General features: G+C 42.3%; 1 protein-coding gene and 1 pseudogene across 1 annotated transcript; one reads left to right on the top strand and one right to left on the bottom strand.

Annotated features, from left to right (window-relative positions):
* Positions 1-34,198: 34,198 nt before the first annotated feature.
* On the bottom strand, positions 34,199-34,656 carry LOC126481847 (uncharacterized). The gene is made up of 2 exons (XM_050105806.1): positions 34,534-34,656; positions 34,199-34,438 (listed from the first exon to the last, which is right to left on the bottom strand). The coding sequence occupies exons 1-2, from the start codon at positions 34,654-34,656 to the stop codon at positions 34,199-34,201; spliced, it is 363 nt and encodes a 120-aa protein (XP_049961763.1).
* Positions 34,657-35,830: 1,174 nt separating this feature from the next.
* LOC126482612 (5S ribosomal RNA) lies at positions 35,831-35,948 on the top strand (annotated as a pseudogene).
* Positions 35,949-72,089: the final 36,141 nt, after the last annotated feature.

The following is a 72,089-nucleotide window of genomic DNA, read 5'->3' as shown; positions in this document are numbered from 1 at the left end:
TTTTAGAAGTTTTTGCTAACAACATTTCCTCTTTGCATATTACAAGCATATTTACCATACAGACATAAAAATATGTAGCCAATGCCCATCCAAAAGTTTACTAGAGTATAATGTAAAAACAAGAAATTAATTGGTTAAGAACCCCTCAAGATTTTTGTTGTCAGTGTTTCTCCTTTATCTATTACAAACATACTCATGTAACATGTATATTAAAAATATGTAGCCACTGTTACTCTGAACATTTATAAGAGAAACATCTAAAAATTGGAAGTAAGCTGGTCAAGAACTTTTTTAGTTTCTGTTAACAATGTTGCTCCTTTATGTAGTATACATACAGTTATATACTATACATATTAAAGAAATATGTAGCCTATGTCAACCTGAAAATATTTTAGAGTATCATGTAAACGTTTGACATAAATCAATCAAATACTTTTTGCTAGCAATGTTTCCCCTTTATGTATCATACATATTTATATACCATATGTATGAAAAGTATGTAGCCTACGTCCATTCGAAAGTTCACTGAAGTATAGTGTAAAAACAGAACAAAATCATGGTCAGGAACTTTTTGAGATATTTACTAACAGTGCTTCCCCCTCATATAATATATGTATATTTGTGTATCACATCTATTTAAAAAATATGTGATGTATGTCTATTAGAGTATCATGTAGACATCTGAAGTAAATCGGTCATGAACACTTTGGGTGTTTACTAACAATGTTTTCCCTTCATGTAGTATTCATTTATATACCATACATTTTTAAAGATATGTAGCCATTATTTACCTGAATGTTGATTAGTGTGTTGTGTAAATATTTACATTAAGTCGGTTAAGAAGATTTAGAGAATTTTGCTAATAACATTTATCTTACATTTAGTATATTGATTTTTATTCAGCATATATATTTAAAAAAGTACCTTCTGTCTGTCAGTACATTTATTACACTATCGTTAAGAAATTGAGGTAAATTCGTCAAGAACTTTTCGATATTTTTGTTAACAATCTTTCCTATTCATGTAGCTTACATACACTTATATATCGTGTATATTTAGAAAATGTGTTGCCTATGTTGTCCCAATGGCTCTTAGAATATCACACAAAAATCTGAAGTAAACTGGTCACGAATTTTTCGAGGTATTTAAACCATGACTTATCTTCAATATAAAAGTTTACATGTTATATCTCTACTTATATACTGTCTATATTTAAAAATATATAACCTATGTCCATGCAAACATTTATTAGAGAATTGCATGAAAATTGAAATTAGACAACACTGAACGTCTATTTGTCTTTGTAAAATAGTATAGGTTTTAAATATATATTTATATAGCATATATATTGAAATATGCAGTCAGTCTCCATGTGAAGGGTTATAAGAGTATCATGTAAAAATTTGAAGTAAATCGATCAAGAACCCATCGAGAATTTTGCTAACAGCATTGCATCTTCATACAATACACACATATATTTATGTAGCATATATATTTAAAAATATGTAGCCCACGTCTGTCCAAGCGCTTTTCAGATATTTTTGGTATAAAATTTAAACGACGACTTGTCTTTCTACAGCAATATACATGCATCCAGATAGGAAATGAGAATTCTCAAATCCAATCACGTTGGAAATTCCATTGCACACAAACGTAAAAGACAGTAACCAGGAGCTATCAATGTATTTGTTTATGCATCTCCATATTACATGCCCACAGAGTGTACTAAATGAACCCTGCGCCTGTGAGATTATTGTATAACAACAGTAAACTTTGTTCTTAAAATGAACCTGTTGTAACAGTAAATAGCCGATCTGTGATACACATTTATTTTAGCTATGTCTTAAGTGTGATACCATGTGCAATAAACTGTTCTGTGTGAAGTGTGTTCTTGATATGTTACGTAGACTGTGCGGTAATGGATTTTAAGCTGTGGATCTATGTAACTTGTGATGATAGTAGTAATGGTTTGAAGAAGCAAGTTGTTTCACTTTTTTCCTAAATTATGAATGTAGCACAGTGCTGATGATAATGGTAGTGCATTCTTTTCCTTTTATATATTTTACGTGATATACACGCCACAACCATTCCTAAATATGGTTTCTTTTTACTTTTACACAGTTTTCTATTCCAAAACGACAACACCCCAACTACAGTTTTTGAATTTCTCCTCATCTTTACGTAATACAATTGGCAAAATTACTTGGCAGCCATTATTAGATCAGAAAATACTCTAATTAGGAAATAAATTAGCATTTATGGGATACATTTGAATAACAAATTATAGAAGGGTAACAAGTGACCTTAATAAAAGTGACAGGTCATTAACTTGGTAATAAATGATTATAACTGGGTAACGAATAATGGTGATAAAAGTGGCAGCTGATTAGTTTTAAGTCAAGCAGTTGCCATAGGGCCAAAATAAGGAGAATATCGCGTATGTTGTCCTGAATTAGCTCCGCCATCTCGTATAAATCTGGCAGATAAGCAAGCTGGGGTCATTCCTCCAGCCAACACACCTTTTTGAATATCTCACCATTCTTAAGCCATACAGTTGGCCGAGAAGGCTGAGGGAAGGAGAAGGGGGATGGCCTTGATCTTTAACCTTTGGGATATCTAGTAACAGTGCAGTCTAGATGAAGGCACATTGTTAATATTGGTCCTAAAGTTATAGATGCAGCAACTCCTATGCTTCTGTGTGAAAGAGTGTGTGTTTGTGACTCCATCTGTGTAATCATTTTTATGTGTAACGGCAGCAGTAATCTGGAAATTAATTTCTATTTGATACACACGATGATATTACGTGAAGAACTGCATGGGAATCATATTTAAAAGGGACTCTTAGAGTTCAGAGCATGACATAAGAGGCGCACATTTGGAGAAAAGGGAAGACTGGGTTTAACGTCCCGTCGACGTCGAGGTCACTACTGATGTAGCACAAGCTTGGACTGTGTCAAGGATGAGTAAGGAAATTGGCCGTACCGCTAGGAAGGAACCATCACAGTCTTTGCCTGCAGCAGTTTAGGGAAATCACGGAAAACTTAAATCTGTATGGCTGGACGCGGGTTTAAATCGTCGCTGACCCGAATGCGAGTTCAGTGTGCTAACAAGTAAGCCACTTCGCTCGGTACACACACCTGGAGAAAGAAGAGAGGTACAGTGATAATGTGTCCAGAAAATTTGCACTTGAAACCCCTATATGACCTTCGAAAATGTTCTGGAACTTTCTTGGATCTTTGTGGTAGACGCCTGGTCTACAGAAGGATTAAGATGCAGTAAACCAGCGAAGACATTCCTCCCCAAGCGAATGGATTAGTCCACCAGACTTGGATGAGTGTGAAAGGAAAAATAGTCCAGTAGAAATTTATAGTTTTATATATAGTCGAAATCAGAATTGCACCTGTGGTATCTTCATATGGAAGAGGATAGACCGAGGGTGCACGGACGGATTAATAACGACACGCTCGGAGGAGATCACAGCGCTGAGCTTGGGCCAAGGGCAAACGTCATGGAGGTCTGCCATGTGGCTGAGCAGACTAAGCTACAGTAGTTTAGCGTACACGCCTTCTAAGAGCGGAAGTTCAAAGGACGTCCAAGATCACTTCACAATTAAATCAAATTACTGCAAAAAGAACATTTAGTTTTAACGAAACCTGCCGTTAGCTTTCAGATTCATTTCATGAGTTTAGTTTCATTTAAAGTGTGATTTCAAGCACTGGATAATATTGTTCGAAATAGTACTGTGAGTTGAATATTTCGTGAGCCCCTGATGAAGTAATTGCACATGTGGTGTGGACCTTTGCCTTGAGTTATTTCTTTTTTCGGCGTAAGTTATTTTACCCCCGATTACCAAACGACAGCGGTACAGTGTGCCCTGTGAATGCCCAACATTATCTACATGCTACAAAGTTGTAAACTCTTTAGTGGTCCTTGCAATGTTCAGATTACTATATGTCGAGTCCTGCATCACAGAGGATGTGTCTTTAAAGAGTGTTAGTGGTACGAATAAGCTACAGCTCTTATTTTCTTTAAGTGCAAAGTTACACTGAGTTACATAACTTCATTCTGAATACCAAGGGAAGTTGATTTCCGATTTTATGGTTTTCTGTCTTCGATCTTTGTGGTAAGGTACCACCCAGATTACATCGAAGTGGTGCAGTGCAGCCTACACGGCAGGTGAAGAAAAACATGATTTCGCCCATATCTCCATTCCTATTGGAGGTAGGCGGTTATAAAAGTTGAAGTTCTGATACTCATGACGTTTGCTGTTTGTGTGCGAAATTTGACTGAAATCGATTCAGAGGTTTGGGAGGATTATAATGGAGAAACATACAACTGCAGTCAGTTTGCTTTATACACCGAATTTTTGTGTGAAAGGTTTTACAACTTTTTAAATAACACATACTTCGTTATCATTCTAGATATTTATTCTCCATGTCCACACGTTTGTTTCTCAACTGAGTTACCCTGGCGACGGTCACATTACTTCCAATGAGAGACCAGTTTGTTCATAACGTCATTATACAGTGTTTGACTTTGTTGACAGAACCACTGTCTCGTGTCTACTTGCACCGCTCCATCACTGTCAAAGTGGAATCCTCAACGGGGTTCTTTAAGTTCTGGAAACAGATGAAAATCAGATGGGTCCAAGTCAGTACTCTATCGAAGATGTTGGATGACAGTCAACCCAAGGTGTAGGACTGTTCCACAAGTCGTGGCAGTCATGCATAGTCTGGCACTGTCACATTGATGGAGATCCTGGTCGATATTAGACGAACTCTTTGGACTCGAAACTCGATTACAGCACGCTCCTCTTCATGCACCGTCATAGTGACCACCGCCATGTCACACTCTACAGTTCTGAGCTATCTCTAGCGGCAGAGGGCTACAGATATGTACTAGACATGAAGAATAAAGATGTAGAATGTTAATAAAGCGTGTATAGAAGATAAAAAATGTGTTGTCCCCCTATTAAAATCTACATGTTAAAATCAGCAATGATTTTCTAGAATGGGTTTGTGAAGGTTTAGCTTTTAAAAATCGAATATACTCTGGTGCAATAGCCAGTCATGATGGGCTCAGAGATCCCAAACAATATCTTGCAGCGTGTCTTCTGGTTTTGACCAGCAGTGTGGGAGCTATTCAGGTACTTAAAAATCCTACAAGACTCCAAGTACTGTTTGGCCAAGCCAGATAGATTATAGGAATATGTTTGACCACCAAGTACGCGTCTCTTTCGCTGTCTGATGATATCAAGGATTGGCAGACAAACAGTCAAACAATGTCATTCCAAAAAAAAAAGGTAAAATTTCCTCTCCTCATGGCGAGTGTTAAAAGAAATAATGAAAATGTGCTTTAACGTTATTATATGCAAGAACACACAGAAAATTACCAAAAGCGATTGCCGACAAAAGACCTTCATAAATTTTCAGACACACAACGATGAATATTGCGTCAAGTGATCAATGGTAGCTGGTTTGTACCCAGCAAAAAGTAATGCACACTATGTTGCTTATATTTTCATGGTTCATATGTGTTAAACTCTGTGAATATTTCATTTTCTACAGAATCAAAATCATGTGGGAATATATGAGAAAAAAATGTACTCATAAATGTATATGCTAATTTGTATGGTAAAAAGGAGTGTATGGTTACAGGAGAGACAGAAGATGAACACAAAGGAAAAAGTTTCAAATGGGTACCTTGTGTGAGTCGAAACACGATAAACGCGAGAATCATGCGAATCTCTTAATTTTGCCTGTAGCAGACTGAGAAATTTCCATTTCTACGGGATTAAAAATCTTTCAAGACTAGCACAAAGCGTTCTTACTTACTGTTAATAGCTGTTCAATCGTAGTATATGAACGATGTTTATGGTAGTCCCATTCTAAAGAAAAATTAGCTGCACTTTTATTTGATTAATTACAGTTGAAATGAGTAAAAAGTATCAAACCCGAAACAACCAACCAGTTCATTAAATTCGAGTTGTTTAACAAACAATTAAAGTTACCATTCATGATTTATGCACACATCGAATGCTTGCTGCAAGTAGGCAATAACAACGAAATTCATGCACAAACAGTATAGTATAGCTTCCTACTTTCACTGCAGTTACAGTGAAAATTCGGAGTTTCAGCTGTGCCGTGGTGCAGACTAAATGTAATGGTTTACCAAGCAGCTACATGTGATTGCTGAGCGAATAAAAAAATTAGTCGTTTCAAAAAAGCAGATGATCATTACTGCCAAAAAGGAAGAAGTGTTTTGAACATCAGAAATTTGGCACATCTACAAAGAATACTTTACGACAACAACAGATGTGAAACATGGATGTCATTGCTATTTCATAAGTAGATTTTATGGTGCTACCCATCATAATTGTAATTTAAATTGCAGACTCAATCCTATAGTGCCTGTTATGTTTCACAATATAAAGAATTACGATGTGTACTTTATAATCCCATGGACGTTCCTGATAGTGGGGAGGCTTGCATGCCCCAGCGATACAGATAGCTGTATCACAAGTGCAACCACAATGGAAGGGTATCTGATGAGGCGCTAGATAAACTGGTGGTTGCTGAAGAGTGACAGCAGCCTTTCCAGTAGTTACAGGAACAACAGTCTGTATTATTGAGTGATCTGACCTAGTAACATTAACCAAAACACTTTGCTATGCTGATACTGCGAATGGTTTTAAACAAGGGGAAACTACAGCCGTAATTTTTCCCAAGGGCATACAGCTCTGCTGTATTGTTAAATGATGATAGCATCCTCTTGCGTAAAATATTCCAGAGGTAAAATAGTCCCCCATTCGGATCTCCGGGTGGAGGCTGCTGAGGGGTGCGTCATCATCAGCAGATACCAAACTGGCGTTCTACGGATCAGAGCTTGGAATGTCAGATCCCTTAATCGGGCAGGTAGGTTAGAAAATTTAAAAAGGGAAATGGATACCTTACAGTTAGGTATAGTGGGAATTAGTGAACTTCGGTGGCAACAGGAACAGGACCTCTGGTCAGGTGAACACAGGGTTATAAATACAAAATCAGATAGAGGTAATACAAGAGCAGGTTTAATAATGAGTAAAAAAATAGGAACATAGATAAGCTACTATGAACAGTATAGTGAAAGCATTATTGTAGCCAAGATTGACCCCAAGCCCACACACATCACTGCTATACAAGTTTACATACCAAGCAGCTCTGCAGACGAGTAGGAGATTGAGGAATTGTATGATTAGATAAAAAAAAATTATTCAGATAGTTAAGGGAACCGAAAATTTAATAGTCATGGGGGACTGGAATTCGATAGTAGGAAAAGGAAGAGAAGGAAAAGTAGTAGCTGAATATGGACAGGGGGAAAGAAATGAAAGAGGAAGTCACCTGGTAGAATTTTGCACAGAGCATAGTTAGCGAACACTTGGTTTAAAAATCATGAGAGAAGTTTGTATATGCGTATATGAGTATGGTGACAGTGATTCCATGAAAATTTAAAGTAAGTAGTGAATTTCTGTTATTAATTGAAAATGTGCTCCCCTGAAGAATTTTACTTTTTTTTGTTTCTGCAACATCTTCTCTTGTAAGACTTTTTCGTTTGGTAGGGAATACTTGTATCCTGTTACAGTTATTATGAAGAATAAACAGTGGTACATAATGATTTAATACTCATAGCTACAGAAAAATAAATGCAAAGATAATGGGAAAACGTTACTGTTTTACAGTATTATGAATAACTCATGTACATATTTTGTTTAAAATTTATGTTAACTGCTAGTTTCATTTGTAAGAGTAATTAAATGTGTGTTCTGTTAAACTGGAAAACTAGTAAGGCTAACATCAGAAAACTGCTGGCATGTAGTTAATACTAACTAGGTAGAGCCACACTTTTCAAAGTCAGATTGCAAATAGTTTACAGTACATTTTACTGTTAACATATAATCTTGCTTTTACAGTTAACTAGTTAAAGTTATTAACGGTATTATTGCTATTATTATTATTATTATTATTGTAAGTGTCAACTACAGAAAAATTTTAGTTTTATTTCATTTCAGTGTTACTTTCTGATGGGCAGCAGTCATCTGTTTTATTCGAATCAGTTTTTTTGGGGGGGGGGTGAGGAATTGTGACAGTACAAGTGATAATATCTGCTAAAATACAATAAATTGTTCTGTTTGTGATCAAAGATATGTTTTAAGTTGCAATAATGTAGTGAATGCACCCCTTGTAGCTGGTGGATATGTTATCAAGCAATGGGTACAGGAAGGGCTTCTGCAAGTAAAAAGAGGATGCTTCAGGGTTGATGGCCATGAGGGTAACATCTCTTCTATAGAATCACAATTTACGAGTTTAATAAAAGTGTAATTTTTATTTCAAGCAATAACAACTATTATGTAATAAATTAACAGTTCTTATTTTTGAAACTGTACGAGAACATCCTAGTAGGGACTGAGGTGGTGTTGTTCACTGTTCACATAGACATGCAGTTGGAAACAATTAGTACATGTGTATCTATGATGAAAATAAGGATGTGTTTTATAGTGCATAAATGTCTTATTTATATTCACATAAGCGCCCAATAGGACCACATGTGGTACAATCCATCTATGTCACTTTATGACTTTCCTTCGTGTCCAAATTTGTTCCATCCTTTCAGAATGAAGCCTCATTCTTTTATCAGACCAGTGTTCCAGTCCATTTTCAAATTTCCCTCTGACCACCTTTCCATGCAAATATCTTTTGCCTGAGTGTTTTTCTATTTGTAACATCTGCCTGAGCTACAACGGTTATTTTAAGAGCCTCTTTAATCACAGCAATCCATTTAATTGGCTCAGTTTAGGCCTTACTTCTGTTTTCGTAGAATTATACTTTTTTGTCAACCTGGTGTGCCATTCTTTTAATGTGCCCATAAAATTTAAGTCTTCATTTTCTCATGTCACCATGTATGTCTGCATATTCTTCCATTTATTTATTACTTCTAAACCAGTGCCTAATATTTTCCTAATAATCTTTCTTTCTTTTGAATGTGTATCTTAATGTTAACAGTCTGTACAATTGGACCATGATGCAGTGTCTACCACTCTATAATTCTGTATGGATGCTTCTTATGAATTTTGGTATAATGAGTGTTTCGAATCATTTTAGAAGTTGATCTTCAGTACGCTGAAAATTCACATAATTGTACTGCCATATAGCAACAAAAAACCAGGCACTCCAGAGAAGTTCATTTCCATATTATATGACAAGAAAAACTATGTGAGTCACTCCATAAATTTAAGCTAGTGTTTGAGAATAATCTTATTCAACACAAAATTCATTGTATGTTATGATTCTGTCATGCAGCCTGGATGAAATCATATATCGTTCAATGCAAAGAACGATTTCGAAGAAAAATAAGTTTAAACTCATGAATAAGAGAGTTTCCGGCAAAACAACGAAAAATGTGAGAAAATGAGTAATGTGAAGCTGGTAACATATTGGAAAGATAGATATAGAGTTGATGCTCTGTTTGCAAAACCAGGTTTCAGGAGCAGTGTCGTGTTTCATGGAAATCTGGTTACAATTGAATAAGATAAACTCAACAAACCTATAGCTGTAGGAAAGACTGTTTTAGATATTTCCAAGACAATGCTTGTAGATTTCCGCTATGACTACACGCTTAATAAATTTGATTCAAAAATGTTAATTGTGTTATACAGAAATAGCTAGCCTAATTTAACATGTAAGCACATCATATGATGTAAAGAACTATGTGCATTGGTGGTTTAAAACTTCAGTTTACCTTGAACATAACATTCAAAAAGATACCGGGTTTCACGAAAGATGAATTGTCAAGAGAGATTATTACTGAATTCATAACAATGAGAGCAAAAACATACACCTTCGTAACTCAGATGTAACAAGTACTGTGTAGCGCAAAAGGCATGAGACAGTCTTCAGCAAAAGAAATTACCGCTGATGATTATCTGGAATGTTAGTAACATTATATTGAAAAATTGACTATGTAGTACATAATTCAGGCTATGTAAAAGATTGTTACTACTATTTGTCAACATGAACTTGCTTTATCTGCACAAGATGATAAGCATTTGCCACTTCCTGAAGAGATCAAGGTCAGCGGCCTACGATCAGTAGAAAATCAAAAATAATGATTGATATACTGTAGATACTTATAAATAATATGTGCAGGCAAAATGTGGATACCTATAAGACCTGATGCTAATGTTGTAAATACTTACAGACACATAATCCCATAAAGTAACCTGCTACAGAAAACAAAATTGTAATAAATTTTTGGCTAAGGTAACTATAGTATGAGTAGTTTTTCTGGCCATTCCCTAAGTTGGTTATTTTCTTCACACAACATAAAGCTAACGAGTTGAAATATGCCATCTCTATGTCTTAACAGAGGCAGCTGGTCTGTGTGTCTACGCTGAGACATGAGGAGATAATTCCTCACACTGTACTAGACTCATTTTCTCGCAGCAAGCAAGCCTGCACTGACGCCCACGACATATGTATTTTATGTGTAGGAGCATGTTACTGACGAAAAAGTTCAAGAGCTCAAGTATTTATGCTTTTCCTGAACATGGCATAAAAATTTGAATTTCTTTTATTTTTTTAATCTTGTGAGATGACATTTAATGATGACGCAGAGGTGGAAAGATGTGAAATATTTTGTTGAGACACATGTGTGGGATGAAATTTACTAAGGGGGCAAAGAAAATATTTTGCGAGACAAAATTGAAGTGACGAGACATTACAGTAGTTACTTAGGTATATTCTGCCAGACGACAGAACGTGACCCAGCTCGAACACCACAACGCTGGTAGCAGCGACGGCGTTTACCTCGAAATTGCTCAAGGTAGAAGACAAATGGAAGGCACAAGTGATTGTTCTGAAACAGACATCTTAATTAAAGTGGACTGTTGCACGCTTTAACTTCCTTCTCAGCTCAACTAACAACACAGCTGGGTAGCAACTTCGATATTTAAAACACACCAAATAAAAAATTCATCATAGCAAAGATTTCAATACCTGAGCGGAAATGCATCCAACGATCATCACCATTTAAAAATTTCTAGAAAATAAAATTCTGGTCTCAGTAAACATAAAATGTCAAGGCAGGCAATGCATTTGTCCTCATAAACGTACAGTTGGTAAATGGTGTATGTTACTTTGCACAAACACAACCACCTGGTGGTTGTCGGTTGTGCTATTCTAGTTTGAATTTTCGCTCGGTCGGGTGTGTCCCCGTGGAATTGTTAAACGCGGCTCACTAATGACAAAGGACATCCATAACAGCCTTACTTCCTTACATAACAGAGGTATTACCTAGCTTGTAGGAAAGGTTATATTACCTAGCTTGTAGGAAAGGTTACTATGATTTAGTACACACTAGAAGCTGTGCTGTTTGATACTTTCTCAACGTAATAACACTTCATTGGTTCACGAGCGTACTGTCGGATAACGATGTGGAAGTTGCACAGTACAGGGTGATTCAAAAATAATACCACAACATTAAAAATGTGTATTTAATGAAAGAAACATAATATAACCTTCTGTTATACATCATTACAAAGAGTATTTAAAAAGGTTTTTTTTCACTCAAAAACAAGTTCAGAGATGTTCAATATGGCCCCCTCCAGACACTCGAGCAATATCAACCCGATACTCCAACTCGTTCCACACTCTCTGTAGCATATCAGGCGTAACAGTTTGGATAGCTGCTGTTATTTCTCGTCTCAAATCATCAATGGTGGCTGGGAGAGGTGGCCGAAACACCATATCCTTAACATACCCCCATAAGAAAAAATCGCAGGGGGTAAGATAAGGGCTTCTTGGAGGGCAGTGATGAAGTGCTCTGTCACGGGCTGCCTGGCGGCCGATCCATCGCCTCGGGTAGTTGACGTTCAGGTAGTTACGGACAGATAAGTGCCAATGTGTTTGATTGTGGAATTTGCAGCTCTCTGCTAGCTCTGCGAGTCGATTTTCCTGGGCTGCGAACAAATGCTTGCTGGATGCGTGCTACATTTTCATCACTCGTTCTCGGCCGTCCAGAACTTTTCCCTTTGCACTAACACCCATTCTCTGTAAACTGTTTATACCAACGTTTAATACACCACCTATCAGGAGGTTTAACACCATACTTCGTTCGAAATGCACGCTGAACAACTGTCGTCGATTCACTTCTGCCGTACTCAATAACACAAAAACTTTCTGTTGAGCGGTCGCCATCTTAGCATCAACTGACGCTGACGCCTAGTCAACAGCGCCTCAAGCGAACAAATGTACAACTAAATGAAACTTTATAGGGCCGGCCGAAGTGGCCGTGCGGTTAAAGGCGCTGCAGTCTGGAACCGCAAGACCGCTACGGTCGCAGGTTCGAATCCTGCCTCGGGCATGGATGTTTGTGATGTCCTTAGGTTAGTTAGGTTTAACTAGTTCTAAGTTCTAGGGGACTAATGACCTCAGCAGTTGAGTCCCATAGTGCTCAGAGCCATTTTTTTGAAACTTTATAGCTCCCTTAATTCGCCGACAGATAGTGCTTAGCTCTGCCTTTTGTCGTTGCAGAGTTTTAAATTCCTAAAGTTGTGGTATTCTTTTTGAATCACCCTGTATTTCAGAGACAGCTGCTCCTTACCTTCAGGTGCTTACGGACGTGTTGCTACAGTGGCTCGCTATTATACATGCTGGCTTTCTAGAAAAAAGCAGGCGGCCCTGGTTGTCGCCGTAACCTGTCATTCGTCTGTGACGACGTTATAGACCCACCTCTGGGCGAATGTGCTAATCTAGCGGCCAGCGTATACGAGTGTATTCGCGAGCCGCTGCAGCAAAAGGCCAGTAAGCACCTGAAGATGACGAAAAGTCGTCTCGTTGAAATATTATGCAGTTTCTACAACGTTATCCGATGCGGCGCCCGTGAACCAATAAAGCAACTGTTAGATAGAGAAAGTTTCAAACAGCACATCTGATACCTCTACGAGAGGAGATGGTCAACAGAATACGCGAGTTCAATAAACTCTGCAACAAGAAAACAGATTTTTGTGTTTCCTCACATTTTTACTGAGATGTCGTAACCAGTGAGTTATACCGACATTCGCCAAGTTTACTCGTTATATAGACTGCACGGCCGCCGAGACAGTCAAACGACCAGCCAGCATGGTATTGGTGAGAGAAAGAAACCGAGAATTGGTCATAGTCTGCAGCAGCTCCCTTTCACTACAGCTGAACTTTTCGTCGCGTCTGTCAGCGGATTCCTGTAAGTGGGTAGACAGGGCTACGTGGCCGCTTTCAGACTGGACGCGGTAGCAGGTCGTGACGCTTCAAACTTCCAAGTACCATCGCCTAACACGCCAGTCATTGCAAGAACACAAACCATTCAGACGCATTGTGGTTAACTTCACAGATGAACAACTGAGTCACGTTATGATATCGGTGTTGGAAAAGGGACTAGATTTTACACCCACTCCAAAGAACTTGCTTACCAAGGATTTTACCACTGACGTTGGGCAAGGTGTCTTGAAACCTCCCAGAGAGACTGCTGAAGAAATAAGGCGAAAGACTTGCAGGGCTAAAACTAGAATGCCCGCATCCAAGCCGGCCGCGGTGGCCGTGCGGTTCTAGGCGCTGCAGTCCGGAACCGCGGGACAGCTACGGTCGCAGGTTCGAATCCTGCCTCGGGCATGGATGTGTGTGATGTCCTTAGGTTAGTTAGGTTTAAGTAGTTCTAAGTTCTAGGGGACTGATGACCTAAGATGTTAAGTCCCATAGTGCTCAGATCCACTTGAACCATTTTTTTGAACCCGCATCCAAGCAGAACATCAACACTGAACGAAAAAAAGGCGCTCGTTTCTTTAAAAGAAGACAAGAATAGTAATTTTACCTGCTGACACGATAAAATTTGCCTGCTACATCTTACCACGAAATATGACGGATTTACTGTAGGACTCAAGGTATCGACATCTCCAGAAGGATCCAGCTGACGCAGCTGGCATCCCTCCTCTAAGCCGATACCGCAGCGCCTGTGTTATTACGAATTACCTTACAATATCGTATTTATTCGCCGACACCGGGAAAACGACTTTCAAATAAACTGTCTCCCTTGTACGGAAATATACGTAGTGGATGTAACAATACAGGTTGTAGACACGTAGTTGACAACATAGGAAAGTTAAGGTCTGGCTGTGAGCCGTATTCGGACAACCAAATAGTAAGGCGACCCCTCGCGACAAGTGGGAATCAAGGTCCGGCATAGATTTTCACTGTCGTCATTCCATTATACAGCTGTTGCTTGTCCACATTCGCAGCTGCGAATACATTTCATGTATCACTCAAATTCAGAAAGTTTCATGAACGTCGTAAAAAGAGCTTAAGAGTACAAGTGCTAGTTCCACCACGACTTTATGAGCTTCCTAAGATCCATAAGTAAAGATTTCCTCTTCGCCCGCTGTAAGCAATATAGGAGCCCCAACATATTACCTAGCAGAACATTTGGCTTATATTCTGAGCTCTTTGGTAGGAAAATATGAACATCACTTTCGAAATTCAGAAAATTTCATACAACGACTGAAGACTTTGAGTCTCGAACTAGATGACGTATTAATTACTTTCGATGTGGTCTCTTTCTTCACACTAGGACCTCTGGAGTATTCATTACAATTTATAGGGCCCAAGTTGGAGCAGCACATTTTACATAGAAAAGAAGACGGTTCGTTGGGTCACAAAGTGTTTCGTAAACCAATTCACACTGACCCAAACCTACGAGCTACGAGCTGCCACCACCCATCTCAACGTAGCGGGGTGTTAAGAATTCTGCTTATCAGCAGAGCTTAGTCATCTTCGGTCTGTGTTTGTACAAAACGAGTACTCTGATAAACACATTCGTGATGCATTTCTACCTGCACTAAGACTCAAGAAGAAACGGAGAACTCCATGAGGATGGTTTTCCCACCCTATGTTGGTGACGTCTCCTTTAAGATCGGCAGTCTGTTCAAGAAACATCAAATAAAATGTGTCCTCCGTCTTGCAGCGTGAGTGAAAGCACTGGTCGGTTCTATTAAAGTGAAACTAGGCCTAAGGAGACCAGGGATGTATGTAATCCCTTGTCAGTGTGCGAAATCGTACATTGGCTAGATGTGTCACACAGTTAAGGATAGATGTGCTGAACATAGACTTCACTCCAAATTAGGTCAGCCAGAAAAGACTGCTGTTGCTGGACACTGTCTTGACACAGAATATAGCATGACCTACGGAGAGACGAAGATCTTTTCATCCGCTTCCACGTACTGGGACGCCATTTTTAAAGAGACAGTCGAAATAAGCATACGTAATAACTTGATTAATAGAGAAACGGGATTTCAGTTCAACAAGGCATGGGAACTAGCACTGGCGGTACTAAGGCATCGTCGGCTGCGGCCGAACGAATCCGAGTCAACACAGTTGGGGAATCGAGTCCGGACAATTTAAGTGGGTGCCAACGCTCTGCCCTCGCGAGTACGGGGGCGTGATTTGCTGTCACGCTTTTGCCGCGTCACGCATGCGAAGACCACGGCCGGTTTCTCTAGCAGTGGCACTGGATTTCGACGTAATTTATGATTCGTCTACGATGACATAGCCGCAGCACTTGGCACCTGAGCTTTTCCAGCGAGCCAGCGTATATATTGGCGAGCCTTTGTAGCAACACGTCAGTAAACACGTGAAGAAAACGAGCAGCTGTCGCGATGAAATACTGTGCAGCTTCCACAACATTATGTGGCGCGACAAGCTTGGACCAATGCAGCATACTAACAACTGGTCACTAAGCTATATCCAGCTGACTCTCAAAATAGAGCGCTCATTTGATGTTCATAATATTTAATGACGACAGCCTCACTCACTCGCACAACTAGTGCAGTAGCCGTTTGCAATAGGATATCGCTTACAACTGTCGGGCAATAACCTTCTTAAGACGGCACTAGCTATAACTTAAATACATTGTAAGTAAACAGCAGGGAAGTGCCACTTTATAACGACACTGGCCTTAGTCTAGGCAGCACTAACGCCAGGGTATAGGCACACGGCAGTAGTCATGATACTAGTCAACGTACTGACGATGATTTATCGCTAGTATAATGAGAACAGTAGAGGCTGCTAGCCTATGCTGAACAAAATGAATGAACGGCGGTATCGATCATACGTCGTTCCTTACAACCAATCTTCTTCGCTTGGCAGTAATCAACATGTAACGACACAACTCACAACGACCAACTCAGACGAGACACTGATCAACAAAAACCAACAACTTAAGGGGTAAGTCGTCTTTGGATTTCAAAAAATTTTAATTTTTTATTTTTGGTTATAATGCTCTCTGGAATGTCAGTTTTAGTGTTCGTCCTAAGTTCGCCATAAACTCCCTTATCGACTTACAAAGTTATTTGTGAAAAAGTGTTCCGACAACTGTTCGCAGTGGGAAAAAATCAGTCTACATCGCGGCCATTGTGCCAGCATGTAATTTCAACAACGGTCTAACAAGCATTAAGGAAATTATGAACGTTCTCGAAGTGGTGATTGGACAAGCCTGTTACAACTTCTGCACAAAAGCGAACGATAACCGTATCGAACGAGCAGAACGGCGAGTGACAGAAACCGCCACAGAAGCCTGCAGAACCACCATGGCCACGAACAACATTGAGGAGGACCTCCTTTTTGATCTGCAAGGATTGCTGTATGGTCCAGGGATCACTGACTAGAGGTATGTTTAACTAAGTTACAGAAAATGTAACCCAGAACTTTACACGTGTTTCCTCGAAACCGCATTTCTCAAACCGTACATAAGATTTTGATCGGAATTTGATTCCGGGATTATAAATCTGATTCTCTCTCGGTCTGCCTAGCCGTTTTGCAATATCTTCAAAAGTTTGTTTTCGGTGCACCCTTTTGTCTTAATTTTGTGGGCGAAGAAAATAACCTTTGTTTCAATACGTCAGAATTTTGTTACAACTTAAATTTTTCACGTACCCTACGTGTTTTGAAAATAGCTTCCATAAAATTAATTTCTTATAGGGTCAACAGGAGGGCTTCAGGAATTTCCCCGCTGGCCAATGTTCCGGCGGCAAGGGATCCTTCCCCCTGGTGCTACGGTTGAGGAAGTATCGGATGTGGACACAAAATGATTTATTAAATACAGTAGTGTAAGCAGTAAAACTATATTATCAGGTTTAGCATTACATTTTATTTTACTTGTAAAAGGAATCACGAAAACCATTTATTTTTCATGCCTTCAACGAGGGCTACCCCCTTAAATTAGATACGTAGACATACATAACTGAAAACCCATTTAAGAAACACATTCAACCAAATTAAGAAAATTTCATAAAACACGGCGAGAACAATTTATAAATTTGATAAACACAGCCAACCAAACTCAATTCTCGGTTAATTGACAAGCAGCGCTTGTAAAAATATTTTAAGCTGGTATTTTGTTCTGGAAAAGGTGTTTTGCAAGATAGGTACGGAAGTGCTGTTAGGGAAAATAAGGGGACTGTAAAGATAACTTTTTACATCTTTACTGAGGCCAGTTCTTAGGGTAGTACATAATAAAGAAAAGAAAGCAAGACTCGTGCTTAAAAGTAATTTTTGAAATAAAGTGTAGTTTATATTAAGTAGCTAGCCTGTAAGTAGTAATTTTATTTATACTGTACTACTGCAAAAGAAATTAAAAAATTGTTCTCAATCAGTTTCTTGATCTTCATAAGTTGAAGAAGAATCATGAAGTTCCGACCTGCCTCAGATTCTCCTGAATCCGATTCTTCGCTACTAGTTGGTTCCTTTCCATTTTGTCTTTGACTGGACTGTTCAGTATGGGTTTTTACTTGGGATCAACAAGCTTAGATCGTATTCCTGCTCCAGGCATCAACTTCCAGTTACAGGAGAGCTAGGTTAGCTTTGCAGCTCTCTCTTATGTGAGTCTGTTTCTTCTTTTACCATCGCTCAGAATTTTTATGGCAATTTCTCCCAGTTCAAAAGTTCCTCTTAAAACTTGCCATCAGAGTGATGTATTTTAAACGAAGCTTTTTATTTTCCTTAGGGTGAGGACCCACACAAATTATCTGGACCAAATTCCTTGTATGTCAATGTAATCAACCAAGTTACGTCTAACCTGAGTTACATTTAGTCCCGTGTTCCTTGATGTGCCTCAAACAATGCTTATTCCATCAAGAATCTCGATAGGCTTTAGGTTACTACCTTGTGCTGCTCGACAAGAAAATTATTTGCAATGCGGGTAGAAGACGCACTGAATTCCTTCTTAGCTTGGAATTTTTATATGACTGTATTTTCTTCTGTAGACTGCAGTGGAGAAGATGATAGTTTCTCCATGAGAATTTTTTCCAACTTATCGAATTTTGTGGCTATTTTGTGAACTTGAGACTCATTTAACTCTAAGACTGTAATCAATTGAATGAATAGCTTCGTGAGCTCTAGCATTTTCTCAACTATCATGACACAAAGACGAGGTTATGTTGAATCTCACTCAACCACTTAGACATGAGTGGCTGTCAGACGGAGACCAGTGTTGCCAATTCTAATTGATTGAATAACCCGTAGAGTTGTCTAAATTACCCGAAACTACCAGCCATACACTCAAAATTTCATCTGCTATTTGCAATAATCGAACGATTGCGGCATCTTGTGCATCGATTCTTTGTTATAAAATTTTTGTGTTAGTGTTCTCATCTTACCTTCACAGCAGTGCAGTCAGACGAAAGTAGATAAAGGAAAGAACATAATACAAAACTATAGTCTGTCTCATGTTGTTACCTCTGACAATAAAGCATTTCTTTTTGTTTTTTCACCAAAAACAGTTTAACGTTTAAGAATACATTTATCATCAAGAAACACAGGCCAGAGGCCAGCTGTGTAATACATTCAGTAGTAATTTTGTTACCAATAATGATTCTTCGACAATAATCAGAGATTTGACATGGGGGATTATAAAATGTGTTACATAACAAAGCGATGACCTAAGGACAATGCTTTTTATATGACGGCTTACCACTACAAAGCTGTTCAATGCTTTGTGTGTGTGTGTGTGTGTGTGTGTGTGTGTGTGTGTGTGCGTGTGCGTGTGTGTGTGTGTGTGTGTGTGTGGTATGTATGACTGAATGAGTACGAGAGAGAGAGAGAGAGAGAGAGAGGGAGAGAGAGAGACCTCGAGTGAAGAGTAGAACCGGTAAAAAGGAAAAGGACATTATAAATGATAAGCAGATATCAGCAACATGAGCCCTTCCTTGGTACAGCAAAGTGGAATGCGACTAAAAATAAACATGCTTCTCTTTTTTTTCCCTTTCATTCTTAGTAATAAAGGCAATGAATGATATGCGAAGGTTTAAATATTAACATTTATTAACTTTCAATATCGGGAGCATAGTTCCATCCATTATTTTAATTGGTAATTTACACATTTGAGGAGAACAAACTTTAAAAAGTACTTATTTTTTCAAATGCCCAAATTTTGGGCAAATTGCCGGGCAAATGAACATTTATACGTGTCCTCTCCACTGGGCTTTTGTCCAGCCCACATCATTAGTCTCAAATCAGCAACCTCACGTCACTGCGGAAACCTCGCAAAGGAAGACAGAACCATTTTCCCGATATGAGATGCCACAATCGAACAGGAACACACACTCTCAGCGAATGCACCGGAAAACCAATGAGCAGTTGCTTTGCCGGATCCTGCAGCGGGAACCAACACTAAATTACAACTGGCAGAATATGGCCGACACTAGGCGGTGCTTCCCCATTTCGTGAGTTACCGAGCCATCTGTCAACTGAGAGGAACAGCTGCAAAACTATTCCGATTCAAGTTTTTGTATGTCCATCCTTTCGAGTGGAGGTCTGTGGATCTACAGCGGTTCACTTTTGTAAGAAAATAAAACACCTGCAGCCGTCCTTCTGACGTCATGTATTGCGTGGCTACCAGTTTCGGCCCTTGAGGGCACCATCTTCACGCCTTAGTTAATGCTGAACGGGTTATCACGGTCCATATATACGATGCATCAGGGCCAGCATAACTGGTTTACGCAGACTATCTGTAACTGTGATGTCACCTTTCCGGCCGTCAAATGTCAACTCTTCCTGTTCAGAAGAATAATCAATGGTATGTAACTCATCTCTCGTAAACTCGACGGACCCACGACCGCGCGTCTCGTCACTACACCACTGCTCGCTCGCGTCAGCGCTTCACGGAGCAAGACACCTGCCACCACAACCAGTGTAGGAGGCCTATACTGTTAACAAGTACCGCTCCACGGCACGTTACGAGAGGGCGCCGCGAGTCTCACGTGACGAAACCGTCCGTCAGGCACTGGCTCGAGAGTGCCGCGCGCCGTGGTCGGCGGGATTTCAAAATATTCAACGGCGACCCGTTAAGTTTTCTTAAAGCATGATCTGTTCCATTTCTTTAAACAACAGCCCGTTTCATTTTCACAAACAATGACCCGTTCTACTACTTTCAACGGTGGCCGTTCCATTCCTTCAAACGCCGACCTGTTCCGTTTCTTGGTCACCCAGAGCAATTGGCGGGGGGGGGGGGGGGGGGGGGCGGGGGGGAGTTATGGGGGTGGTCACATTGTAAAATGACCATCAGTGCCCCTCAAAAATGCAGGGACCCGCGCGCCTGTGTGTGTTTGTGTGTGTGTGTGTGTGTGTGTGTGTGTGTGTGTGTGTGTGTGTGTGTGTGCATGCGTGTGCCAATTTATAGACAAATAGTGTTTTTAATATTACGCTCTTAAATATATACGTACGTATGTGTACACAATTTGACGTAAATATCACTGAAATAAAGCATATCTTTGACCTTGACGACATTTCTACACATCGTTTCAGTATTGCATCAAATGAATGTGAAATATCTTTGACTTTCAAGGAACTAATGTAGCCTGACACCATTTTTAAGCATTATTTTAGTATGGATCTGCTTGAATGTACAGGGTGTTTCAAAAATGACCGGTATATTTGAAACGGCAATAAAAACTAAACGAGCAGCGATCGAAATACACCGTTTGTTGCAATATGCTTGGGACAACAGTACATTTTCAGGCAGACAAACTTTCGAAATTACAGTAGTTACAATTTTCAACAACAGATGGCGCTGCGGTCTGGGAAACTCTATAGTACGATATTTTCCACATATCCACCATGCGTAGCAATAATATGGCGTAGTCTCTGAATGAAATTACCCGAAACCTTTGACAACGTGTCTGGCGGAATGGCTTCACATACAGATGAGATGTACTGCATCAGCTGTTCAATTGTTTCTGGATTCTGGCGGTACACCTGGTCTTTCAAGTGTCCCCACAGAAAGAAGTCACAGGGGTTCATGTCTGGCGAATAGGGAAGCCAATCCACGCCGCCTCCTGTATGTTTCGGATAGCCCAAAGCAATCACACGATCATCGAAATATTCATTCAGGAAATTAAAGACGTCGGCCATGCTATGTGGCCGGGCACCATCTCGCATAAACCACGAGGTGTTCGCAGTGTCGTCTAAGCTGTTTGTACCGCCACAAATTCACGAAGAATGTCCAGATAGCGTGATGCAGTAATCGTTTCGGATCTGAAAAATGGGCCAATGATACCTTTGGAAGAGATGGCGGCCCAGACCAGTACTTTTTGAGGATGCAGGGACGATGGGACTGTAACATGGGGCTTTTCGGTTCCCCATATGCGCCAGTTCTGTTTATTGACGAAGCCGTCCAGGTAAAAATAAGCTTCGTCAGTAAACCAAATGCTGCCCACATGCATATCGCCGTCATCAATCCTGTGCACTATATCGTTAGCGAATGTCTCTCGTGCAGCAATGGTAGCGGCGCTGAGGGGTTGCCGCGTTTGAATTTTGTATGGATAGAGGTGTAAACTCTGGCGCATGAGACGATACGTGGACGTTGGCGTCATTTGGACCGCAGCTGCAACACGGCGAACGGAAACCCGAGGCCGCTGTTGGATCACCTGCTGCACTAGCTGTGCGTTGCCCTCTGTGGTTGCCGTACGCAGTCGCCCTACCTTTCCAGCACGTTCATCCGTCACGTTCCCAGTCCGTTGAAATTTTTCAAACAGATCCTTTATTGTATCGCTTTTCGGTCCTTTGGTTACATTAAACCTCCGTTGAAAACTTCGTCTTGTTGCAACAACACTGTGTTCTAGGCGGTGGAATTCCAACACCAGAAAAATCCTCTGTTCTAAGGAATAAACCATGTTGTCTACAGCACACTTGCACGATGTGTACAGCACACGCTTACAGCAGAAAGACGACGTACAGAATGGCGCACCCACAGACTGCGTTGTCTTCTATATCTTTCACATCACTTGCAGCGCCATCTGTTGTTGAAAATTGTAACTACTGTAATTTCGAAAGCTTGTCCGCCTGAAAATGTACTGTTGTCCCAAGCATATTTGCAACAAACGGTGTACTTCTATCGCTGCTCGTTTAGTTTTTATTGCCGTTTCAAATATACCGGTCATTTTTGAAACACCCTGTAGAAGCATGTATGTGTACGAAATTTTTCGCATAATCAGGAAAAACATCTTGGGTATCAATAATCGTTTCAGGTGTATTCAGTCATTTATTGTGGAACACTACCGGTTTCGTGGCACTAAAAGCCACATCGTCAGGTGAACGTATGACTAAAACATTAGAGCGGAAAAGCTCGGAATCTTTATACCCAACAGCTTTTCCGCTCTAATGTTTTAGTGATATGTTCACCTGAAGAATAAGAAAATAAGTATGCGTACAGAATAATGCAATGTGACAGCACTGTTGCATAATTTTAATACTTTACTGTGAATTACGGCCACATCGGTTGCACAAGATTTTTTGTCAGTTGTCCATGGTTTCGATTGCACCAGGAAAATCTTCATCAGAATAGAAAATTACATTGATTACATGTAATCACACCTCTGGTAAAAACGTCTGAGCAAAGGTGCTCTCGTCAAATAAATGTCACAGGAATAAAATGTAAAAGTGTAACATGTATGTTTAAAACCTCTCTGTGACTGGTTTGCAAGTGGAGTAGGGGCGTGGAATGTAAAGCTACTGATTGAAGTATACCACGTTTTGCTCGTACGCCTGACCACGAAGATCATTTTATGGGCTGACGAAGAAGAGCTGGGTATGAGCTGAAAACACCCTGGCATGTGGCACACATCTAGGTTCAGCATGGAGCATGTATTTTTGTCACCTTCAACGCGTCAAGGCCTTACGCTTGCCATTTACCCACCACGCGAAAACTTTTGCCAATGGTTCGTTGCAAAAATTGTTAATCGGTTGTTTGTCTCTTCAGTTTTGTTTACCGACGAGGCAACGTTTGGACGAAAGGAACAAGAAATTTGCACAGGCAAGACATATGGGCCCATCTCAATCCTCGTTCTTCAGTGTAGGCTAGTCATCCGCCGGCCGGAGTGGCCGAGCGGTTCTAGGCGCTACAGTCTGGAACCGCGTGACCGTTAGGGTCGCAAGTTCGAATCCTGCCTCGGGCATGGATGTGTGTGATGTCCTTGGATTAGTTAGGTTTAAGTAGTTCTAAGTTCTAGGGGACTGATGACCACTGCAGTTAAGTCCCATAGTGCTCAGTGCCATTTGAGCCATTTTTTGAGCTAGTCATCAGCATCAGTTTAAGGTTAATGTGTGGACTGGAATTGTAGGTCTTACACGTCTTACAGGTTGTGCCTACAGGGATTTTATTCAGAATATCCCACAATATCTACTTGGAGCTATGTTTCTGCAAATAAGAAGAAACATGGTTGAGCTCCAGCACATTCCAATCTCTTCGAGATTCACTAGCTGCTATCTACCTTATCAGATGGATAGATAGAGAAGGACCAGTTCCGTGGACTGCAGATTTCCACTAACTGAATCCTTGCGATTAATATCTCTGGGGCGCCGTAAGCAATTGGTCTATGCAGCAGACTACTCGAATGCATAAACTCTTCATCGAGGTGTCATGCAAGCCTGCAAAACCATTCGAAAACGTCAAGGAGTATTTGAAGGGTGGAACAGTCTGTGATTCGATGAGTGGATGCCTATTTAGAAGCAAGAGGTGTTTTAGAGCATTTACTATGAGTTTAATTGTTGACGAGCTGCAACCTGCTAAATCGAAAACATTGTTTAATAACTTTCATTCATTTGACTCATTGTATACAGTGAGTCAAATGGGTGCATAGACAGCTGAAGCTATGATGAAGAAGAACGCTTTGTTCCCATCCGCAAATTCGCAAGCCACTTGGAGCGTCATAGTGTCCTTGCACCTTATTTATTTCGTTCACAAATGGTTCAAATGGTTCTGAGCACTATGGGACTTAACATCTGTCGTCATCAGCCCCCGAGAACTTAGAACTATTTAAACGTAACTAACCTAAGGACATCACACACATCCATACCCGAGGCAGGATTCGAACCTGCGACCGTAGCAGTCATTTATTTAGTATTAACATGATTCAAATACTCGCGGTCGAATAAGACTTACATTTTGTTTAAAAAATTGTATTACTCTATGAATTAAGATTGTCTGTTAAATACATCAATTGGGTACATTTTCCTTCTTTTATAACAAATGATGATACTTGCGGACAGGGTATGTCGTCTGGATCCCAATAAGGCTTTTGTACAAATTGCTCATTAATTCGTATATCCCCAGTACATGGCGAACACCTGCAGCAATGTGGAGAAGCGCATCGGGCTTTTTTTATCCATGTAAAATAAATGCACAGTAGTTTACTATATCCTCTAATTTAATGTATGGTAAAATGTCATACGGAGCCATCAAAAGACTTCTCTGCTGATTGCCAGATGGACATGTTGTTCCTTCTTGAGAATCTTATCAGCCTTTTCTTGTGTTGCCACGTCGACGATGAGAAATTCATTCGTTGTTCGCACACTATTCTTGCTTTTTGCATACTTGGATGCATTATTGCCTCAACCGTTCCTTTCGCCACTTTAATTTTCTCGCCCCTCTTCGTTATCATGAAGATTATTGGTTCCTGTGTTTTTTACAATTTTTAATATTTTCTCGCTGCTTTATGTTAGTAGTTGAGCAGACTAAAGTTGCAGATGTTTTGAACGCCACAGCAATATCACCTTCCTGTTCTTCCCAAAATCGAAGGATTTTCGGACGTATGTTTATATGAATATCTTTTGTTTGGTGTACGGGAATTGTTTTTGAAAGCATTTTTTAAACACGCTGCATTCACTGCTGTGTATGCTACACTTCTGTTTTAGTGTAAGATGTCTGAGGCGACAGCAGTCTCAACCAATGAGGTGCACGGACACTGTGACGCTCCAAGTGGCTTGCGAGGTTGCGGATGGGAACAAAGGGTTCTTCTTCATCACAGCTTTGTTCGATACTAATCCAGAGTGAAGATGTGCCTTCGCCTCACTGATATAGTGTTGTATGAATGTGGTTGCTATGAATTATAATGAGAAACCAGCTATGGGTTTATATCGGTGAAGTGATAATCCAGACTACATACAGCTCTTCTCCATGTGCCTACACCGGCACACAATGTCATATTTCTCTACAAGTGAATGCTTGATGAGCCGTATTAGACCAGCGGGATTTCTTAAGCTCTGACGTCAAATGAATAGCACAGTGACGTTTGTGGCTTCGATTTAAGTGGACCAGATTCCATTCTGTTTACTTGATAGCATGTATCGATACCACCTCAAGAGTGTCAAAATTTGGCTATGAAATTGCAGGTTTCCGTCAGACGCAGACAGCAGTCCGGTGGGATGCGGAGGACGCACGGATGTACACACGCTGAGCCACACTGCCAGCAGCTCAGGATGAGGAGAGCGCTCTCCTGCCATAATGTAGGACGGCCGGCGGCAGCTGGACAGCCCACTCACACGTGGAGCCTCATCGCTACGTGACGCTACGCAGATGGCGCCTAGTCCCGGCTCCGGCACCATTGTTGGCGCCATTGTTCAGAGAGCCTCTTGCTCGTTGCTATTGAAATACACTACTGGCAATTAAAATTGCTACACCACGAAGATGACGTGCTACAGACGCGAAATTTAACCGACAGGAAGAAGGTGCTGTGATACGCAAATGATTATCTTTTCAGAGCATTCACACAAGGTTGGCGCCGGTGGCGACACCTACAACGTGCTGACATGAGGAAAGTTTCCAACCGATTTCTCATACACAATCAGCAGTAGACCGGCGTTACCTGGTGAAACGTTGATTTGATGCCTCGTGTAAGGAGGAGAAATGCGTACCATCATGTTTCCGACTTTGATAAAGGTCGGATTGTAGCCTATCGCGATTGCGGTTTATCGTATCGCGACATTGCTGCTCGCGTTGGTTGAGATGCAATGACTGTTAGCAGAATATGGAATCGGTGGGTTCAGCAGGGTAATACGGAACTCCGTGCTGGATCCCAACGGCTTCGTATCACTAGCGGTCGAGATGACAGGCATCTTACCCGCATGGCTGTAACGGATCGTGCAGCCACGTCTCGATCCCTGAGTCAACAGATGGGGACGTTTGCAAGACAACAACCATCTGCACGAACAGTTCGACGACGTCTGCAGCAGCATGGACTATCAGCTCGGAGACCATGGCTGCAGTTACCCTTGACGCTACATCACAGACAGGAGCGCCTGCGATGGTGTACTCAACGACGAACCAGGGTGCACGAATGGCAAAACGTCATTTTTTCGGATGAATCCACGTTTTTTTTACAGCATCATGATGGTCACATCCGTGTTTGGTGACATCGCGGTGAGCGCACATTGGAAGCGTGTATTCGTCATCGCCATACTCACGTATCACCCGGCGTGATGGTATGGGGTGCCATTGGTTACACGTCTCGGTCACCTCTTGTTCGCATTGATGGCACTTTGAACAGTGGACATTACATTTCAGATGTGTTACGACCCGCGGCTCTACCCTTCATTCAATCCCTACGAAACCCTACATTTCAGCAGGATAATGCACGACCGCATGTTACTGGTCCTGTACGGGCCTCTCTGGATACACAAAATGTTCGACTGCTGCGCTGGCCAGCACATTCTCCAGATCTCTCACCAACTGAAAACGTCTGGTCAATGGTGGCCGAGCAACTGGCTCGCCACAATACGCCGGTCACTACTCTTGATGAACTGTGGTTTCGTGTTGAAGCTGCATGGGCAGCTGTACCTGTACACGCCATCCAAGCTCTGTTTGATTCAATGCCCAGGCGTATCAAGGCCGTTATTACGCCAGTGGTGGTTATTCTGGGTTTTGATTTCTCAGGATCTATGCACTCAAATTGCGTGAAAATGCATTCACATGTCAGTTCTAGTATAAGATATTTGTCGAATGAATACCCGTTTACCATCTGCATTTCTTCTTGGTGAAGCAATTTGAATGGTCAGTAGTGTACCTGGGAGCCGCGCGGCTGCTACGGTCGCAGGTTCGAATCCTGCCTCGGGCATGGATGTGTGTGATGTCCTTAGGTTAGTTAGGTTTAAGTAGTTCTAAGTTCTAGGGGACTGATGACCATAGATGTTAAGTCCCATAGTGCTCAGAGCTATTTGAACCATTTGAACCAAGAGTACCTGGACTTATTTCTTGCTGCCTATTTGTAATGAGTCTTCGTTCGTTTGGAGAAATACAAGTTGAGAAAACCTTATATTTTCTGTGTTTACTCGTTTGCTGGTCCTTTCTACTCCTGTCGAGCTTTCCTACGACGACAGTTACCACACCCCTCTGTAGACCACCTCTCCTTACATTACATGAAATGTGTCGACAGTTGTGAACCTGTATAATGGAATGACGACAATGAAAATTTATGCTGGACCGGGACGCGAACCCAGGTTTCCCACTTTTCTCGAAAGGTCGCCTTAACATTTGGCAATCGTAACACGACTCACGGCCAAACACAAACTTCCATACGTCGTCATCCATGTGTGTACATCCTGCACTTCTACATCTATTACCTACATGCCCGTACAGGGGAGACATTTTACTTGAAATTCGCTTGCCCTTTTCCCTGTCCTGTGTCGTTTCAGTTGCCGTACACAATAGTTGTGGTTTATTTGATCCGTGATTGGATATAGCTAGCCGGTATTTCATTCAGGTTTTTTTTTATCTCGTAATGATTTTAAATCTACGTTATGTAGCAAGTCTTCATCTAATTCATCATTTGTGTGGCCACAGTGTACGTAATTACTTTATAATTCTTGGGGGTATTTTTATCCTGTTGTTGCTACTACAAAAGTGCTTGAGTTTTTCACAAGTCGCGTTTCGTTTTATAGAGGCAAAGCATCATCAATGGTCTGTAATTAAGTTATTTGCATTTTATTTTGCTTTTAGATCGAAAACAGTTCGTCAGCATTAATTTTATTTGTACTTACGGTGATTTTCGGTTAATTTCTCGCTTGCATCGGGAAATGCCGTCTGCTAGCACATCGTTGCGTTTCTGCGTTAGACACTGATAATTTTGGTCTAATCTTAAGTTCTTCTGCAGCACTATGCATTTCTTATGTTTTCCACAACACAATTTTGCGCACACCGCTGTATTCTGTTTGTTTTTGTACTTCTAAGCATGTATTGTGGTTTGTATTTGGTAGTGTTGCCAATATAATCTTTCCACTACTCCGTCTTTGGCCTGCAACTTTTTCTCTTATTAGATTATTGTATATGTGTAAATCTATTTAATTATGTTTCTGTGTATTTGATTTTTACCCTCAGTTTTGGGATGTGCTTCTGCATGGAATTGTCTGTTTTGTAAGCAATGTTTAGGCCTTGTTTTTTGAACATGTGTGAATTTTTTCCGGTAGGTGCAAGTTGTATGAGTTTGTGTGGTTTGGTTGTTTTCTGCATTACTTGTCTCTGGTGAAAAAATCACACATTTTTGTAGCTGCATCGATAGAACAAAAATACCCTCAAGAAATCTTCATCTGACTGTGCCAAGGGCACAAGTGAGTTATGTAACGTTAATCTCATTGTTCTGTGGAAGAGCTTTGTACTTTGGGGATCCAATAACAATTGCAAGGTTAGGGAGAATATCTTATTTTCATTTACGTTTCATTTCCTTCGCAATTTAATTGTATTATACATTTATGTGATACGATGTTGGTACTGAGCAACCACAAGGCCTTGTGCTAATGCTTCACGCATAAGTAATGAAGGAAATGATATCGTAGGCTTAATTCAATCAGTAGCTCGGTCAGGTCCGAATCTGCTCTGCTATCAGTTATTCAGATAGAAAAGAATTCTTTCATTTCAGAAATTATTTTCAGATCACGAAAGATACGTTTCTCACAAAAACTTCAGAGCAGTTGCTGTTTCGCCATACTGGTAATGTTTCGAGATTACATTGTGAGCTTACATCGATCAAGCTTTATGGATTCCTAATTGAATTCATGAGTTTGATACATGTCCTGTTGATTTAGTGAAATCTGTATGTTACTTACGGGATTCAAACTTAGATTCAGTAATGAGAAAGTGAATCAATGATCACTAATGAATCATTTCAGATGCCAGAGACCATCCGTTGTACGATGTATCCATGTCCGCGACGAATCGTACCTGAGAGCACTCAGACAGCGTAACAAATTTATTTTCTGTCGGACTTTATTCACCTTATAAAGAGGGAATCTTTAATTAGGGCAATTTCAAGTGGGGCATTTAAGTCCACAACTACGTGTTAAGGCATTTTCATTTTCATTCCTCACCGTAGGGGAAGACATGCAGTATGAAGTTACATAGACCGTATGCACTAGTTTCACGTGGTCCGCATTAATTGCTGTGGTGTATTAGATTACAACCTCAGATACTGTGGAAGGCCTCATAAATGCCCCCCATAGTATAATATTGTCTCCTCTGGACTGTGACCATGGCAAGGTGCATGTTTCGAGCAGACGATTGCTTGGATGGCTACGTAACATGACACAGTCATCGACCTGGAGTAAGGATAAAAGTGATTTATCAGCCCAGGTGTCACTTTCTACTGATCAGCAGCCCAACCACGATGCTCCCGTGCTACTACGGTTGTAACTGACGATTTCTTTGGGTTGACATGAGAACACGTCTCGATCATCGGTTGCGGATTTCCATGTTCAACAATGTGTGCTGAGCGGTGCGCTCCGCAACAGTATTGCCTGCACCAGCATTGTTCTCTGCAGCAGACCTGCCACAGCACGGCATCTTTCCACCTTTATGGAGCGGACCAGCCTAAGACCCTCACCTTCTGTGATGAGGCATCCAACAACTTGTCGCCTAATCGTGGTTACACCGTCCTTCAGCCATTTTCCATTGATACTGACAACGGTAACACGAGAGCACTCGACCAGATCCACCGTCATCAAAATGTCCGTTCCCAGGAGCCGGACCATAACAATCTGCCTTTTGTCAAAGCCGCTTCTGTCAGCCGATTTCCCACTTGCGGTTCGAGTCGCCACTGTAATGATTCCCCATTCGTCTCTGCTGCCCTTATACAGAGTGGTCAGAAAGAGTGTGAAGAGCTCGTAGGCTTGTTGCAAGGCTGTTTGTGTAGAGAAATACACTCCTGGAAATGGAAAAAAGAACACATTGACACCGGTGTGTCAGACCCACCATACTTGCTCCGGACACTGCGAGAGGGCTGTACAAGCAATGATCACACGCACGGCACAGCGGACACACCAGGAACCGCGGTGTTGGCCGTCGAATGGCGCTAGCTGCGCAGCATTTGTGCACCGCCGCCGTCAGTGTCAGCCAGTTTGCCGTGGCATACGGAGCTCCATCGCAGTCTTTAACACTGGTAGCATGCCGCGACAGCGTGGACGTGAACCGTATGTGCAGTTGACGGACTTTGAGCGAGGGCGTATAGTGGGCATGCGGGAGGCCGGGTGGACGTACCGCCGAATTGCTCAACACGTGGGGCGTGAGGTCTCCACAGTACATCGATGTTGTCGCCTGTGGTCGGCGGAAGGTGCACGTGCCCGTCGACCTGGGACCGGACCGCAGCGACGCACGGATGCACGCCAAGACCGTAGGATCCTACGCAGTGCCGTAGGGGACCGCACCGCCACTTCCCAGCAAATTAGGGACACTGTTGCTCCTGGGGTATCGGCGAGGACCATTCGCAACCGTCTCCATGAAGCTGGGCTACGGTCCCGCACACCGTTAGGCCGTCTTCCGCTCACGCCCCAACATCGTGCAGCCCGCCTCCAGTGGTGTCGCGACAGGCGTGAATGGAGGGACGAATGGAGACGTGTCATCTTCAGCGATGAGAGTCGCTTCTGCCTTGGTGCCAATGATGGTCGTATGCGTGTTTGGCGCCGTGCAGGTGAGCGCCACAATCAGGACTGCATACGACCGAGGCACACAGGGCCAACACCCGGCATCATGGTGTGGGGAGCGATCTCCTACACTGGCCGTCCACCACTGGTGATCGTCGAGGGGACACTGAATAGTGCACGGTACATCCAAACCGTCATCGAACCCATCGTTCTACCATTCCTAGACCGGCAAGGGAACTTGCTGTTCCAACAGGACAATGCACGTCCGCATGTATCCCGTGCCACCCAACGTGCTCTAGAAGGTGTAAGTCAACTACCCTGGCCAGCAAGATCTCCGGATCTGTCCCCCATTGAGCATGTTTGGGACTGGATGAAGCGTCGTTTCAAGCTGTCTGCACTTCCAGCACGAACGCTGGTCCAACTGAGGCGCCAGGTGGAAATGGCATGGCAAGCCGTTCCACAGGACTACATCCAGCATCTCTACGATCGTCTCCATGGGAGAATAGCAGCCTGCATTGCTGCGAAAGGTGGATATACACTGTACTAGTGCCGACATTGTGCATGCTCTGTTGCCTGTGTCTATGTGCCTGTGGTTCTGTCAGTGTGATCATGTGATGTATCTGACCCCAGGAATGTGTCAATAAAGTTTCCCTTTCCTGGGACAATGAATTCACGGTGTTCTTATTTCAATTTCCAGGAGTGTAGTTGATAAGAAAAATCTTCGATTAATTGAACCGTTTCCGAGCTAACTAGCAGTGAAGTTAGCTAATCAGGCTATTGCGCCTACAAATTCAAGCGGCCCCCCCAGGTACAATTTGTGTCAGTTGTTCTCATAGCGCAGGTGATAACTCACAAGACTGTTCAGCCGTTGGCTCGAGTTCGACCCTTGCTAAGGTCCCACGTCCAATTTAGTTTCGCTCTCTCGTCTGTGGCGGGCAGCTTGAATTTGCTCGCACAAGGGCCTGTTTGGTTAACTTCAGTGCCAATGAACTCGCAAACGGCGCAACGTAGCAAATTCTTTCTTAAGAGTTATTTGCCTTCACATCCTACCCTGCAACACTTGCAAGCATTTCTGGCTCTTCCCGACCACCACGTACAATTTCACTATCGCGTCGCTCGTCCATATCGCCACCAGGTGCTGTTGAATGTCATGGCGGGCAGACGTCATAACGTTCAGTGTGTTGTCTGAAGCAACAGCTATATCTCCCACAGTGGCTGTCACTTCATCCCGTACATCAGTGGACCACATCGAAGAACTGGTGCTTGCATCCACGGATAATTTTCCCTGGAAATGAGCGTGAAATCTAGTGTTTAGATTTAAGTATTCCTCCCTCCAAGCGATGACTGAACTAACTGTCTTCGTTTACTTAGTATTAACGTGATTCAGGTACTCACATTCGAATAACACGCACATTTTATTTAAAAAATTATATTACTCTATGAATTCGGATTGTCTGCTACATTGGTCAGTTGGGGACGTTTTCCTTGTTTTATAACAAATAATGATACTTGAGATGGGGTATGTCTTCTGGACCCTAATAAGGTCTTTGTACAAATCGCACTGTAATTCGCGTATTTCAGTACATGGTGAACTCCTGTAGCAATGTCGAGAAGCACATCGGACAGACATGAAAAGTTGTTATTTTCTCCATTTAAAATTCAATGTATGGTGAAATATCATACGGAGCCACGAAAGGATTTGTCTGCTGATTGCCAACTGGACACGTCGCTGCTTCTTGAAAATCTTTGAGCCTTTCCTTGCCGCGCGGAATGGCCGAGCGGTTAGATGCGCCATGTCACGGATTGCGCGGCCTCTCCCGTCAGAGGTTCGAGTCCTCCCTCGGGCATGGTTGTGTGTGTTGTCCTTAGAGTAAGTTAGTTAAGTAGTGTTTAAGTCTAGGGACCGATGACCTCAGCAGTTTGGTCTCTTAGGAATTCACACACATTTGAATATTCACACCTTTTCTTGTGCTGCCACGTCGACGATGAGAACTTCATTTGTTGTTCGCACACTATTCTTGCTTCTAGCTCTCTTGGATGTGTTATTACTGTAAACGTTTCTTACGTCACTTTAATTTCCTCGCACCACTTCGTTATTACGATGATTATTGCTTCGTGTGCTTTTTTTTACAATTTTTAATATTTTTACCCTTTTTATGTCAGTAGCTGAGCAGGGTAAAGTTGCACATGTTTTGGACACCACAGCTACTTCCTGCTCTCATCACTTTTTATGAGCTCTCAAAACTTCCCTAAACGCGAAATTATGGAGTGCTTAGTGTGTGTATTGTGTATTGAACAGGGAACTAGAAACGACAGAGAGGCTTCGTCCCGCCGTAGCTCGCAGAGGTTCACAACCCTACAACAGGCCACAGCAGTCCACGCATCCTACCCCCACACTGAATCCAGGGTTATGGGGCGGTTCGGCCCCCCAGTGGATCTTCAACTCCCCCCACTCCCCGTCCCCCACCCTCCCGACGAGTGTAACCCCAAATGCATGCCTACGTGGAGACAGTGTTAGAGCAGCAACCGCCGACATAGTGTAACGGAGGCGGAATAAGGGGAACCAGCCCGCATTCGCCGAGGCTGACGGAAAACCAGTCGGGAAGCAGCTAGACAGGCGGGCCACTCCTTACACTGCTTAGGTAATTTCGGTGGAAACGGTAAAGCATAAAAACAAAGGACATACATCGAAATAATCTCCTTTGATTTCCCAAATCGCTTAAGTAAACGCTGTGTTTCGTTCCCCAATCCGGTCGAGTGGCGTCGACGTGATACTAAACCTTAATCTTCTTTCCTTCCTGCCTTGATGTTAAGTGTCATGAAAATACACTTCCCACTGTTACAAGTAATCTTCGAATTACTCTGACTTACGGCTCGCGCTTGCGTGCAGTACGTGGACTTCGGCGTCGCAGATTCACAGTGGGGCACGCGCTGTTGAAAATGGACGATTTATTGGAAGGATGGTTTCAAACAATTCGAGGATCTGACACGAATAGTGGACCTGCAGCAGATAACTCATTAATCAGGCCCTCCAGCGCCCCGCCGGCAGCAGCGTACAGCGCTGGTGGTGGTAGGGTACACCGCGGCGCCGGGCCACTTTGTGACGTGATCTGAATGGCTGCCGGTGGACAGCGGTGGCTGCCGCGATGGAGACACGCGGGCGGACGCATGCACAAAGGGGCCGGGACGGCTGCACGGGCGCCGATCTGCGTCCGAATCAATCGGCGGCTGTGCAGTAAGCAGAGATCAATACGGCAATAAATAGCGGATTACTGGCGGCGCCGTGGCCGCGCTAAATTACCTGCGGGGGTGGCGAGGGCGGCGGGGGCGGCAGCGCAGCTGCGGTGTCAGCCAGCAGGTAAGCCCGCAAATCCGCCTGCCGCACACGGCAGAGACGCGGCGCCGCCCAAGGCCCTGTCTGCATACGGCCCCTGCTCCACTGGACACGTCACGTCGGCTGTTGATGTTCCGCCCGCGGCTGCTTTATTTCCAGGAGCGCAAGGTCATCGTTCATCTCATTACTGACGGAAGCACGACTGTGCAAATAAACGGACTACTTGATCACTGTTATGTCATAAACTTGTAAATTTCTGGGAAGTACACAGAACTACAAGAAAAATTTTAAACCTACTAGGTCAATACAGCGAAGGGCAATCAATAAGAAATGCAACAACCTTCTTCAGCCTATTTCGACTCAAAAAAAAAAAATATGCCGTATTTGTTGTGGGACATCGTGAATTATTCCCGCTTCAGTTACTATAGTTTCATGACGTTCTAATGGGTGAGGCCGCTATACGTAGACTTTAACGGAATTGCGTTCGATGGAGAGAGCTGTTTTCTGGCCGAAAACATGGGCGTCGCAGATATTCGTAGAGGCTTGCAGAATGTATACGGATCCTGCTATTATACAAAAGCGTGCTGAGTCATCGGGCGAGGCATCTGTAATCACCCCAACAATGTCGCGCAAACCTGACTGATCTCCCGCGTGCTGACCGGCCGCACACAGCTATGACTCTTGCAGTGCTGGAACGTGGGGAACTCTCATTCGAGGTGATCGGCGGATCACAATCAAACATCATGCTTCTCAACTGGACGTCACTGTTGGCAGTGCTGACACATCGACCATAAGTGGGGATACTTAAAGCTATTTCGCAGCTGGGTTTCTTCCCGCCTGCAGAAGACCATAAAGAGGAACGAAGGGCCATCTGTGGGGAATTGCTTCAGAGCTACGGCGCTGAACGTGACGATGTTTCATCGAATATCGTCACAGGCTTCATCACTTCGAGCTGAAACAAAACAGCATGTGACGCTACATCACCCCTCCTACAAAGAAAAGGTTCAAAGCTGCACCTTAGCCGGTGAAATCATAACGACGGTCTTCTGGGACTGTGCAGGAGTTATTCTTATGTACTCCCTTATGGTGCAACGATCAACTCTGTACAGTATGATGCTTGCCTGAGGAAACTGAATAAACAAGTGTAGCGTGTTTGCCGCCACAGGAATGCAAACGAACACTCTCCTTCCCCATGACCTTCTCATGATAACTCACGGCCTCATACAAGCCTGCTCACAAAATTTCATTGGACTGTTCTTTCTCAGCCAACGGCCTTGCCGCAGCGGTAACACCGGTTCCCGTCAGATCACCGAAGTTAAGCACTGTTGGGCTGAGCTAGCACTTGGATGGGTGACCATCCGGTCTGCCGAGCGCTGTTGGCACTCGGGGTGCACTCATTCCTTGTGATGCAAACTGAGGAGCTACTTGATTGAAAAGTTGCGGCTCCGGTCTCGAAAACTGACATACGGCCGTGTGGGCGGTGTGCTGACCACATGCCCCTCCGTATCCGCATCAAGTGACGACTTTGAGCTGAGGATGACACGGCGGCCAGTCAGTACCGTTGGGCCTTCATGACCTGTTCGGGAGGAGTCTAGTTTTCAGTTTTTAGTTCTTTCTCATCCGCCTTATAGCCAGGATCTTCCACCTTCCATCTGCTTAACCCATTGAAGGGTGCACTCCGCCGAAAGCAGTACCTGGATGGCGTGGAGGTTATTGATGCAGGCAAGAGGGTGGCTCCGACGTCGATCACTAGAATGGTACCACGCAGACATACACACCGCACAGAAGGGTTGCGTAAGGAAGTCGCACTGAACAGAGATTACGTTGAAAATAAGGGTTTGTAGGCAAAAGATTGTGTGGAGCAATACGTCATACTGGACTCCCGAATGAAACCCATGTGATATAAAAAAAAAAGATATTGCATTACTTACTGAACACCCCTTGCTATTTGCGTCTTCGGAAAGTGGACGTACAATTCTGACACGATTTCTCATTTGAGGGTGGAGTAGTAGTAAGAATAAACGATTTAATGAATTAAGTAACATGCGATATGTTGACAACAACAGTGCCATCCAGGCTAGCCACCGTGTCTTCCTGTTCCAGACGCTGTTATTTGGATTTCATGTGGAGAGTTGCGGCGTCAACATACTGATCTCTCACCTGTTGGCGGGTTTCCAGACCACGTCATTCAAGTAGCTCCTCAATTGGCCTCTCGAGCCTGAGTGCTCTTCCTCGTAAGGTAATTACTTTGTAGTACCGAGAATTGAAAAAGGGTCATCCGTACGGCATTCAGAGAAGATGATTGTACTGCTAATGACGTGGATACTGGAAGTAGGAATGGGCTACATCATACACTGGCATATATTGTGAACGTTGTTTCTATATGTAATTATGATCAACAGAAGATATTCTTACCTTGGGGTTAGTTATGGCTGGAACAAACACACACACACACACACACACACACACACACACACACACACAATCTACCGTTATCATCATTACGTCAATATTTCGTTTTCCACATCACCAAATTTGCACAGATCACTGCGCAAGATTAGGATGGACAGGTCTACAGACGTTTATCAGTCAGAAAATTGTAACCAAAGATATGCTGTCGATACAAACCCGCCGGCCGCGGTGGTCTCGCGGTTCTAGGCGCGCAGTCCGGAACCGCGCGACTGCTACGGTAGCAGGTTCGATTCCTGCCTCGGGCATGGATGTGTGTGATGTCCTTAGGTTAGTTAGGTTTAAGTAGTTCTAAGTTCTAGGGGACTGATGACCACAGCTGTTAAGTCCCATAGTGCTCAGAGCCATTTGAACCATTTGATATAAACCCGTTCAGGTGATAGCAGCGTCAGCTGACGAGGAGCTACCGCTAGTCATACATATGCACGGTACATGTGGTATCAGTGAGACTGCTGTCCATGTGAGGAAGTGGAAGGCGCGCGATCTATCGGATTTTGATCGTGGGGAGATTGTGATGACCCGGAGGCGTGGCTAGAGCATTTCGGAAATTGCACGACTTTTCGGGTATTCGAGGAGTGCTGTGGTGAGTATCTTCATCAAGTGGCGAAACTAACGTGAGACCGCGTCCAGACGTCAAGGGCTTGGGTGGCCACCTCTCATTACAGATATCGGACGTCGTAGGCTGGGCAGACTGGTAAAACAGGACAGGCGGCGAACTGTGGTGGAACTAACATTTGACTTTAATGCTGGGCAGAGTACAAGTGTGTCTGAACACACAGTGCATCGAGCATTCCTAAGGATTGGCCTCCGCAGCCGACGACCTATGAATGTGCCAATGTGAACAGTATGACGTCGGAAGTACGACTGATACGGGCGCGTGAACTACGACTGATACGGGCGCGTGAATTACGGCTGAAATGGGCGCGTGACCATCGGCACTGGACGGTGGCGCAGTGGCAGAGCGTTGCATGGTCTGTTGAATCCCGATGCCTTCTTCATAATGCGGATGGGAGAGCGCAAATCCATACTCTTGCAGGGGAACAACTGTACTGCGTAACGGACACAAGCTGGTGGCGGCTGCATTATGCTCTGGGGAACATTGACATGGGCATCCATGGGTTCAGTGCAGCTGGTGCAAGGCACAATGATGGTCAAGGAGTATCGTTTATTAGTTGCAAACCACATACATCTCTTCGTGACGGTCAGGTTTCCCGACAGCAGTGGCATTTTTCAAGAAGATGACACGCTGTGTCACAGAGCCAGGAGTGTGGTGGAGTGGTTCGAGAAGCACAGTGGCGAGTTCCAATTGATGTGGTACCCCCCCCCCCCCAAAAAGCTCACCAGATCTGAACCAGATTGAACAGATTGAACACATCTGGAATGTGATTGAACCCGGTGTCAGAGCTCGTCGCCCCACTGTCCGGAATTTGCGGGAATTAGATGACTTGTGTGTGCAGATGCTGTGCAAACTCCCTCCAAAATTCTACCAAGGCCTCATTGCTTCAGTGCCATGACACGTGGCCGCCGTTATCCGTGTCAAAGATGGACGTACCGATTACTGGGTAGATGGTCAAATGTTGTGGCTGATTAGTTTTGTGTCAGTCTTGCTTATACACTAAACAAATAGTGTTGTAAAATTGAGTTGATTGAGGGAGTGTGCAAGTAAGATCGCCCCATGTTAGGTCCCAAAATCTATAGTACATAAGTTGAAGATATCGGCTGTGAACAATGATAAGGCACAGTTGATGAGAAATAGAGTTACTGCATGTTAAACATGGCATGAGATGTGCTTTATTCATATTAGGTGATTGTTCCACCAAAAACCGAGAAGTATGTGATTACTTTGGAATAAAGTTGAAGCACTGATTTATCTGGAAAAAATTGCAATGTATGTACTCGAAATATCTGACTTATGAAATTTTATTGAAACTACACTGTTCAATTTCTCAGAACAACCAACTTGTTCCTCACCATTGTTTAAGCCACGGTCTTCAGTTCATTAAGAGATTCATGTGTAAATCACACCACAATGTAGTAAATTAAAGTGATGAATCATAAATACATGGAAACGTTTACTTTTTTGTTGTTGTCATTCACAGATCAAAAACACTAATATAATTTCAGCGTCACTTTGATTTTGTATAGACACGACTCGCTAACTGTGCAAGTGAGAGGGTTTAACGGCAGCATCTCGCCACTTGATGGATCAGAGTTACATCCCGGTCTATGTAGCTGATACGATGCTGTCGATCTCCTGGTGTCGTGCGGCTGGCTGCCTGGTGAACGCCGTGTGTTCGCCTACTGTTTCCTGCGGCTCTGAGGTGTTGCTCTCCGAAACTTAACTCTTCCTCCTTTCACTGGTTAACAGCCAGCTGAGCCTCTCCTCGTAAGAGGTCTGCCTGATAACCGATGCGACGTTACGTACTGTACGGTCAGTGTCTGTTGAATGCAGTGATTAGATCGCAGGGCAGCGTCAATATAATATTCGAAAAATGAGGTCATACAAAGGGTACACAATCGGGTACCTATTGTACTTTAACAAAAAGGTCATTCCACTTAGAATGGAAGATGAGAACGTCAAGAAATTTTGGCAGACACTGGCATGGAAATATGGATCCGATTCAAAGTCTGAAAACAGAATAGACAGTAGGGTAGCATACTTTCGGAAAGCAGAGATAGAGATTGCTGTATGCGAGGCATCATGCCAATCACTTTTTCTCTGGTAATATTGCGTCCTCCCTCCACTGATCGATCCCCGGGCTGTCTTTTCTTGTCAGTTTCATTCATTTGCCTCCACTCTGTCCACCAGGCCATACAATTTCCTGCTGTATCGTCTTTGTAACTAGAAGGTTCAGTTTGCAATCTCACCCAATGAACAATCAACACTGAATAACCAAATCCATCAGCCTTCCTGCAAGGAGCAGAAATTTCCGCTTATTGAATAGAGAAGTTTGTGAAAGGCGGCTGGTGTGTAGTACTAAAACTACCGCACTGTTCTCTCACTGTTTCTTGTCGTAGACTGATGGGATCATAGTGGGTTCCACGTTGATTTTGCTGTGAAGTCCCCTAATGAATTACTTGGAATGCTTATCTGCATTCCTGAATTCTCGAAGAGACTGCAACCCAACAACAAACCTATTTGTTTGTGGCGGAAATGCCTGTGTGCCTTCGCTCAAATGCCCCAGATGCTCGACTCTCGGAAGTACCCTCTGCTGTCAGCCAGCCTTTGAACGGGACAGCTCTGTTAGAGTAAAGCAAACACTTGCGTTCAGCTGTGTCTGTCTCGCTTTCGAGAAAGTGTCATTATGTTTAGGAGCGGACTATGTCGCTTGCTCTGAGGGTCTTACGGCAATTTGAATAGAAAATGTTACACAAAATCACTCAACATATCAATGAAACGACATTAAGTAAGAAAGTTATTAAAGAATCAATGGATTAGCAGAACATTGATAATATCATTGAATTTAAGGATTTATTTTTATTAGGTATCGCAGTAACAATCGCCGGGACATGAGATATTATATGCTAATAAAGGGATATTATTTTAAATATGAAGAGTGTCAGGTAAACTCCGTCTTAATTTAATAGGTTTAATAATCTGGCGATGTTATAGTTGGCTATCCCTTTGGTGTATACGCAGAACTTAGAAAATATAAGTATTTATCTGCAGTTCACGTGAAACAAGTTTGCCTGTATGTGGTGGAGAGTTTAATTGATGTTTGAAGAAATAATACTTCTGTCCTGACGGTGAGACAGGTTTGAGCTGCACAGTTCACAAAGTGCGCACAGTTGTGATTAGTTTGAAGGGCAAAAAATGAAATGAGCGTAGGGCATCGTTGATCGGGAAGCCCCATTCGGGGAGTTCGGCTTCCAGGTGCAAGTCTTATTTCAGTCGACGCCACACTGGGCGACTTGCAAGCCGGTGACAATGAGGGAAACACAACACCCAGTCCCCGAGCGGAGAAAACCTTCAACCCGGTAGGGAATCGAACCCCTACCCACTTGCATGAGAGGCGAGCACGTTACCGCCGAACTAAACAGACAGACAGTTTGCATTGCAGATTCTAATTCATTAATCTGGCGTCAATGTGAAAAATCTTTCTCCTCCTCGAACGCAACCGTAGATGGTCTTCGTCACTGAGACAGTACGTACTGTTTATCTTTACATGTGTTAAAATTCAGACTATTTTACAAACAATATAGAAAGATTATTGGTTAATGCCCAGTCTGCGATGAGGTTATTAGAAACGGAGCACAAGCACAGTTGGAAAAGGTTGGGTTGGAAATCGGTCATGTGTGTGTGTGTGTGTGTGTGTGTGTGTGTGTGTGTGTGTGTGAAATCTTACGGGACTTAAATGCTGAGGTCATCAGTCCCTAAGCTTACACACCACTTAACCTAAATTATCCTAAGGACAAACACACACACCCATGCCCGAGGGAGGACTCGAACATCCGCCGGGACCAGCCGCACAGGCCATGACTGCTGCGCCTTCAGACCGCTTGGGATTAGCCGAGTGAAATCGGTCATGATCCTTCAAGCGAACTATCACGCAATTATCGTATAGCGATTTAGGGAAATCATGGAAATCAGGATGGCCATACAGGGATGTCAATCACCGTTTTCCCGAAAACGAGTCCAGTGGCTGTATAACTGCGCCACCTCCATCGGTCCTTTTCGTTTATCAAAACTTAAGTACTGGAGACGTAGATATTTTTACGAGTTTCAGTTTGCTGTAACACTAAAAATTAGTTCTTACAAAGGCTTTAAAAGGTATCTCACTAGCAGCTACTTCGCGATAGGAACATTTAATTGCTTGTTCCCTTAGACAAAGGATCATTCTTACGGAAAACGTATTTCAGTAAAGCGGTAGTTTTAAGTCTGAATTTAAAAACGTGATGCATAGCCGACTAAAAAAAAAAATCCTGTAAGAAGAGACATTCGTGAAGTTTGTAACTCTTATAGAAACAGTCCGAATGAATGCACATATACGCATGAAAGCATAACGAGATCTTGTATAGACTTGCAAAAGGCGAGCGGAAAAAAAGTTAAGAGTTTAACTGTATGCTAAAAACAGGTCACACGAACACATTTGGTTGAGGATGGGGAAGGAAACTGGCTGTAAACTGTCAAGGAATCATCCACGTATGCGCTCAAATAAATACAAATCATTACAGACTAACAGCAAGCGATGTTTTACAGTATAAACAAAATCAATTTCCATTACCTACTAATTTCATTACGTAAATCATCACATCTTTCACAAAAACTGTATAAGAAATTGTCACCATACAAGCCTTTCTCTCTCCCAGGCGACTGCATAGTCTGGTAGGTCCGACCTCGTGATTTCGAAGACCCGCCGGAAGACACAGAACGCTATGACGGCGACTGGGCGGCGCTGCTACAACCGCGAGCGCTGGTACCGCCGCTGCAACAGTGGAAGCAGGGCCACGCGCACCTTACAGGCCTACAAGAGCTCTCGGCTACCTTTTGACGCCTGTAGCGCAGCATTTGGCTCTTCAGTTGTGCCTACACTGGTCTCCAGGCTCAGATGTAGGGAGGCGCAAACCAGGGTATCTGCCCTTGGCGGCAATTTCAGGGGCTCCCAATTCATATTCTTGAAGAAAAAAACCTTGTTTCGCACAGAGTCTAGTATCCAGAGCATGAAGTTCTACCAATTATTCGTATGACTTCGAAACGCATCCCAGTTGGTTTTTGAACATTTCTGAACACATTCTAAGTTGATTTGTGAACGTATTGTAAGTTGATTTTTGAATGCGTGCATGGTGTATGTTATGTCTCTGCCAGGGAAACCCCGTCGCATTTAGAACAAAGAAACTTTCCCGCTGACAGAAGGGACAGGGCTATAAAAGCTGAACCGTAAAAACGGGAACGGATGAATGCCAGTCGCTGTTTGTTTATGTGGATGATTAGGTGTGCGAATTAGCGGTATCCATACATTCAGACACCCAGAGAGGAAATAGAGGACTAACAGGAGTAACAATTAAGGAAGATTACATACGCAAGGAAATGAAAATTTGACAGCAAATTTTTTCCACATCGCTACACTACCAGTTGTAGCCCCAGTTAGCTGCAGCTTAAATTCTGTTCTCGGAATAGCGCGGAAAACGCGTTGTACTAACGCGTAATAACACCTAACCGGAGACTAAACGCGGGTTAACTGAACCGGTGATTCTGGCAGGGTAAGTGAAAACCGAAAAATACGTTTTGTCTATGGCAGGAATAGTTCCAGAATTAATAATGACAAGGTTGTTTGTTACTACTTTTCGATCTCATGCTTGAGAAACTGGAGCTTATGAATGAAATGTCAAACTACTTCCTAACACAAAACTTTTTTCCTGTAGATGGCGTAATATGCATTTGATGTTGGTACTTCGTGAATTATGTTTTGTCGTGTTACTTACGTAAATGCGGTACATAAAACGACTATTTGTGCCAAACCAGACTCGTTTGCTTGGCGTGTACTACAACTGCTCCGATATTAGAAACGCCTATTTCGTTTTATCCAGCAGACAGTGACAAAATGGATGAATCAAAACGAGAAACCGCACCAGTCTTGGGTGCTATTCTTTTTGATAGCTTTTTCAGTATTAGACAACGACAGTTTGATGTTTCAAGTAGCAAAACGTTTGACGAACTTTGATGAGGTAAGATTCTTTCGCAGAAAGGAAAGCACGCTGTGTAAAGCTATAGCAAGAGTAGAGAGGAAAAAATGCTGCGACCTTGTGTCTCGTCTTTACAGGTTTTATGTTACACAGAAGAGAAAGCTGTTTTAACTAACATGCAATACAGAGTGCAAATTTTCTGAAGAGTTCTTATTCTCTCGGTCGCAGATAACCCCACCCTGTATTAATTGTGAGCTGTTTTAAGGTGGGGGGAGGGAGGGAGGATAGAATATCAAACGTGCCGACTGGATCCGGAAGAGGCATCACAGGACATTTTAATTTATACTGTTCTGAATACATGTTTGATGCCCTCCATTACAAAATATACACGATTGAATTCCACAGAAAGAAATACAGTGGTGTGCGATAGAAGAATGCTGAGTGAAGAGCTGCTGCACATCGGCACGCTTAACACCGAATAACGTGTCTCGCATTTCCTCCAACATGTAAGTTTTATATATCCAACTCTTCAGAAAGATGTGCTCTACAAAATGAACATATTTTTGAGAAACCGATTTTTTAATTTTTTACTTCCTACCTCAAACGCTCGCGCGGTGTGTGTGTGTGTGGGGGGGGGGGCAGGAGGTGAAACTACCAAGTTTTTGCCCTTATTCGGAAATTTCGTAGATCCACGGCTGCTGCTATCGCGTATTGCTCTCACTACCCATCGTTGTTAGTCATCAATATTTGTTACTCCTTCGGTTGCCGATTTGGATTGTTTGTTATTATACCTTGCCGCCTCCGTTGTCTGTCTTTCTCTTGTTATTACGCTCCTATTCACGCTTGGTAACTCGCTGTTAAGCGCCCTTGGCCGCTTGACCAGTACTGCTGGTTTTTGAGTCTTTGCCGTCGCTGTTAGACTCCCGTCACCACAACTGTCGCTGGGGTAAAAGACTAGCAGCATCCTACGGATGCGAATCTCGTGTAACGGAACTGTGGCAGCAGCCGTAACAGCGATCCAGTAGCTGCACCAGCAACAGCTGCAACACCAACAGCTGCAACACGAACAGCACCAAAAGGAGTTCCTCCGTCAAGAAATTCAGCTGTTGAAGGACCAACTGCAGGTTCAGGGGACCCATACAAGTTGTTCTCTCTTTCCAGGAGTACAGTCACCCACTTCCTTTTTCGCCTTTTTACGTCGCCAAAGACGAATACAACATGTATTTGCATCCTTTCGGCCCACAGATGATGCTCTGCAACGATCGGCCCTTCTTTCTTGGGCTATACCAGAGACGCTTTTTCTTGCTGAAGAAGTTAGCTCCCATGTCGATTCCAATCACACTTGGAACGTGCTATTTGCGTCCAATAATACGACAGGAAGCAGCAGGCCCATAATTACCAAACATACACAGCTTGTGTTAAAAATGTTTATTAGCTTGCACAGTTTAAATACAATGATATCGATCAATTTAACAAGCACAATAAAAGTTTTTCTTAAACCCCTGTTGTAATCTGCATAGCAAATTAAGAGTCCAGGGAAAGTAAGAATGAGGGTCTTGTAAACAAAGTTTTGAGAAAACAGCGGTTTTAATTTTGAAACGAAATAACTAAACCCTAAGCAAAAAACAATTATTATGATGTTGTTGTTGTTGTTGTGGTCTTCAGTCCTGTGACTGGTTTGACGCAGCTCTCCATGCTATTCTATCCTGTGCAAGCTTCTTCATCTCCCAGTACCTACTGCAACCTACATCCTTCTGAATCTGCTTGGTGTATTCATTTCTTGGTCTCCCTCTACGATTTTTACACTCCACGCTGACCTCGAATGCTAAATTGGTGATCCCTTGATGCCTCAGAACATGTCCTACCAATCGATCCCTTCTTCTAGTCAAGTTGTGCCACAAACTTCTCCTCTCCCCAATCCTATTCAATACCTCCTCATTAGTTACGACTTCCTGACACTTAAATCAATACTCGATGTTAACAAATTTCTCTTCTTCAGAAACGCTTTCCTTGCCATTGCCAGTCTACATTTTATATCTTCTCTACTTCGACCATCATCAGTTATTTTGCTCCCCAAATAGCAAAACTCCTTTACCACTATAAGTGTCTCATTTCCTAACCTAATACCCTCAGCATCTCCCGACTTAATTCGACTACATTCCATTATCCTCGTTTTGCTTTTGTTGATGTTCATCTTATACCCTCCTTTCAAGACGCTATCCATTCCGTTCAACTGCTCCTTCAAGTCCTTTGCTGTCTCTGACAGAATTACAATGTCATCGGTGAACCTCAAGGTTTTTATTTCTTCTCCATGGATTTTAATACCTACTCCGAATTTTTCTTTTATTTCCTTCACTGCTTGCTCAGTATACAGATTGAATATCATCGGGGAGAGGCTACAACCCTGTCTCACTCCCTTCCCAACCACTGCTTCCCTTTCATGCCCCTCAACTCTTGTAACTGCCATTTGGTTTCTGTACAAATTGTAAATAGCCTTTCATTCCCTGTATTTTACCCCTGCCACCCTCAGAATCTGAAAGAGAGCATTCCAGTCAACATTGTCAAAAGCTTTCTCTAAGTCTACAAATGCTAGAAGCGTAGGTTTGCCTTTCCTTAATCTAGATTCCAAGATAAGTCGTAGGGTCAGTATTGCCTCACGTGTTCCAATATTTCTACGGAATCCAAACTGATCTTCCCCGAGGTCTGCTTCTACCAGTTTTTCCATTCGTCTGTAAAGAATTCGCGTTAGTATTTTGCAGCCGTGACTTATTAAACTGATAATTCGGTAATTTTCACATCTGTCAACACCTGCTTTCTTTGGGATTTGAATTATTATATTCTTTTTGAAGTCTGAGGGTATTTCGCCTGTCTCATACATCTTCCTCACCAGATGGTGGAGTTTTGTCAGGACTGGCTCTCCCACGGCCATCAGTAGTTCTAATGGAATGTTGTCTACTCCCGGGGTCTTGTTTCGACTTAGGTCTTTCAGTGCTCTGTCAAACTTTCACGCAGTATAATAACTCCCATTTCATCTTCATCTACATCCTCTTCCATTTCCATAATATTGTCCTCAAATACATCGCCCTTGTATAGACCCTCTGTATACTCCTTCCACCTTTCTGTTTTCCCTTCTTTGCTTAGAACTGGGTTTCCATCTGAGCTCTTGATATTCATACAAGTGGTTCTCTTTTCTCCAAAGGTCTCTTTAATTTTCCTGTAGGCAGTATCTATCTTACCCCTCGTGAGATAAGCCTCTACAGCCTTACATTTGTCCTCTAGCCATCCCTGCTTAGCCATTTTGCGCCTCCTGTCAATCTCATTTTTTAGACGTTTGTATTCCTTTTTGCCTGCTTCATTTACTGCATTTTTATATTTTCTCCTTTCATCAATAAAATTCAATATTTCCTCTGTTACCCAAGGATTTCTACTAGCCCTCGTCTTTTTACCTACCTGATCCTCTGCTGCCTTCACTACTTCATCCCTCAAAGCTACCCATTCTTCTTTTACTTATGATGTTACACTGATAAATAACATATGTGGTTCATTTTTATTATGTAGATAGACTTTTTGCATTAGTGTAGTATATAAAAATAACATAATTGATTCATATCACAAAAATGTAGGCAAAAAAGATGACTGTCCATTCATTTGTAGGGAAATCTATGAATATATTGTTTGTGTGGTAGTTTTTGATACGCGTAAGTGTCACTTGATATAAATTGGCGTACATCATCTCCTGAAACTGATACTAGGCTTCTTAAATACACAGTACACTTCACAAATGAGGTAGTGACCCACAAAAGTTTTGGGCTTTGACACAAAATTTTTCAGAGGCTGAAGTTCATCAAACTTCGCTTTTGGAACAGGTATAGGTCCATCATATGTTAGATCAAGAAGGTGAAAGCAGTCGTCAGGTGGAAATAAGACTTTCCTCTTCGTTCTGGTGACAACACTTTCATCATCCTTGCCAGAGAAGGTTTGCCGATGTAAGATCATTCTAGGAGGGTGACGGACAATCTTTAGTTTCCTCACTGGGCGTGTTATAAAGGGACATTGTTTTACATACAGTGCGGAAAGAAAGGTGGTCCACGATCTGAATATTTCTTGATTGTTACAAGAAATCACTTTAAATGGTCTTTGTTTGTTTCTCGAGCTTCGGAGAAATTCGTTCTACTCAGATGCAAGTTCCATCACAGATTTATAGTTAACCAAACCCATGTTTTTAGCGCATTCTTAATACTAGTGTCCTCTTTTTGGAAAAACCATTTGCATTGTATCTAATCGTTTGGTGTTACGAACAATGTAGTCTAGCATCCTAAGCACAGTAGTTCTTGTTTTGACCACTACACAGGACACAAAAAGTTTTAAGTTCCTTTACTTCAGAGTCAAGATGATGAAAAATGAAATCCCACAGCATGGAACAAAACTCCTGTCCTTTTTTGCCGGAGTCTGGGGATACGTGAAGAAAATAGCTTCATAATCTGATAATTGGTGTATGGTAGACATTTAGAATGATAGTTGCCGTCGATAGTAGCCGTGTTTGTACTGGAGTACTAGTAGTAGTAGTAGTAGTATTAGTAGTAGTAGGCAGGCTTAGTTTCGAATGAACAGATTCTATTTTCATAGTAAATTCATCACAGGTGCTACAGGTGTCACACCTTGGATAGGCAAAGGTCAAATTAAATTAGGTGTTGAATATATCTCTGGAAAAGTACAGTGATATTTTATTGTCTGGGAAAGCCTTTTTGTAGAGAGACATTTTACTCACGTCAAGTTCCTCTGGTAAGTAGCGTTCTTGAGACTTAGCTAAACCATAGTACGACTTTCTGCTTTTAAAGAACTGAATCTGTTCAGTTACAGAATTTACATCATCAGGAAGCTTATTAGCCCTGCAGCTGAGTTTTCCTCGCATATCCAATGGTGTTGAACCTGTTTTAAGGCTGTTGTAATGCCATGATGTGATAAAAGTGATTTGTAACATACAGGGATTTCACAAACCTGTTCATTCCTTATTTACTTTCACGTTATAAGAATATGAATATCTGTGAAAGTCAGCCTCAGGTTCTGGTTTCCTACGCCGATCACGGGTGATACGAGAGCACTGTATTAATCCACAAAGAAACATCGACTGTTTTTCATGTGATTCAACCTGATTAAACTTTCTTCACTTGCACTTACGTGTTTAAAACACTTGCGCTTGCAGTCTGGTCCTGTTTCATGGCTACTTAACCTCAGCTTTTTCATTACATCTCGCAGGCGGCCAAAGGATTACATTTTCGTTGAATTATTGTCAAAGGTTGTATCCTCTTTATTTTCACACGTTTTCGTTAATATGTTATAGACCAAACAAGGCATAACAACCAATAAACCAACACTGGGGTAACACGCTTCAACGGTTAACAGAACAGTAAACCACCATCAATTGGGTGAACTGAAAGCAGAGCACGTTGCAGTCAGCACAACCAAGTGGACCCTTATCCTTGTAGCTCACAAACAAGGGCGCCCTCATCTTTCTTGCCTGAACTACATATTTTTGTTGGCTGTGTGTCCACAGACGTTCATCTTTTTCAGCCTTCTGGGAGTAGTTCGTACAAATTCTGTAGGGGTTAAACTATACAAATTCACTGAAAGCTCATTTTTCCCAGGACTATTCAAATGCGGAAAACATTAAGAAAATTTCTGTTGGTGTAAATGTTTAACACAATCAGAACTTTCCAAACTCTGAAACCGCAAGACTATCCTGTACAATGACTGCTCATTTGTAATATAAAGTCATACCAAGGTATAACATGAAGTCATAACATAATGCGCGTAAGTAACAATAAGGCAACTGTTAAAACTTGAACGCTTGGCAATGAAGACACCGGGCACACAAACTTCTGACTAAGGCGTAATCCAGCTGATGCCAGTACAGGTAGGCACTAATTAAATAACAAAAAATTAATAAAAAACAGCACCTCGGTATCTAAAGATTCCATGAGAACATACGCACATGAAACCCTCCTTTGTAAGAATCAAACTTCACAATCAGCACACAAGGTACAAATATGATCAAAATGGCTGATAAGGGGTACAGAATTAATAAGGCGGAGCCCCCAGCGATTTGATCTGGCACTGATGACAGAGTGGCCCAGTTTTACAAGTTTATATTCATATTTCGAGCGTAAGGTGCATCCGCCAAGGCGGCGGAGGAACGAGCTACGAAGCTTAACGACCTGACAGAGTCAGGATCAAAGAGAACTGCAATATTCAGCTTAAGAATGAGATCGAGACAGAAAGCCAGGAACTTGAAACCCGGTCTAACGAAACAGTCCCACTGGCAACGGCCAGGTCGTCAAGCCCGGTGCCACGCCCCACCGCACCGGAGGAAATACACTATTGCCCTGCGTCCAACTGAAACATAAATCAACTACAACAGAATACTTGCAATTGCACATTCAAATTATGTAAAAGAATAAAACATAGCATTGAAACAGGGAGGCTCGTCAAAAATTCTTTTCTTTTAAACTCAACCCCAAAAAAATTTATTTAAACACTGCAATACGCACGTACATAGGATTGTTCCTTGAAACGTAATAGCAACACCTGAGTACTACCTTAAACGGGTAAGAGCCCCCAGAACTACACATTCATGGAATCTGATGTAGTTTTACGAGACAACGTAGTATGTCGTTACTCGTTAATTAAGGTGCAAATTTTGGTACTTAATCACCAAGTTTTAAGCAATTTTAGATATAGCCACTGGTAAACCTTTCAGCATGTGAAGTCGTTTTCCAAGAAACTCTTCTGTTCCTGACGTTTCGTCCAGGACTGCGCTGGACATCTTCAAAGGCGCTTCTCCGCTGCGTCTTGCCGACTGACCGGACGGATTTTTTTCCCTTCTTTATTGAATTTCTATTCCCCCAGAGAGGAGTTGGGGGTGGGCTGGCAGCAGCGTAACATGCCGCTCTGCAGCGTACAGAAGTTATAAACAATGAAATAATAAAAACAGGTGATAAAACTATGACTGGTTAAAACTGTGACATGGCGAAAAGTTACGAAGTGAAAATAAAAAAAAAAAGAAAGGAATGGTGATGCTGAGTAAAACACACAGTAATTAGAGAGGCACAATTAAAATAAATACGGCGACATAGTTTCTGTTCGCAAGAGTTAAAAAACACACCTAGCGAACACACCTAGTGAATAACGACACACTCAAAACATACAACAATATCCTCAGGAGCCATCAATAAAATAATGCGAATCTTTTATTTATGAGTCAGTTTTTCCAATATATGGTTGTAAACGAGTTGCCAGATATCTGACGATTTCGTACGTGAGTTGATGGCACTCTACATCTGCGTCTACATCTACATGGTTTTTCTGAAATTCACACTTTAGTGCCTGGCAGAGGGTTCATCGAACCATTTTCATACTACTTCACCATTCTACTCTTGAATGACGCGTGGGAAGAAGGAACACCTAATTCTTTCCGTTCGAGCTCTGATTCGATGGTCTTTTCTCCCTACGTAGATGGGTGTTAACAAAATATTTTCGCATTCCGAATAGAAAGTTGGTGATTGAAATTTCGTAAATAGATCTCGCCGCAAAGACCCCCACTTGCGTATCATACCGGTGACACTCTCACCCCTATTGCTCGATAACACGAAACGAGCTGCCTTTCTTTGCATTTTCCGACGTGCTCTGTCAATCCTACCTGGTAAGGATCACATACCGCGCAGAAATGTTCCAGCAGAGGACAGAAAAGTGTAATGTAGACTGTCTCTTTACTGGGTTTGTCGCATCTTCTAAGTGATCTGTCAACAAAGCGCAGTCTTTGTTTCGTCTTCCCCACAATGTTATCTATGTGGTCTTTCCAATTTAAGATGTTCGTAATTGTAATTCCTAGGTATTTAGTCGAATTGACAGTCCTTAGATTTGTGCGATTTATCGTATATCCAAAATTTATCTGATTTCTTTTAGTACCCACGCGAATGACTTTGAACTTTTCTTTGTTTAGTGTTAATTGCCACTTTTAGTACCATACAGAAATTCTCTCTAGAGCATTTTGTAATTGGAATTGATCGTCTGATGATTTTACTAGACGGTAAATTACAGCGCCATCTGCAAACAATCTAACGGGGCTGCTCAGATAATCACCTAGATCATTTACATAAATCAGGAACAGCAGAGGGCCTATGACACTACCCTGCGGAACACCAGATATCACTTCTGTTCTACTCGATGATTTATCGTCTATGACTACGAACTGTGACCTCTATGAGAGGAAATCACGAATCCAGTCACACAACTGAGACGATACTCCATATGCACGCAATTTGATTAATAGTCGCTTGTGAGGAACGGTATTAAAAGCCTTCTGGAAATGTAGGAATATGGAATCGATGTGAGATCCCTTGTTGACACAACACATTACTTCATGAGAATAAAGTAGCTGTGCTGCACAAGAACGATATTTTCTGAATCCGTGTTGGTTATGTATCAATAAGTTATTTTCTTCAAGGTGATTCATAATGCTCGAGTACAGTATATGCCCCAAACCCTACTGCAAATTGAGGTCAGTGATATGGGTATGTAATTCAATGGGTTACTCCTGTTTCCTTTCTTGAATATTAGTGAGACCTGTGCTACTTTCCAGTCTTTAGAAACAGACCCTTCGTCAAGTGAGCGGTTGGATATGATTGTTAAGAAAGGTGCTATTGTGTCTGCATACTCTGAAGGGAACCTGACTGGTATACCATCTGGACCGGAAGACTTGCCTTTCTTAAGTGATTTGAGTTGTTTCGCAACACTTAAGATATCTACTTTTATGTCACTCACGCTAACAGCTGTTCTGGTTTGGAATTCTGTAATACTTACTTCGTCTTCTTTCGTGAAGGAATTACGGAAAACTGTATTTAGTAACTCCGCTTTCGTGGCACCGTCAGCTGTAACATTTCCATCGCTATCCCACAGTGACGGTATTGACTGTTTTTTTGCCACTGGTGTATTTTACATACAACCAGAATCTCTTTACGTTTTCTATCATATTTTGAGACAATATTTCATTGTGGAAATTATTAAAAGCATCTCGCATTGACGTAGGCACTAAATTTCTAGCTTCCGTGAAACTTAGCAGTCTTGGGGATTTGGCATTCTTCTCAATTTGGCATGCTTTCTTCGTTGCTTCTACAACAGTGTTCTGACATGTTTTGTGTATCATGGTGGATCAGTCCCGTCTCTTATTAACTTACGTGGTATGAATCTATCTATTGCTGTCGATACTGTATCTTTGAATTTGAGCCGTATGTGGTCTACACTTACATAATTAGCTTGGAAGGAATGGAGACTCTCTCTTAGGAAGGCATCAAGCGAATTTTTATCTGCTGTTTTAAATAGATATATTATTCGTTTATTTTTAGTGGTTTTGGTTGATATGGTTTTGAACCCCGCTACTATGCCCTTGTGTTCACTAATCCCTGTATCCGTCATGACGCTCTCTATTAGATCAGGATTATTTGTGGCGAAGAGGTCAAGTGTGTTTTCGCAACCATTTACAATTCGTGTGGGCTCATGAACTAATTGTTCAAAGTAATTCTCAGAAATAGCATGTAGTACAACTTCGGAAGGTATTTTCTGTCTACCATCAGCTTTGAACATGTATTTTCGCCAACAAATCGAGGGTAGATTGAATTCTCCACCAATTACAACTGTATGAGTGGGGTACTTATTTGTAATGAGATTCAAGGTTTCTATGGAGCGTTCAGCTATTATATCATCCGAGTCGGGGGGTCGGTAGAACGAGCCAATTATTATTTTTGTTCTGCTGTTGAGTATAACCTGTACCCATAGTAATTCGCAGAAACTATCTATTACAACTTCACTACAAGATATACTACCAACAGACACAAACACACCACTACCTACTTTATTTAATGTATCCTTTCTGAACATAGTTTGCGCCTCTGTAAAAATTTCGGGAGAATTTATCTCCGGCTTTAGCCAGCCTTCTGTTCCTATAACGATTTCAGCTTCAGTGCGCTTGAAGCTCTGGTACTTTTCCAACACCGCTACGACAATTTACAACTACAATACCGACTGTTGTTGGTCGTTTGTAATCGTTTCTTTGCCCTGTACCCATTGAGACTGGAGCCCTTTTTGATCTTTCCCAAGACTGCCTAACCTAAAAAATCACCCAGTCCACGCCACACAGCCCCTGCTACCCTTGTGGCCGCCTCCTGTGTTACTGGACACCTGAGCTATTAGCGGAACCCGAAACCCCACCAACTTATGGCGCAAGTCGAGGAATCTGCTGCCTACGCGGTCGCAGAACCGTCTGAGCCTCTGATTCAGACCCTCCATTCGGCCCTGTACCAAAGATAGCTGCCGGAAACCTGAGAGAATCTCTTCCGATCCATAGCGACACACATCATTAGTACCGACATGAGTCACCACCTGGAGCTGGCTGCACCCTGCACCCTTTATGGCATCCGGAATGACCGTTTCCACATTTTGGATGACTCCCCCTTGTATGCACACGGAATGCACATTGGCTTTCTTCCCCTCCTTAGCTGCCATATCCCTAAGGGGCTCCATCGCCCTCCTAACATAGGAGCTCCCAATGGCAAGCAATCCCACTCTCTGCGCTTGTCCGGACCTCTCAGGAAGACCGGCCACTGCCACAACAGGCGAGGCCGCCCTTGCTGGCTCAGGAGTACTTTCAGCAATGGGCAGCACCTCAAACCTGTTACGTTGGCGTAAGGGTACAGCCTTGCGGCCAGCACCAACTTTCGCCTTCTGCCAGGGATTCGCGACTCCGCAACGGTTCGCCAATCACCGTCAGGCAAGTGTCGACCGGCAAGGACGTCCGAAACCGAGGGCGCACTGGCACCAGAGATCCCAGGCGATGCTGCAGGTTCCAGAGGCGCCACAGCGCTCGCCTCGGGTGTCCCAGTGTCAGCGCGGCCCAGGGCAACAGCCTGGAACCTGTCGACCACGGCCAACAAAGCTTCCAGCTGTTTACGGACGGTCGCAAATTCCACCTGAATCCGTACAAAACAATTTTTTTTTTCTTCTCTTTTATCTCACAAGCCGTTCAGAACAAGTAGGTGACTGATGACTACGCGAATTTACACTATATGGGTACTAAAACGCGATGCTACAACTCTCAAACACTATAATACGCCCGAAATTTGTGAATTAAACTATGCAAGTTCCCAAAAACACGCAAAGAAATTAAGAATTAAACTATGAAACAAATAAGTGAGCTAAGAGTACGACGCCGGCCGAAGTGGCCGTGCGGTTAAAGGCGCTGCAGTCTGGAACCGCGAGACCGCTACGGTCGCAGGTTCGAATCCTGCCTCGGGCATGGATGTTTGTGATGTCCTTAGGTTAGTTAGGTTTAACTAGTTCTAAGTTCTAGGGGACTAATGACCTCAGCAGTTGAGTCCCATAGTGCTCAGATCCATTTGAACCATTTTAAGAGTACGACTTGCTGCTGGCTGCTGCTTATCCAACGGCGGCAGGGAGCTCACTAACTATGGGTCTCAGAGAAAAAACTATTTTATGAATTTTGGGTACGCCATACAGTCTAGGAGACATAGCTTCACTCTTGAACAAAGCTTTTTTATCTTTCTGAATAGTAGTAGACCACTTTTATCAGATTATTTGTTTTCCTCAGTACGCAGGCTGTAGCGTCCTTTGTAAGTTTTTTCTACTGTCCAGAGGTTAAAAGGTTCAAAATTTTGCTTCGATATTCCTCTGGATTCGTAACAATAGCATTCCCTTTATCAGAGCGAAGAACCACTGTCTTTTCATCTGCATTTAAACCTCTGAGCGCCCTCCTCTCGCCTTTTGTTAAATTACTTTCCAAGGGCTTGCTGTAGCATAAGACCCTGGTGGTTTCACTTCGAATTGGATTTGCAGTTTCCTTGGGGAGATTTCGTATACCTGCTTGTATATTCGCGATAATATCTTCAACTGGTGCTCTCTTACGTGTTACAGCGTAGTTTCCCCCTTTTGCAAGGGCGGAAATCTCGTCTTGAAATAACACTCTCTCCGACTTGTTAACAACAGTATCAGACATCACCGTACTGCCTGTAGCTGCTACATTAGTTTATAACTTTCCGAACTATTTCTTATTTCTACTAGCAGTCGTTTCCATCATAGCTTCCATGGATGTAAACAAAAGATAATCCATTATATTCCACAGATCCATCTGTACTTTATTAGCAAGGAACAAATGCAGTTTCAGTAACTTACGGTCAACGGAATCCACTTCTCGTCTTGCGTAACGTAACCTTTTTTGGAGTAGTAGATTAAAATGATGGCCGCCGAGTGAGATCGCAGGTATTTTCTTCGTCCGCTAAAATAACTTATTTGAGATGAAATAGCACCAAACTTAAAATTTCTTTGTTTTGTATACTTATTGTAGTGTCCTTCCTTGTCACAAAACTGAATATTAGCGTCCCAGCAGCGCTTGTTCTAGAAAAAACATGATCTATACCCCAAGTCCCGATAATCGCGACATAACCCGAAATTTTACGTTACATGAACATAAAAAACTCTATTCAAGTTTTCTTGATAGTGCAGAACTCCTTTAAAAAAGACTGCTACTAGTTTCATCAGTGACTATTGTCACAATAAAAGTGTAATTAAATGTTTCTAAATCGTATTTAACCAACACATTTCGTATTGTTTACTAGTTAGATAGACGCAATCTAGGCCCAAAATTTCCGATTTATAAACGTTTGAAAACCTGAACAAACGCGCCTGATAAAGTAAATTCTCTAAAAGCAAATTAATTACAAATTCAATCTTCTGTCAGTGTCTCTCTACATCAGTACAAAAACAGCAACCACCGCGTGTAAGACCTTTGTGTCGTTTTTTGTTTACACACAGCCAATCTCGCGTCCTTGACAAATTTAAAACATTCCTTAAACTTAATTATTCTTTCTAAGCTTACCATGAGTGAGAAATGTGGGAGGTGTTATAGGGTAGTGAGTAGAAGGATTTGTAGAAAATCTTGGAGGAAATAGTTTCACAGGGGTGGATGTAGTGGAAAGAATGTTGGGAGAAGAGGCTCTCTCCTGGACCTGCAGAGTATGCAGCAAGAACATTTTGATTGGTGAACAGGAAAGGAAACTCTGCACTCTTCAGGCACAGTTGGAGGAAGCAAGGAAGGAACTCATAAGAATCAAGGGAGATAGGAGAGAGGAGGTTGGTTGGGAACTGGCAGCTGGTAGGAGGATAGGAAGAAAGAGAACGCTATCTGACAGTTTTATCATCAACAGAAAAAACATGTATCTACCACTGCCAGAGCTAAGTGGAGAAGAGCCTCAGGTAGAACGAGGAGCAGGAAATGAGCAGCACACTTCAACCGAGGCCAAGAAGCCTAGGAATATACGAAGTCTTAGGAAGAAAAAAGTGTTAGTGCTAGGTAAAAGCCATGGGCGAGGTGTAGGCCCTCAGTTACAGGAATGTTTAGGGGCAGCGTACCAGGCCACCAGTATCTTCAAGCCAAATGCAGGGTTAACTCATGTGATAGGGGGCCTAGGGTCTTTATGCAAGGACGTCACAAAAGAGGACCATGTGATAGTGGGTGGGGTGGGAAACAGTTTGGACAGGAATGGAGCGTATGACATTGGTGGTGACCTGGACAAGACAGCTTCCCTGACTCATGGCACCAACATGCACTTTGTTGAGCTGTTCCGGGTCGTGATCGACCACACCTTCATGGAGCTGTGAGGCAAATCAATGTGGGGTTAGGGATGGCTATGAAGACAGTCAACTTTGCCCATGTTTCTCTGGTGCCTGTGGGGACTATCAACAGGTGGGATTTCACTAGGCATGGCCTACACCTAAGCAGAGCTGGAAAGAGAAGATTGGTACAGCTGATTCATGAAAGTATAGGGGGTCGATCTTGGGCCACACATGGTCAAATACCTGTTGTCGTAGGTAGGAAAAGGAGGTCATTTGTAGGATAAATCCAGACAACAGGTTCCCCTGCAGGTTCCCTCTCCAACACTTTAAAAAATACTGAAACAGTCACTCACAAGACAGATTTTAACACCACAAATATCACACATACCAGATGTCAAAGAAAAACAAACCATTGGAAAGAGTAACATGGAGCATTTCACAGACTTCACAATCCTCCATCAAAACATGCAATCAATAAAAAAATAAAATACAACTATTAGAAGTTCAGCTCCAATCTTTGAAGTGCACAGTAGTTTGTGTTACTGAGCACTGGTGTAGAGACACAGAAATCCAACATGTATTATCACAGTATGAAAAGGCAAACCGTTACTGCAGAACTACTTCAAGGGGTGGAGGATCATGCATTTATATCAGAAAAGGAACAGTTCAAACCAAGGCACAACGTCAGTACAGTAAGTGAAGACAAACACTTGAAATATCAGCTATTGAATTAACAGGGCTTGCTATCACCAAGAAATTAATCATTTTGTATGTGTATGGATCTCCATGTGGCAGTGTGGACACTTGTTTCAGTAAATTACTAGAAGTTCTGGATAAAGTCTCAAGTATAAAGGAAAAATAATTCTGTGTGGAGACATTAACTTCAACACTAATATCATAAATGAATCCAGCAGCACCTTCGTAACCATCCTTCAAAGCTTTAGCATGTCCCTGTTGGTCAATAGTGCAACAAGGGTTACTACATCGACTTCATCAGTAATTGACCATGTGGCCACAAATAGCTGTAAAAATCTCGGACTATCAGACCATCTCTGTCAAGTAACAACAGTAAAATCAGGCATTGAATCATTCCCTAAACTACAAGCCTACAAACGACATCTATCAGAAATCAAAATAAAAGATTTTTCAAAAGAACTGGAAAAACAAAGCTAGGATGAAGTGTGCAAGGAAACCAATATGAATATGAAATTCTCTGTACTGTCCACATTGTTTAAATTGAACTTTGAAAAGGCATTTCCAAAAGTATGCATGTCTGCTTCAACATCTCAGAAAAACAGATGGATAACAGCAGATATTAAGAGGTCCTCCCAAACACTTAAATATCTCAGTACCATGAAAAGATTCGCAATGATCCAGAATTCATAAATTTCTATCATAGATACAAAATGATCTGTAGGAAGGTGCTGATTGGTGCAAAAATGTCATTTAATTACAAAATATATAGTGCAGAGAATAAAGGCAAAGCAGTCTGGGATGTTATAGAAAAGGAAACGTGGAGAGGCAAACAAACGATGAGTAACATACTGCTGATGGAGAAGGATAAGTTAATAAATAATCCACAACACTTAGTAAACTATCAAACGAGCATTTTTCAAGTTTTGCAGAGAAGTTACAACAAAAATTACCCCAAACAAATATAACACCTGTAAATAACGTTGTACTAAATACAATGATGTTACTTCCAACCACAGAGAATTAAGTCAACAAAACTATTCAAAAACTAAAAAATATAAAGGCTTAGATGAAGCATCAATGTGTGTACTGAAAGAATGCATAGGGATTATGCAAGACCTCTTCAATATAATCAATGAATCCTTGACCTCAGGGACATTTCCAGAGCAGTTAAACAGGCAAAGTTGTACCTTTGCTTAAGACAGGTAATGCAGAAGACATATAAAATTACCAGCCCATTTCCCTGCTGTGACCATTCTCAAAAATAATAGAAGCAATTATGAAAGAGAGATTAATGAATTACCTGAATAAATACGACCTTTTAAACGAATCACAGTTTGGTTTACGAAGTGACAAAAATATGGAGTCAGCCATAGTAGAATTCATAAAAGTTGTACTTTATGTTCTTGATAAAGATGAGTGTGTCACACGCATATTTTGGGATCATTCTAAGGAGTTTGATACAGTCGACCACAAGATTTTATTAAATAAATTGGAAGCATTAGGAATAAGAGGGGTAGCTGATAACTGGTTTTGATCGTACCTAACACATAGGGTACAAAGAGTAGAGGTAACACATACTTCAAATAGATCCAAACATTTACTAAAACACTTAATAGAACCAAAATACATTAATACATGGGATCTGCAGGGTAGCATATTATGACCAATAATGTTCCTGATACACATCAATGACTTTCCCAGTAGTATTACTCCTGGTGAAAAAAATTCTCTTCGCTGATCACAGCAATAGTATAGTCACTGAGAAAACAAGAGAACTCCTTGCCAAGAAAGCAAATGAAACTCTTAAGTAAGTTTATAATTGGTCAATAAGTAATAAAGTGACATTGAACATAAAGAAAACTAATGCCACGAATTTCAGTTTTAAGAGGAAAACTGACAATGTTAAATTAAATGTAGATGGCACCTTTATAGACTGTAACAAATGCAAAATTTCTAGGAATGAATATTTATTCTCAGTTTAAGTGGTGTGAACACACAAAGGTACTTGTACACAGTACGTCATCATCATGTTATGCCTTTAGAATCCTATCATCAGCGAGTAACATGCAGAGTCTTTTAGTCACATATTATTTATATGCACACTCAGTTCTTAGCTATGGCATTCTTTTTTGGGGAACAAACGCACAAAATATGTACACAATTCTCAAAATCCAGAAAAGAGCCATAAGAATAATAACCAAAAATACTAGTCGAGCTCATTGTAAAGATCTGTTCAAAACATGAGATTTGAACTTCTCCATGTGGATACATTTACCAGTCAGCTGTACACATCAAAAATAACATTGTTAAGTACTGCAGAAACAGCTCTGTCCATGACCATTGAACAAGAGCTAGACTCAAATTAACCAAGAGAAAATAAACATAAAACTCAAAAGAGCATTTTCTACCAAGGAATAAAACTGTACAATAAATTACCAAAAGAGAGTAAAGAAATTGCTAAAATAAACTTATTTAAAAAGGCAGCCAAAAAGTATCTATTATGCAATACATTTTACACATTGAAGGATTACTTAGCTAAAACAGTGTAGGGGTTTGATAAAAAACGTTATACAAATAAATAATAATTATTATTATGAAATATCCAACATTCCTCATAACACCTTCACTTTAAGTTTCTTTCCTTCTTTTTTCCTTTCTAGAAATACTACCTCCAAGCTATGCACAGCACAATACTAACACCTCTTCCTGAGCTCTAGATCTCACTCATTATGGAGGGATGCTGACTCAGCTTTTCAGGATAGCAAATGGGAAGTTGCGGTGCAGAAAATGGTCCAGAGATCTCCGAAGTGTGTGTATGTGTGTGTGTGTGTGTGTGTGTGTGTGTATGTATGTGTATGTTTGTGTGTGTAGTGAGTGAAGTGTTATGAAACAATGTGTATAGTGTGTACAGTGATTGATAGCGAGATATGAGTGAACAGTGTGGCATTACATTATTTAATAAGTTATTTGTAAAAAAGTATTGTATACCAGGAGTAAATCTAATGACTGTCTAACTAGAAGTCTGTAAATATATGTGTAGACGAATTATCTTATTTTAAATTGATCTAAATTTGTAAATACTTTGACATGTCCTATATCCTTGTAAAAAGAGACCTACAGATTAATAAAGCTATTACTACTACTACTATACAATCATAAATGCGAAGCACCCAAGCTGTCCGGAACACCCTCTTCAGCTTTAAGAAGATGGTGTGGGACACGAGTCTCTGCAACGTAACAAGAAGGTTAAAGTACACATTAAATGTGCTCTCTTTTTACGTAAAAATTCCAGACGTCTGATTTTGAGAAATCCTCCCTGTAGAGTCTTCTGATCATAGAATGAAGGCCTTCGCGACCGGATGACATAGCTGATCTTCATATATCCGTATTTCAATTGGATGATGGTGGGACATCAGCTGGTATAATTTCTTACTAAAAATTAAACTCCTCCAGCTGGAGGAGTTTCATTTTTAATTAAAAAAGGCATAGCTGATGGTTAGTGCCATCAATTTTTCCCATGTACGAAATAGCGAGATATCTGGCAACTTGTTTACAACCATATATTGGGAAAACTGACTAATATATAAAAGATACCCGTCATTTTATTGAGAAACTTGAAGGACTAATTCTGGCTCCTGAGGATACTGTATGTTTTGACAGTGTCGTTGTTCATTATGATTCCGGTTAACGAAGTTATAATTTCGTAACTGATATTTTTCACGAGATTTGACTGTTTTTTTTAATTTTTTTTTTATAGACATTGCCTTACTTAGTCAGTTCCAGTGCGACGATGAATTTTATGAGCAACTTTACGGTGTAGCAGTGGGTAACCCAGTAGGTCCTGCGATCGCTAATTTCTGTATGAAAAAAATTCGAACAGTGGGCTCTGGACAAAACAAATATGAAACCATCTCGATGGTATCTGTTTGTAGATGACACATTTATGGTTTGGTACCATGGTAGAAAGCTTTGGATGAATTCTTTAACTATCTAAATAAAATAAATCAAAAATCCAGTTCATCATGGAAATGGAAAATAACAGAACATCTATCTTGGATGTTTTTGTTACAAGGCGGTGCGATGAAAGCTAGGAACATAGTTTTTCGAAAGTTAACACATACCGGCAGATACTTGCGTAAGAAGTCGAATCACTATCCACAACAAGAGAGGTGTTATTATAAGTCTTGTCGATAGAGCTGAACGGATATGAACACCGGAAAAACTGGACGCTGAAATAATACATCTCAAGCAGGCCTTCGAGAAAAATGGCTACTCAGGGAAAGATGATTTTGCGGCCAAGCAACAGAAGACTGAAGAACAAGGGTGAACCACAACGACGGACAAATACAGTTTATCTCCTTTTATTATGAAAGGAATGGATCAAATCGGTAGGATTTTTTTTTAATGGGTCAAATGGCTCTGAGCACTATGGGACTTAACATCTGAGGTCATCAGTCCCCTAGAACTTAGAACTACTAAAACCTAACTAACCTAAGGACATCACACACATCCATGCCCGACGCAGGATTCGAACCTGCGACCGTAGCAGGTGCGCGGCTCCGGACTGAGCGCCTAGAACCGCGAGACCACCGCGGCCGGCTCGGTAGGATTTTACAGAAGCTTGATATATAACCGGTCTTTAGGCCAACAAAGAAAATAAGTCAAGTACCCCTATCTGCCAAGGATAAACGTCGTCCTCTGTCGACACGTGGTGTGTACAAACTTCCGTGTACATGTGGTATAGTTATATTAGAACTACCAAGAGGAGCGTAAATACACGGCTAAAAGAGCACAAAAGTCTTTGTCGACTAGGAAAAATACAGAAATCAGCTGTAGGAGAGCATGCTCTTCCGTCAGGAAACAACGAAGTGAACTTTTCTAGAACAAATTTTATCTGCAAAGTAGAATTATTATCCACGACTATGCAGAGAAGCCACTAAAATTTATAAGCATCAGGATGATATTAATAGGAAAGAGGAGGCAGTGAAACTTAGCGACATTTGGACAGTAGCTCTGTTATCTTTGACAACATGACAATCGGTAGTTAAGTTTTATCTTTGACAAGGACTCTCTCTGCTCACGACGTGTTACTTCGACCAAGACCCCTTTCCTATAGTATTTACGTCGCTCTAGACGTCCGTGGTCGAGGGGTAGCGTCTTTGATTCATAATCAAAACGTCTTCGGTCCCGGGTTCGATCCCCGCCACTGCCTAAATTTTGATAAATTATCAGCATTGGCGGCCGAAGACTTCCGGCATAAGAAGTCAGCCTCATTCTGCCAACGGCCTTGTCAAAGAGGGCGGAGGAGCGGATAGAGGTTCAGGGCACTCTCTTGTCCTAGGGGTGGGAAATTGCCCCTAAAGGCAGAACAATCAGCAATGATCAACTGACATGAGGATGCAGAAGGCAATGGAAACCACTGCATTAAAGACACGTAACGTGTATCCACAGGACATGTGGCCTGTAGTTGAAGAAGTGTCATGATGATCTCTCCATTGGCAAAAGATTCTGGAATAGTCCCCCATTCGGATCTCCGGGAGGGGACTGCCAAGGGGGAGGTTACCACGAGAAAAAGATTGAATAATCAACGAAAGGATAACGTTCTACGAGTCGGGGCGTGGAATGTCAGAAGCTTGAACGTGGTAGGGAAACTAGAAAATCTGAAAAGGGAAATGCAAAGGCTCAATCTAGATATAGTAGGGGTCAGTGAAGTGAAGTGGAAGGAAGACAAGGACTTCTGGTCAGATGAGTATCGGGTAATATCAACAGCAGCAGAAAATGGTATAACAGGTGTAGGATTCGTTATGAATAGGAAGGTAGGGCAGAGGGTGTGTTACTGTGAACAGTTCAATGACCGGGTTGTTCTAATCAGAATCGACAGCAGACCAACACCAACAACGATAGTTCAGGTATACATGCCGACGTCGCAAGCTGAAGATGAACCGATAGAGAAAGTGTATGAGGATATTGAAAGGGTAATGCAGTATGTACAGGGGGACGAAAATCTAATAGTCATGGGCGACTGGAATGCAGTTGTAGGGGAAGGAGTAGAAGAAAAAGTTGCAGGAGAATATGGGCTTGGGACTAGGAATGAAAGAGGAGAAAGACTAATTGAGTTTTGTAACAAGTTTCAGCTAATTATAGCAAATACCCTGTTCAAGAATGACATGATGAGGAGGTATACTTGGAAAAGGCCGGGAGATACGGGAAGATTTCAATTAGATTACATCATGGTCAGACAGAGATTCCGAAATCAGATACTGGATTGTAAGGCGTACCCAGGAGCAGATATAGACTCAGATCACAATATAGTAGTGATGAAGAGTAGGCTAAAGTTCAAGACATTAGTCAGGTTCAAAATGGCTCTGAGCACTATGGGACTTAACATTTATGGTCATCAGTCCCCTAGAACTTAGAACGACTTAAACCTAACTAACCTAAGGACGTCACACAACACCCAGTCATCACGAGGCAGAGAAAACATTAGTCAGGAAGAATCAACACGCAAAGAAGTGGGATACGAAAGTACTAAGGAATGACGAGATACGTTTGAAGTTATCTAACGCTATAGATACAACAATAAAGAAGTAGGCAGTACAGTTGAAGAGGAATGGACATCTCTAAAAAGGGCCATCACAGAAGTTGGGAAGGAAAGCATAGGTACAAAGAAGGTAGCTGCGAAGAAACCATGGGTAACAGAAGAAATACTTCAGTTGATTGATGAAAGGAGGAAGTACAAACATGTTACGGGAAAATCAGGAATACAGAAATACAAGTCGCTGAGGAATGAAATAAATAGGAAGTGCAGGGAAGCTAAGACGAAATGGCTGCAGGAAAATGTGAAGACATCGAAAAAGATATGATTGTCGGAAGGACAGACTCAGCATACAGGAAAGTCAAAACAACCTTTGGTGACATTAAAAGTAACGGTGGTAACATTAAGAGTGCAACGGGAATTCCACTGTTAAATGCAGAGGAGAGAGCAGATAGGTGGAAGGAATACATTGAAAGCCTCTATGAGGGCGAAGATTTGTCTGATGTGATAGAAGAAGAAACAGGAGTCGATTTAGAAGAGATAGGGGATCCAGTATTAGAATCGGAATTTAAAAGAGCTTTGGAGGACTTACGGTCAAATAAGGCAGAAGGGATAGATAACATTCCATCAGAATTTCTAAAATCATTGGGGGAAGTGGCAACAAAACGACTAAACACGTTGGTGTGTAGAATATATGAGTCTGGCGATATACCATCTGACTTTCGGAAAAGCATCATCCACACAATTCCGAAGACGGCAAGAGCTGACAAGTGCGAGAATTATCGCACAATCAGCTTAACAGCTCATGCATCGAAGCTGCTTACAAGAATAATATACAGAAGAATGGAAAAGAAAAATGAGAATGCGCTAGGTGACGATCAGTTTGGCTTTAGGAAAAGTAAAGGGACGAGAGAGGCAATACTGACGTTACGGCTAATAATGGAAGCATGGCTAAAGAAAAATCAAGACACTGTCATAGGATTTGTCGACCTGGAAAAAGCGTTCGACAATATAAAATGGTGCAAGCTGTTTGAGATTCTGAAAAAAGTAGGGGTAAGCTATAGGGAGAGACGGGTCATATACAATATGTACAACAACCAAGAGGGTATAATAAGAGTGGACGATCAAGAAGGAAGTGCTCGTATTAAGAAGGGTGTAAGACAAGGCTGTAGCCTTTCGCCCCTACTCTTCAATCTGTACATCGAGGAAGCAATGATGGAAGTAAAAGAAAGGTTCAGGAGTGGAATTAAAATACAAGGTGAAAGGATATCAATGATACGATTCGCTGATAACATTGCTATCCTGAGTGAAAGTGAAGAAAAATTAAATGATCTGCTGAGCGAAATGAACAGTCTAATGAGTACACAGTATGGTTTGAGAGTAAATCGGAGAAAGACGAAGGCAATGAGAAGTAGAAGAAATGAGAACAGCGAGAAACTTAACATCAAGATTGATGGTCACGAAGTCAATGAAGTTAAGGAATTGTGCTACTTAGGCAGTAAAATAACCAATGACGGACGGAGCAAGGAGGACATCAAAAGCAGACTCGCTATGGCAAAAAAGGCATTTCTGGCCAACAGAAGTCTACTAATATCAAATACCGGCCTTAATTTGAGGAAGAAATTTCTGAGGATGTACGTCTGGAGTACAGCATTGTATGGTAGTGAAACATGGATTGTGGGAAAACCGGAACAGAAGAGAATCGAAGCATTTGAGATGTGGTGCTATAGATGAATGTTGAAAATTAGGTGGACTGATAAGGTAAGGAATGAGGAGGTTCTACGCAGAATCGGAGAGGAAAGGAATATGTGGAAAACACTGATAAGGAGAAGGGACAAGATGATAGGACATCTGCTAAGACATGAGGGAATGACTTCCATGGTACTAGAGGGAGCTGTAGAGGGCAAAAACTGTAGAGGAAGACAGAGATTGGAATACGTCAAGCAAATAATTGAGGATGTAGGTTGCAAGTGCTACTTTGAGATGAAGAGGTTAGCACAGGAAAGGAATTCGTGGCGGGCCGCATCAAACCAGTCAGTAGACTGACGACCAAAAAAAAAAAAAAGGGCGCTTGGCGCACAGGAATGATATCCAGAAGATGGATATCATACTGGATATGGGTCGTGACGCCTAGCCTGTCCGACACATCATCAGGATAACGATTCAACAAATCCCTCGTAGACTTACGCTGCAGATCATCTAAGTGACTAAGATCAATGCTGCCCTCACCGTTGTGCACGGTATGCCCGCTACTGCCCTTACGGCAAGCACAGAATCCAAAGCAGCCTCCAGGCGAGAACTGCAAGGGGAAGGTACCGCCAGCATAATCAAGTACTAACCCGCAACGATTCATAAAATCACAGCCCAGGATGACCGGTACGCTGAAGGTTTTAGCAATAAGAAATTCCATGGGCCATGAATAGCCCTACAACGCTAAACTGCCGCGCACCTTGCCTAACAACGGCAGCTCCCGACCACCCGCAAGTCAACATCTTTGTGCGACCGGCCTCGGAATCGAAAAGCTACACAAATACCGATATTCCAGGTACCAGCACTGATCAATGAGAGAAACCGAACTGCGCCAGTCATGCAGGGCACATAAAGATTCGTTGCCAACGCGTGTACAAATACAAGGGAGGAAGTGGATGGCCAATGAGCCAATAGCCCTACAATTAACTGGCCAATTCCTACAACGAGCCGACCCCCTCTTCTTTAAACGTCAGCTATTAGGACGGGAAGTTCTGTGCCTCGAACACTGGCCAACAAAATGGTTGTCAGCACCACAGCGAAAACAACTTCGAATCTCGGGTGTTTGCTCCTGTTTAAACGCGGACTCACTGATACTGTCCTGACCATCCCACAAAGCAACGCGCTGTTAGTCATCTGACAACATGAAGAAGGTTTATTCGCAAACATAGAACGCGAACGGTCCTGTGGCAGCATCCCCTCAATAAGGTGGTCAATGCTACGTGCTTCCGGGATGTACATGACTAATGCGTTGACAGCGATGCGTACTCGGTCAAAATATTGCCCCCATGTTTACTGCTACGCCTGTAGTTTTCCAATGATATTCTTCCTCTCAATGAACTAGCATACGCGCAGACAATTTTTGCTTTAACATACTGTGCCTAAGCTGTCCAAACGACCCACGTTCCTGCAAGACATCCGCCCAAAGTATACTCAACCCGCCTTGAAATACTGGTTGAAGTAAGGCTAGCAAAACGGGGTGACGAACATCGAAGGCATCCGCATGAACCCGAAGACTTACAAGCGACCACAACACTTGCTGAACTTGAGTCACAGAATCCAAAGACAGTTCCTTAATATCCTTGATAATCAACAATATCGGATTAGGCAAACGAGTAAATTGATGACCTAAACTACCTGGTGACGACTGTTCAGTCTATGAAGGTTGTATGTCGGCAGCTGGTTCAGACCCAAAACCTCCTCCCTCTAAACCGACAGCCAGCAGGCGAACCTGCAACGAGCGCACTTTATCACCTAAGTCCTGATGAAGGCGGGTATCCAACCCCACAGGATTAACGATTCCTGTATCAGATAAGTAGTAACTGTAATGCGCCAAATGTGCCTGAACTCTACACACCTGACGCTGGGTAGGTTGAGACGATTCTAAAAATTCTGGAGTTTTTGTCAGTTTCTGAACTGCTTCTGAGAACGGGAAAGGCATTCACCAAGAGCAGTGAAAAGTTCCTGACGGCAGGTAAGTAATGCTTATACTGCGCAAGGAGACGGGCGGCAACATCAGACACCCCTGATTCGGTAGATAATCCTCCGATTTTGAGTTCGTATATGAGATGTTCCTTACGTAAATGAGCAATGCCAGTAACGGCGCGTGCATGACCCGTGGCCATGGTAACTGCGAAACAACAGAATTAGTATAAATCAAGATATACAAGGCTACAATCGATACCACAAAAAAATCAACACAAGCTATGTATGTAAGCCCCCCGCCGTTTTAAGGAACCGAAGGCTCTGCTACCAATTGGAACGTGCTATTTGCCCACCGTAGTGCGACAGGAAGCAGCAGGGCCATAATTACCAAACGTACACAGCTTGTGTTAAACAATGTTAATTATCTTATACAATTTAAATACAATGAAATCCATCAATTCAAGAAGCACATTAAAAAATTTTTAAACTCCTGTTGAAATCTAGATAACAAATGTGTAAAACATCAAGAAAATTTCTGTTGGTGTAAATACTTAATACAATCAGAACTCGCCAAACTATTGTACAGGATGGCAGCCAGTCAAGGAATATTTTAGGGAACTGGTTTAAGAAATTTATTTCATAGGCCCAGTGGAATCTTGACAAGTTTGTTCCCAGAGTAATTCACGCCGTGTCTACGTGACACAAGTCGCTTGCCTTTCAGAACCGAGGCGGTTCTGTCCAGTTGAAGCTGCTGACAGGAGACGCCCTGAGCCCCCTGCGGCAACTGCTAGCGAATTCACGCCCTTGATTTTAGCCAGTAGCGTAAGCAGGATACCGATCACGTGTGTAGACGCCGAAGGGTCCTGCGGAGCAGAACACACTTGCTTCGCTCGCTTGTAATCCAGACCTCGAGCAGAACAGACGTCTTCTTGGAAGGCAGAGCCGGTGGCTCTGCCTTTCGCGATAGGCCACCACCGTAAGTTAACATGAAGCACTTCCCCTTCCGCTGCCCATTTTAATTAATTATTCGACCTCCTAGACTGGCCTGAACCTGCTAACTTCCGACCCTAGGTGCGCCCTTTGTGCTCCGTATATTGAAATATATCCTGTTCATTGTACTTAATTTCCTGTTTTGTCATTTAAGGGCAGCCCTGGATGCCCACTATCTAATCCTGACCGCTCGGCCTCCCGCACACTGCCGCCACGAGGCATATTTAACAACCTTCTTCCCCCTTCCCAGCCAAGCTATACGTTAACATCGGTTGCAGAAGTCCCTCGTAAACGTCCCCTAACTTTACACTCTGAACCCGCAAGACTATCCTGTACAATGACTTCTCTTTTGCAATACACATTCATACCAAGGTATAACATGAAGGCATAACATAATGCACACAAGTAACAATAAGGCACCTACTAAAACTTGAACGCTCGGCAATGAAGACACCGCGCACACGAACTTCTAAGTCGTAATCCAGTTGAAGCCAGTACAAGTTGGCACTAATTAAATAAGCAATAAAATACAGCGCCTCGACATCTAAACGTTCCCTGACAACATACGCACATGATACCCTACTTTATAAGAATTAATCTTCGGAATCAGCGTACAACGTACAAATACAATAAAAGTGGCTGATCGGGCACCATTTACAGAGTGACCCAGTTTTACAAGTTTAAATTCATATTTCGAGCGTAAGGTGCATCCGCCAAGGCGGGGGAGGAACGAGCTACCAAGCTTAACGACCTGACAGTCAGGAACAAAGAGAACAGCAATACTCAACTTAAGAACGAGATTGAGACAGAAGGCCAGGAACATGAAGCCCGGTCTAACGAAACAGTTCCACTGGTAACGGCCAAGTTGTCAAGCCCCGGTGGCACGTCCCACAGCACCGGAGCAAATACAGTGCTCTGCGCCCAACTGAATCACAAATCAACTACAACAGTATACCTGCGATTGCACATTCAAATTACATAAAAGACTAAAACATAGCACTGAAACAGGTAGGCTCGTCAAAAATTATTTGATTTTAAACTTAACCCTTAAGAATTCATTTGAACACTGCAATACACGCGCAAATAAGATTGTTCCTTGAAATGTGATAGCAACACCTGAGTATTACCTTAAGTAGCAAGAGCCAAAAAAAAAAAAGAAAATGGTTCAAATGGCTCTGAGCACTATGGGACTTAACATCTGAGGTCATCAGTCCCCTAGAACTTAGAACTACTTAAACCTAACTAACCTAAGGACATCACACACATCCATGCCCGAGGCAGGATTCGAACCTGCGACCGTAGCGGTCGCGTGGTTCCAGACTGAAGCGCCTAGAACCGCTCGGCCACACCGGCCGGCAGCAAGAGCCCACCAGAACTACACTTTCATGGAATCTCATGTAGTTTTACGAGACGCCGGCTTCGGTGGCCGAGCGGTTCTATGCGCTTCAGTCCGGAACCGCGTGGCTGCTACGGTCGCAGGTTCGAACCCTGCCTCGGGCATGGATATTTGTGATGTCCTTAGGTTAGTTACGTTTAAGTAGTTCTACGTTCTAGGGGATTAATGACCTGAGATGTTAAGTCCCATAGTGCTCAGAGCCATTTGAACCATTTTTTTACGAGACAACATAGTATTTCGTTACTCTTTAATTAAGGAGCAAATTTTGTTACTCAGTCACCAAGGTTACAACAATTTTAGATACACCACCATTCAATAATGAGGAGCTAACCGGGTTTCCTCATTTATAGCCTTAGATCCGTCATCAAGTGGTAGGAAACATAACTTTGACATATCAGACTCGTCACTGAAGACAACATTAGTTGTCCATTAACAAATATGTGTGAGCATACAATTGCACCTATTTAAATCGAACACACACCGTATGCCCAGGCGAACGGTTAACGGGAGGTGATGCTCCAGTAAGCTCTTCTTCTCAACATGCACTGCTTGGCGAGAAAAGGTGGAACACTACTCCTCGTGCCGTAACCCAAAACCTTTCCGTCACTCACTTTCGAGATGTGCTCGATGCTATCAAATTATTATTCAAAACCATTCCATAAGGTCGCATCACGAATCGAGTTTCATGAATGCCACAAGCCACTAGCCAGTTGTATCCCTCGTGGGTGCCTAATCTGCAAGGGTTCAGCCGCCACTGCAGTTTCACGTGTGGATATTCAGCCTCTAAAACCTCAAATGCAGACTCTTTGATTAGAAGCATAGTGATCCAGATGACTCCCGATCTTGAAGTGCCCACTGCAGCTGCCAATCTGGACTGTCCTTTTTTGTGAGATGTTCTGATCATCTCATACTCTACAGAAATGACAGAGACAACAAATGAATACCTTACGGCTCCACCGCAAGTGGTGGCCGGTGCAGCCACCGATTTGCGCCCTGTAGGGGGGGCTAGAATACTCTTAAGCCTTTCACCCAACGGCAGCGACGTGATTAATCCATTTCTGATGTGTCAACGCCCTCTGAACAGCAATTCACACCCTGTCGACGTAGGCCTTCCGTTATGTCCCGACTTCTTCACTGCATACCAACGTGTGAACTGTTTGGATCGCTGGCCACACTGCACTCCTTGTGAGAAAGATAATCATCTCCAACTGCTTGCTGTACACCATCAGGATAGTAGTACCTCACTCCCCGTATATATGGAAGGACCGTGCATGACGTTCAGGCAGTTGTTCCCCAGGGTAATCTTGACGCAACCAAGTTGTTTATTGACCTCACAACTGCAAATCAGGACGTCTGTTTCTATGTGGACACGGGTGCTACAGTTTCCTTGGTGAATTTCTAAATGCGTGCTCTGGGTTCCCCTAAGTTATCGTTGTGTATCGTGACAGTTCAATTGCCCTT

This window comes from Schistocerca serialis, chromosome 5 (genome assembly GCF_023864345.2).
Source record: "Schistocerca serialis cubense isolate TAMUIC-IGC-003099 chromosome 5, iqSchSeri2.2, whole genome shotgun sequence".
In the NCBI taxonomy this organism is placed as follows: Eukaryota; Metazoa; Arthropoda; class Insecta; order Orthoptera; family Acrididae; genus Schistocerca; species Schistocerca serialis.
Note: the sequence above shows the minus strand (reverse complement) of the source record. Positions and strands in the feature narration are given on the sequence as shown.

What these genes read in the sequence shown, in the direction of transcription:
- LOC126481847 (XM_050105806.1), bottom strand. Translation starts at nt 34,656, where the DNA reads ATGCAGACAGGGCCTTGGGCGGCGCCGCGTCTCTGCCGTGTGCGGCAG. An exon ending in CGCCCTCGCCACCCCCGCAG is followed by an intron (nt 34,439 to 34,533) that starts GTAATTTAGCGC and finishes ATTCGGACGCAG; the next exon opens with ATCGGCGCCCGTGCAGCCGT.